Source organism: Brachyhypopomus gauderio, unplaced genomic scaffold, assembly GCF_052324685.1.
Source record: "Brachyhypopomus gauderio isolate BG-103 unplaced genomic scaffold, BGAUD_0.2 sc190, whole genome shotgun sequence".
NCBI classification, from domain to species: Eukaryota; Metazoa; Chordata; class Actinopteri; order Gymnotiformes; family Hypopomidae; genus Brachyhypopomus; species Brachyhypopomus gauderio.
This window is the reverse complement of record NW_027507011.1, coordinates 19,698-91,786: the sequence shown is the minus strand read 5'-3', so window position 1 is coordinate 91,786 and position 72,089 is coordinate 19,698. Positions and strand designations below refer to the sequence as shown.

The 72,089-nt window shown below is 42.2% G+C and overlaps 2 protein-coding genes across 4 annotated transcripts; one reads left to right on the top strand and one right to left on the bottom strand.

Moving 5' to 3' along the window:
- Positions 1-26,519: 26,519 nt before the first annotated feature.
- Positions 26,520-35,593, bottom strand: LOC143502113 (uncharacterized). Of its 3 annotated transcripts, XM_076995293.1 has the most exons (4): positions 33,909-35,593; positions 33,502-33,635; positions 31,943-32,129; positions 26,520-28,555 (listed from the first exon to the last, which is right to left on the bottom strand). In XM_076995293.1, exon 4 carries the CDS (start codon positions 28,552-28,554, stop codon positions 27,457-27,459), a length of 1,098 nt encoding a protein of 365 aa, XP_076851408.1. In that variant the 5' UTR covers position 28,555; positions 31,943-32,129; positions 33,502-33,635; positions 33,909-35,593; the 3' UTR covers positions 26,520-27,456. The 3 variants fall into 3 exon arrangements, with proteins under 3 accessions (XP_076851408.1, XP_076851409.1, XP_076851407.1); XM_076995294.1 differs by lacking the exon at positions 33,909-35,593 and having other exon boundaries at positions 32,056-32,129; positions 33,502-33,856; XM_076995292.1 differs by lacking the exon at positions 33,909-35,593 and having other exon boundaries at positions 33,502-33,855.
- An 11,766-nt stretch (positions 35,594-47,359) lies between these two features.
- LOC143502112 (PAT complex subunit Asterix) lies at positions 47,360-51,173 on the top strand. Its single transcript, XM_076995291.1, has 4 exons — positions 47,360-47,533; positions 47,709-47,814; positions 48,349-48,446; positions 50,719-51,173. Exons 1-4 carry the CDS (start codon positions 47,484-47,486, stop codon positions 50,783-50,785), a joined length of 321 nt encoding a protein of 106 aa, XP_076851406.1. The 5' UTR covers positions 47,360-47,483; the 3' UTR covers positions 50,786-51,173.
- The last annotated feature ends 20,916 nt before the right edge of the window (positions 51,174-72,089 follow it).

Sequence of the window (72,089 nt, the reverse complement as noted above, 5' to 3'; positions counted from 1 at the left end):
ATTTTGACACCAAGATTGTGGTGATCAGATGAAAAACCAGGGACTAGTATAAAAAAGTAGGTTTTGCATATTATGCAAATTAGCAAAAAATCTAAGTAGGCGGAGCTTAATGGTTCTTGAGGCTTTTTTGTTTGTCTGGAGCCAAGGAATGCACCTGAAGTGGAATTTTGTTTCTACGACCTACGGGGTGGGAGATATGGACCAAAACGCAAAATGCTGCGCTATAGCGCCACCATCAGGCCAATGTGGGTCTCTGTACTTTAGCACGGTCCCGCAAACAGACTACACCAGTCTGCCAAGTTTGGTCTCCCTGGGCCTTACGGTTTAGGCTGCAGTATGCGTTTTATGCGGAGAAAAATAATAATAATAAGAAGAAAAAAAAAGAAGAAAAATTCGAGCAATTACAATAGGTTTCCCACACTACGTGTGTGAACCCTAATAAGAAGAAAAAGAAAAATCCGAGCAATTACAATAGGTTTCCCACACTACGTGTGTGAACCCTAATAAGGAGAAAAATCCTAACAATTACAATAGGCCTCCAGCACCTTTGGTGCTCGGAGCCCTAAATATAGCCGCAAGCGGCAATTGGCGGGTTCACACACGAATAGGCCTCTTGGCCTCAATAGGCAGAGGCCCAAAAGGTCCTTTAGACCCTAAATGTGAAAAGAAGCTGTTTGAGTGGAAAAAAATGCACAAATAAATTAATGTGCAAAAAAAGGTTCAATTGGGGCACTAAAGGCCCAAAAGGATCAAAATAATGTGTATTGGGAAATTGAGTCAGATCACAGAACTAAATCACATGCTGAGATCAGCTTTGTGTGTGTTTGTGTGGTATTTCATGTGAGCAATAGTTTTCAGTCAGTTTCGGTGTTTGGCCACTAGATGGAGTACTACCATACTGATATCTCATTAATCTCAGTAATGCAATGACATTTTGGTGAATTAAAAGGTTCATTTCCGGTCAGGCATTGCACTTTTTGTTATAAGATGTAATTGCAATGTTATAGAACTTATTGATCTGGATCATACAAGACCAATTAATTGTCTGTATTCTGCATAACAAGATTGCAGCATGAGTTTTTACGTTTTCTTAGGTTTTTGGGTACTGTAGCGCCCCCGACAGGCCAATTTGAACCAAACTTGGCATACCTCACAAGGACTTCAGGATATAAAAGCCATTCAAATTGGGAGTTGATTGCATACATGGTTTATGAGTTATAGCAATATAGGTCATAAATGGCATGGCCACAATGATATAATGGGTAAATGGACCAATCAGAAAAATAAAAATCCAAAATTCTTTTAATCACTTTTTACCTACAGAGTCTACTGATTATGCTTAAAGCAATTTTTCCATAATTGGATCAAATTCCTATGACTAGTTTGTAAATAGCTATTTTCAAACAATTGATGAATGTGACAAAAGTATGCATTTTTTAATAGGACTTGTAATTGCAAAGTTGTCAGGTCTACTGCAAGGAATAAAAATAAACAAGTTGCATGTTCCTAAGTGAAAATTTGGAGGAGTTATGCATGATTTTCACAAATAGCGCCACCTAGTGGCCAAATGTTTCAAAACTGCACAGCAAGACACATAGTCCTGAGATACGCACACTGGTGAGGTTTCATGTTGTTTGGCCAATGGTAAGTCTGTCAAATGGCCAATTAATTAAAAAAAAAATTATTGGCTCATGGCGGCCATGTTTTTTGAGTGATGATGTCATCATTGTGTGTCTTGATATCACTTGGGCCCCTGATGATGTGACCTCGGAGTCATGTGCCCTAACAACTGTTAAAATTTTATGAAGATCGGTCAAAGCGTTGCTGAGATATGGCTGTTTAAGTAAATTTGGCCACGCCTCGGAGCTATTGATTGACATGTGACAGCCAGACTATATGCAAATCTCAAAATGTTTTTAAGCAACTTTGATAATGAGATTCTCCTGAATATTTTGACACCAAGTTTGTGGTGATCCGATAAAAAACCAGGGACTAGTATAAAAAACTAGGTTTTGCATATTATGCAAATTAGCCAAAAATCTAAGTAGGCGGAGCTTAATGGTTCTTGAGGCTTTTTTGTTTGGCTTGAGCCAAGGAATCTATCAGAAGTGGAATTTTGTTTCTAGGCCCTACGGTTTGGGAGATATGGACCAAAACGCAAAATGGTGCGCTATAGCGCCACCATCAGGCCAATGTGGGTCTCTGTGCTTTAGCACGGTCTCGCAAAGAGACTACACCATCCTGCCAAGTTTGGTCTTCCTGGGCCTTACGGTCTAGGCTGCAGTATGCGTTTTATCAGTAGAAAAATAATAATAAGAAAGAAAGAAAAAACCCGACAATAACAATAGGTTTCCCACACTGTGTGTGTGAACCCTAAAAACTCGAGCAATTACAATAGGGTTCCCACACTATGTGTGTGAACCCTAAATATAGCCGCAAGCGGCAATTGCGGGTTCACACACAAAAAGGCAAAAAAGCCCAAAAAATTGGCAAAATGATTCAGATCAGAAGTAAATCACATGCTGACATAACTGATATAACTGGCATGACTGGAATGACTTCACTGGCATGATGAACAAAATAACATGACTGATATGACTGACAACTGGCATGACTGGAATGAGTGACATGACTAGCATGACTGTAATGACATGACTGATATGAGTGACATGACTGGCATGACATGACTGATATGACTGGCATGACTTATGTCTGACATGACTGGACTGACATGACTGACATCTGCGTATGTCAGAATAGGAGACACAGAAATAGCACATCTGGCTAGGGTTGCATCTATGTGAACAATATAGGAAGGCCTGCCTGTGTCTATACATGATTGGGCCTGTATATTACCAACAGAGAGAGTTTGAGGGAGCCAGAGACTATGCTTTGTTAATTCACTCCTTGCACACCTTGCACGCCTAACATGACTGTCCGTGTATTCAAAGTATGAATGTGGACTGATATGACTGACATAACTGGCATGACTGTAATGATTTGATGATTTGACTGACATGGCTTATATGACTGATATGACTGGACTGAAATGATTGGCATGACACGACTTACATGACTGGCAGAACACGACTGACATGACTGGCATGACTGATATAACTGACATGACTGGACTGACATGACTGGCATGGCATGCCTGATATGACTGATACGACTGACATTGCTGGCATGACTGACATACTATACATATACTATAAATATGCATACAAACTATACATACATTTAGGTAGAAGTGTGTGTGTGTGTGTGTGTGTGTGTGTTTGTGGTAGTGTATGTTCTGACATTAATCAGATTAAGCAAATAAAGTCACCCAATGTCAAATGTCTTGAATCTCAAGAAGATATGCAGGGGCCCATGGGCCATATAGGATATGAGCATTGTTTAGAGTAAATAATTAACCTTGGATTTGAATACATGTAGCATGCTCTGAAGTATCAGTGTCCATTTAACTGGCTTATGAGTCACCAAGGCCCAAAAGGTCACAAAACATTGTAATGGCAAAACAATTCAGATAATAGATCTAAATCACTTGCTGAGATTATCTTAGTGTGTCTTTGGATGGCAAAAATAAGCTAAACATCAGTTAGTTTGTTGGAAATGGCTAGAGAACTGTGTATATGAAGCATAATTGTAGTCCTGTGTGTGAATGTGTATGGAGAAAAATGTTAAATATCTGTGTGTGTGTGTGTGTGTGTGTGTGTGTGTTTTAGTCAAAGAGTAATGGGTATACATGGCTAGGGCAGTGTGTATGTTAAACCTATAAGTAGGTGTGTGTGTGTGTGTGTGTGTGTGTGTGTGTGTGTGTGTGTGTGAGTGAGAGAGAGAGTGTGTTTTCAAAAACAGAAGCTAAACGTCAGTTTGTGTGTTTGTATCTGGGTTACTCATAGAGAAATGGGTAGGTATGGCAAGGGCAGTGTGAAAGCTACAGAGGCCTGTGTTTTTGTAAGTGCATGTGAAAGAGAGGAGGGGGAGGTAGAGCCCATGGGTTGTAAAGTGTTGGAAGCATGGGGGAGTGTGAGGGGAGTGGAGGAGGGGGGGGCAGAGTGTGTGAGAAAGGCACCTGCGTGTGTCTCTAATCCTCCCTCCACTGCTGAGTATGGAAAATGAAAATATTCACTGTAGAGCCGTTTGTGGACGGATTTGGCTCAAAATTGGCACATCGCACCACAATGGTCATGTGAATGTGGATTTCAATTTCCATAACAATCAGACATACTATGGCGTAGTTATTGAACTGGGAATTTGATGTGTTATGATGGTAGCATTGTGATGCATATGAAAAATATTAATTTGTCAAAAACTTAGGATTTTCTCGCTAATCTTAGCATTTCAGCGTCTGCTGAGTATTACAAGGTGTGATTTAAGGTGATGGAGTTAAAATGCTAGGACTAGTATGAAAATGACAAGTTATATATATTTGATAATAGTGAAAAAGTGGTACATTTTTGCAAAGCACATGTAATTACAAAGTTGCTAGGAATTCTGCATACAATCATATGAGTGCAAGCATTTCTTGATAAGTGAAAATATGTAGGAGAAATTCAGGATTTTCTAGTATAGCGCCACCTAGTGGTGCAATTCCCTTCTAATATGAGTATGTCTTAGAGGGTGTGTACATGAACATACCATGTCAGTTTCATGTGTATATACCTATGGTAAGTCTGTCAAATGGCCAATTAATTAAAATTAAAATTAATTGGCTTATGGCGGCCATGTTTTTTGAGTGATGAGGTCATCATTGTGTGTCTTGATACCACTTGACCCCATGATGATGCCTGTAAAGTTTTGGCTTGATGTGACTAATCGTTTCTGAGAAACAGTTTTTCCCATGTTATAGCGCCCCCTATTGGACAATCGTGGCCAGCTTTGACCTGTGACCTCTGTGTCATGTGTCCTAACAACTGATAAATTTTCATGAAGATTGGTCAAAGCATTGTTGAGATATAGCTGCTGAAGTAAATTTGGCCACGCCTCAGAGCTATTGATTGACATGTGACAGCCAGGCTGTATGGCAATGTCACAATGTTGGCGATGGGTTTTGATAATGAGATTCTTCTGAGTAGTTTGGTACCAAGACTGTGGTGATCAGACGAAAAACCAAGGAGTAGTAGGCAAAAGTAGGTTTTGCATATTATGCAAATTAGCAAAAAATCTAAGTAGGCGGAGCTTCATAGTTGTATATGAAATGTCCTATTGAATTGAGCCAAGGAATGCACAGGAAGTGGAATTTTGTTTCTATGACTTATGGTATGGGAGATATGGGCCAAAAAGTCACATAGTGTGCTATAGCGCCACCATCAGGCCGATGTGGGTCCCTATAAGTTTGTGTGGTCCTTTTGACCTAGAGAACAAGTTTGGCAAGTTTGGTGTGTCTAGGCCTTACGGTTTAGGCTGCAGTATCATTTATAGACAGCAAAATGGGAAAAAGAATAATAATAAATATAGCCGCAAGCGGCGATTGGCGGGTTCACACAAAAAAAGGCAAAAAAGCCCAAAGGGTCTATTAGACTAACAAATTGGCCTCTTGGCCTCAATAGGCAAAAAGAAGCCCTATAGGTCCTTTAGACCCAAAAGTGAATAGAAGCTGTTTGAGTGGAAAAAATGCACAAATAAATCAATGTGACAAAACCTTCAAATCAACTGAGGCACTAAAGGCCCAAAAGGATCAAAATAATGTGTACTGGGAAATTGAGTCAGATCAAAAAGCTAAACCACATGTTGAGATCAGCTTTGGGTGTGTTTGTGTGGTATTTCATGTGAGCAATAGTTTTCAGTCAGTTCTGGAATATGGCCACTAGATGGAGGCCAAGTACTACCATACTGATATCTCATTAATCTCAGTAATGAAATAGGACATTTTGGTGAAATAAAAGGTTCATTTCTGGTCAGGCAGTGCATTTTTTGTTATGAGATGTAATTGCAAAGTTATAGACCTCATTGATCTGAATCATACAAGCCCCATTACTTGTCTGTATTCTGCATAACAGCATTGCTGCATGAGTTTTTATGATTTCTTAGGTTTTTGGGTACTGTAGTGCCCCCGACAGGCCAATGTGAACCAAACGTGGCCTACCTCACAAGGACCTCAGTGTATAAAAGCCTTTCAAATTGGGAGTTGATCACTTACATGGTTTATGAGTTATAGCAATAAAGGTCATTTATGGCATGGCCAGAAGGATATAATGGAAAAATTGACCAATCAGAAAAATATAAATGCAACATTTTTTCCATATTTAGTTAACTACAGTGTCTACAGATTATGCCTATGCCATTTTTGCCATCATTGGATCAAATTCCAAGGACTAGTTCTTAAAGAGCTATTTTCAACAACAATTGATGAATGTGACAAAAGTATGCATTTTTTAATAGGACTTGTAATTGCAAAGTTGTCAGGTCTACTGCAAGGTATAAAAAGAAACAAGTTGCATGTTCCTAAGTGAAAATTTGGAGGAGTTATGCATGATTTTCACAAATAGCGCCACCTAGTGGCCAAATGTTTCAACACTGCACAGTATGACACATAGTCCTGGGATATGCACAGTGGTGAGGTTTCATGTTGATTGGCCAATGGTAAGTCTGTCAAATGGCCAATTAATTCAAATAAAAATTAATTGGCTCATGGCGGCCATGTTTTTTGAGTGATGAGGTCATCATTGTGTGCCTTGATACCACTTGGGCCCCTGATGATGCCTGTAAAGTTTGGGCTTGATGTGACTAATGGTTTCTGAGAAACAAATTTCCCCATGTTATAGCGCCCCCTATTGGACAATCGTGGCCAGCTTTGACCTGTGACCTCTGAGTCATGTGCCCTAACAACTGATAAATTTTCATAAAGATAGGTCAAAGCATTGCTGAGATATAGCTGCTGAAGTCAATTTGGCCACGCCTCAGAGCTATTGATTGACATGTGACAACCAGACTGTATACCAATGTCACAGTTTTGTTGATGTTCCTTGATAATGAGATTCTTGTGAATATTTTGACACCAAGATTGTGGTGATCAGATGAAAAACCAGGGACTAGTATAAAAAAGTAGGTTTTGCATATTATGCAAATTAGCAAAAAATCTAAGTAGGCGGAGCTTAATGGTTCTTGAGGCTTTTTTGTTTGTCTGGAGCCAAGGAATGCACCTGAAGTGGAATTTTGTTTCTAGGACCTACGGGGTGGGAGATATGAACCCAAACGCAAAATGCTGCGCTATAGCGCCACCATCAGGCCAATTTGGGTGTCTGTACTTAAGCACGGTCCCGCAAACAGACTACACCAGTCTGCCAAGTTTGGTCTCCCTGGGCCTTACGGTTTAGGCTGCAGTATGCGTTTTATGCGGAGAAAAATAATAATAATAATAAGAAGAAAAAAAAAAAAAAAGAAGAAAAATTCGAGCAATTACAATAGGTTTCCCACACTACGTGTGTGAACCCTAAAAACGCTAACAATTACAATAGGGTTCCCACACTATGTGTGTGAACCCTAATAATAAGAAAAACGCTAACAATTACAATAGGGTTCCCACACTATGTGTGTGAACCCTAAATAGCCGCAAGCGGCAATTGCGGGTTCACACACGAAAAAGGCAAAAAAGCCCAAAAAATTGGCAAAATGATTCAGATCAGAAGTAAATCACATGCTGTGATTAGCTTTGTGTGTATGTGTGTTTTTTGATTTAAGCAGTACATCTTGGCTTGATCCAAGGAATGCAACAGAAGTAGAATTTTGTTTCTAGGCCCTACAGTGTGAAAGATATTGGAAAATAAAAGTGAAAAGAAGCTGTTTGGGTTTGGCCAGTGTGTGCTCTACAGATAGTGTGTGATGACATCTGCGTGTGTCAGAAAGGGAGACACAGAAATAGCACATCTGGCTAGGGCTGCATCTATGTGAACAATATAGGAAGGCCTGCATGTGTCTATACATGATTGGGACTGTATATTACCGACAGAGAGAGATTCAGGGAGCCAGAGACTTTGCTTTGTTAATTCTCTCCTTGCACACCTTGCACGCCTAACATGACTGTCCGTGTATTCAAAGTATGAACGTAGTCTGCAAAGCCTGCCATAACATGACTGACATGACTGACATAACTGATATGACTGGAATGACTTCACTGGCATGACGAACAAAAATAACATGACTGATATGACTGACAACTGGCATGACTGGAATGAGTGACATGACTAGCATGACTGTAATGACATGACTGATATGAGTGACATGACTGGCATGACATGACTGATATGACTGACACGACTTATGTCTGACATGACTGGACTGACATGACTGACATCTGCTTGTGTCAGAAAAGGAGACACAGAAATAGCACATCTGGCTAGGGCTGCATCTATGTGAACAGTATAGGAAGGCCTGCATGTGTCTATACATAATTGGGCCTGTATATTACCGACAGAGAGAGATTGAGGGAGCCAGAGACTATGCTTTGTTAATTCACTCCTTGCACACCTTGCATGCCTAACATGACTGTCCATGTATTCAAAGTATGAATGTGGACTAACATGACTGATATGACTGACATAACTGGCATGACTGTAATGATTTGATTATTTGACTTATATGACTGACATGACTGATATGACTGATATGACTGGACTGAAATGACTGGCATGGCATGCCTGATATGACTGATACGACTGACATTGCTGGCATGACTGACATATACTATACATATATTATAAATATGCATACAAACTATACATACATTTAGGTAGAAGTGTGTGTGTGTGTGTGTGTGTGTGTGTGTGTGTGTGTTTGTGGTAGTGTATATTCTGACATTAATCAGATTAAGCAAACAAAGTTACCCAATGTCAAATGTCTTGAATCTCAAGAAGATATGCAGGGGCCCATGGGCCATATAGGATATGAGCATTGTTTAGAGTAAATAATTAACCTAGGATTTGAATACATGTAGCATGCTCTGAAGTATCAGTGTCCATTTAACTGGCTTATGAGTCACCAAGGCCCAAAAGGTCACAAAACATTGTAATGGCAAAACAATTCAGATAATAGATCTAAATCACTTGCTGAGATTATCTTAGTGTGTCTTTGGATGGCAAAAATAAGCTAAACATCAGTTAGTGTGTTGGAAATGGCTAGAGAACTGTGCATATGAAGCATAATTGTAGTCATGTGTGTGAATGTGTATAGAGAAAAAAGTTAAATATCTGTGTGTGTGTGTGTGTGTGTGTGTGTGTGTGTGTGTGTGTGTGTGTGTGTGTGTGTGTGTGTGTGTGTTTTAGTCAAAGAGTAATGGGTATACATGGCTAGGGCAGTGTGTATGTTAAACCTATAAGTAGGTGTGTGTGTGTGTGTGTGTGTGTGAGAGAGAGAGAGAGTGTGTGTGTTTTCAAAAACAGAAGCTAAACGTCAGTTTGTGTGTTTGTATCTGGGTTACTCATAGAGAAATGGGTAGGTATGGCAAGGGCAGTGTGAAAGCTACAGAGGCCTGTGTTTTTGTAAGTGCATGTGAAAGAGAGGGGGAGGAGGTAGAGCCCATGGGTTGTAAACTGTTGGAAGCCTGGGGGAGTGTGAGGGGAGTGGAGGAGGGGGGGGCAGAGTGTGTGAGAAAGGCACCTGCGTGTGTCTCTAATCCTCCCTCCACTGCTGAGTATGGAAAATGAAAATATTCACTGTAGAGCTGTTTGTGGACGGATTTGGCTCAAAATTGGCACATCGCACCACAATGGTCATGTGAATGTGGATTTCAATTTCCATAACAATCAGACATACTATGGCGTAGTTATTGAACTGGGAATTTGATGTGTTATGATGGTAGCATTGTGATGCATATGAAAAATATTAATTTGTCAAAAACTTAGGATTTTCTTGCTAATCTTAGCATTTCAGAGTCTGCTGAGTATTACAAGGTGTGATTTAAGGTGATGGAGTTAAAATGCTAGGACTAGTATGAAAATGACTAGTTATATATATTAGATAATAGTGAAAAAGTGGTACATTTTTGCAAAGCACATGTAATTACAAAGTTGCTAGGAATTCTGCATACAATCATATGAGTCCAAGCATTTTTTGATAAGTGAAAATATGTAGGAGAAATTCTGGATTTTCTAGTATAGCGCCACCTAGTAGTGCAATTCCCTTCTAACATGAGTATGTCTTAGAGGGTGTGTACATGAACATACCATGTCAGTTTCATGTGTATGTACCTATGGTAAGTCTGTCAAATGGCCAATTAATTCAAATTAAAATTAATTGGCTTATGGCGGCCATGTTTTTTGAGTGATGAGGTCATCATTGTGTGTCTTGATACCACTTGACCCCATGATGATGCCTGTAAAGTTTTGGCTTGATGTGACTAATGGTTTCTGAGAAACAGTTTTTCCCATGTTATAGCGCCCCCTATTGGACAATCGTGGCCAGCTTTGACCTGTGACCTCCGAGTCATGTGCCCTAACAACTGATAAATTTTCATGAAGATTGGTGAAAGCATTGTTGAGATATAGCTGCTGAAGTAAATTTGGCCACACCTCAGAGCTATTGATTGACATGTGACAGCCAGGCTGTATGGAAATGTCACAATGTTGGCGATAAGTTTTGATAATGAGATTCTTCTGAGTAGTTTGATACCAAGATTGTGGTGATCAGATGAAAAACCAAGGAGTAGTAGGCAAAAGTAGGTTTTGCATATTATGCAAATTAGCAAAAAATCTAAGTAGGCGGAGCTTCATAGTTGTATATGAAATGTCCTATTGAATTGAGCCAAGGAATGCATAGGAAGTGGAATTTTGTTTCTATGACTTATGGTATGGGAGATATGGCCCAAAAAGTCACATAGTGTGCTATAGCGCCACCATCAGGCCGATGTGGGTCCCTATAAGTGTGTGTGGTCCTTTTGACCTAGAGAACAAGTTTGGCAAGTTTGGTGTGTCTAGGCCTTACGGTTTAGGCTGCAGTATCATTTATAGACAGCAAAATGGGAAGAAGAATAATAATAAGAAAAACGCTAACAATTACAATAGGGTTCCCACACTATGTGTGTGAACCCTAAAAATAGCCGCAAGCGGCGATTGGCGGGTTCACACAAAAAAAGGCACAAAAGCCAAAAGGTCTTTTAGACCAACAAGTGATATGAAGCTACTTCAGTCCAAAAAATGGACAGATAAAGTAATTTGCAAAAAATTATTCAACTGGGGCAATAAAGGCCTAAAAGATCAAAACAAAATGGCATGGCAAAATGATTCAGATCATAGAAGTTAATCAAATGCTGTGATTAGCTTTGTATGTGTGTGTTTGTGTGTTTTTTCATGTATGCAGTAAGGGCTTCTTGAGGCTTTTTTGATTGGCTTGAGCAAAGGAATACAGCTGAAGTAGAATTTTGTTTCTAGGCCATACAGTGTGGAAGATATTAAACAAAATGATTCAGACCATACAACTAAATCAAATGCTGAGATTAGGTTAAAAGCACTGACACACTGACCCAGGGGCCTAGTCAAATAAATATACCTTTGGCTGAATTTGTCAGAAGTTGTGAACATAGCAGCAGGAGAGCTCTTGTTAATGCCCCACATGTAAACCCCACTCTTTAACCCTTTTCATTTAGCTGACAAAATCTGTCACATGTGAATCTCAAACAAACCAAAGAGTAATGGCTTACTATACAATAAAATAACACAAATATTCTTATCTTTGCCTGTTCATGATGTTCTCATCCCTACTCTGACATGTTCTCACTGTTGTGCCCATAGTAGGGAGGCCACTAGGAATGTGTATCTAACAAGAGTTTGATGATAAGTAAAGCATGCAGTTATTTAGAGGTTGTGTGTGAAATGTGAATTACATGTCTCTGTCCTCTCTTATGTCATTTCAGGATGTATAGAGGGCATGTGTTGAGAGTGTGGATGGAAAAATGAAGCTAAATATCAGTTAGTGTGTTGGAAATGGCTAGAGAAATGTATATATGAAGCATATAGGAAGTCCTATGTGAGGGTGTGTGGAAAAAAGAGGCTAAATATCTGTATATTAGTCACTGGGTAATTGGTAGTAATGGCTAGAATTAGTGTGTATGTGAAACCTATAGGCCAGAGAGGCCTTTGTTTTTGTGAGTGCATGTGAAGGAGAGAGAGGGGGAGGGAGAGCCCAAGGGTTGTAAAGTGTTAGAAGCATGGGGGAGTGGAGGAGGGGGGCAGCGTGTGTGAGAACGTGCGTGTCTTAGCAGCTGTCTATGCCTCCCTGCACTGGTCAGTATGGAAAATGAAAATATTCACTGTAGAGCTGTTTGTGGACGGATTTGGCTCAAACTTGGCACACAGCACCACAATGGTCATGTGAATGTGGATGTCAATTTTCATAACAATCAGACATACTATGGCATAGTTATTGAACTGTGAATTTGATGTGTTACGATGGTAGCATTGTGATGCATATGAAAAATATTAATTTGTGAAAACCTTAGGATTTTCTTGCTAATCTTAGCATTTCAGAGTCTGCTGAGTATTACAAGGTGCGATTTAAATGTAATGGAGTTAAAATGCTAGGACTAGTATGAAAATGACAAGTTATATATATTTGATAATAGTGAAAAAGTGGTACATTTTTGCAAAACACATGTAATTAGAAAGTTGCTAGGAATTCTGCATACAATCATATGAATGCAAGCATTTCTTGATAAGTGAAAATATGTAGGAGAAATTCTGGATTTTCTAGTATAGTGCCACCTAGTGGTGCAATTCCCTTCTAACATGAGTATGTCTTAGAGGGTGTGTACATGAACATACCATGTCAGTTTCATGTGTATGAACCTATGGTAAGTCTATCAAATGGCCAATTAGGTCAAATCAAAATTAATTGGCTCATGGCGGCCATGTTTTTTGAGTGATGATGTCATCATTGTGTGCCTTGATACCAATTAGGCCCCTGATGATGCCTGTAAAGTTTTGGCTTGATGTGACTAATGGTTTCTGAGAAACAGTTTTTCCCATGTTATAGCGCCCCCTATTGGACAATCTGGGCCAGCTTTGACCTGTGACCTCCGAGTCATGTGCCCTAACAACTGATAAATTTTCATGAAGATTGGTCAAAGCGTTGCTGAGATATAGCTGCTGAAGTAAATTTGGCCACGCCTCAGAGCTATTGATTGACATGTCACAACGATACTGTATGCAAATGTAACAATTTTGTTCAAATTTATTGATAATGAGATTCTTCTGAATATTTTGACACCAAGATTGAAGAAATGCGATGAAAAACCAGGGACTAGTATAAAAAAGTAGGTTTTGCATATTATGCAAATTAGCAAAAAATCTAAGTAGGCGGAGCTTAATGGTTCTTGAGGCTTTTTTGTTTGTCTGGAGCCAAGGAATGCACCTGAAGTGGAATTTTGTTTCTAGGACCTACGGGGTGGGAGATATGAACCCAAACGCAAAATGCTGCGCTATAGCGCCACCATCAGGCCAATTTGGGTGTCTGTACTTAAGCACGGTCCCGCAAACAGACTACACCAGTCTGCCAAGTTTGGTCTCCCTGGGCCTTACGGTCTAGGCTGCAGTATGCGTTTTATGCGGAGAAAAATAATAATAATTAGACCAACAAGTGATATGAAGCTACTTCAGTCCAAAAAATGGACAGATAAAGTAATTTGCAAAAAAATATTCAACTGGGGCAATAAAGGCCCAAAAGATCAAAACAAAATGTCATGGCAAAATGATTCAGATCATAGAAGTTAATCAAATGCTGTGATTAGCTTTGTATGTGTGTGTTTGTGTGTTTTTTCATGTATGCAGTAAGGGCTTCTTGATGCTTTTTTGGTTGGCTTGAGCAAAGGAATACAGCTGAAGTAGAATTTTGTTTCTAGGCCATACAGTGTGGAAGATATTAAACAAAATGATTCAGACCATACAACTAAATCAAATGCTGAGATTAGGTTAAAAGCACTGACACACTGACCCAGGGGCCTAGTCAAATAAATATACCTTTGGCTGAATTTGTCAGAAGTTGTGAACATAGCAGCAGGAGAGCTCTTGTTAATGCCCCACATGTAAACCCCACTCTTTAACCCTTTTCATTTAGCTGACAAAATCTGTCACATGTGAATCTCAAACAAACCAAAGAGTAATGGCTTACTATACAATAAAAGAACACAAATATTCTTATCTTTGCCTGTTCATGATGTTCTCATCCCTACTCTGACATGTTCTCACTGTTGTGCCCATAGTAGGGAGGCCACTAGGAATGTGTATCTAACAAGACTTTGATGATAAGTAAAGCATGCAGTTATTTAGAGGTTGTGTGTGAAATGTGAATTACATGTGTCTGTCCTCTCTTATGTCATTTCAGGATGTATAGAGGGCATGTGTTGAGAGTGTGGATGGAAAAATGAAGCTAAATATCAGTTAGTGTGTTGGAAATGGCTAGAGAAATGTATATATGAAGCATATAGGAAGTCCTATGTGAGGGTGTGTGGAAAAAAGAGGCTAAATATCTGTATATTAGTCACTGGGTAATTGGTAGTAATGGCTAGAATTAGTGTGTATGTGAAACCTATAGGCCAGAGAGGCCTTTGTTTTTGTGAGTGCATGTGAAGGAGAGAGAGGGGGAGGGAGAGCCCAAGGGTTGTAAAGTGTTAGAAGCATGGGGGAGTGGAGGAGGGGGGCAGCATGTGTGAGAACGTGCGTGTCTTAGCAGCTGTCTATGCCTCCCTGCACTGGTCAGTATGGAAAATGAAAATATTCACTGTAGAGCTTTTTGTGGACGGATTTAGCTCAAACTTGGCACACAGCACCACAATGGCCTTGTGAATGTGGATGTCAATTTTCATAACAATCAGACATACTATGGCATAGTTATTGAACTGTGAATTTGATGTGTTACGATGGTAACATTGTGATGCATATGAAAAATATTAATTTGTGAAAACCTTAGGATTTTCTTGCTAATCTTAGCATTTCAGAGTCTGCTGAGTATTACAAGGTGTGATTTAAAGGTAATGGAGTTAAAATGCTAGGACTAGTATGAAAATGACAAGTTATATATATTTGATAATAGTGAAAAAGTGGTACATTTTTGCAAAACACATGTAATTAGAAAGTTGCTAGGAATTCTGCATACAATCATATGAGTGCAAGCATTTCTTGATAAGTGAAAATATGTAGGAGAAATTCTGGATTTTCTAGTATAGCGCCACCTAGTGGTGCAATTCCCTTCTAACATGAGTATGTCTTAGAGGGTGTGTACATGAACATACCATGTCAGTTTCATGTGTATGAACCTATGGTAAGTCTGTCAAATGGCCAATTAATTCAAATAAAAATTAATTAGCTCATGGTGGCCATGTTTTTTGAGTGATGATGTCATCCATGTGTGCCTTGATACCACTTGGGCCCCTGATGATGCGAGTAAAGTTTTGGCTTGATGTGACTAATGGTTTCTGAGATACAGTTTTTCCCATGTTATAGCGCCCCCTATTGGACAATCATGGCCAGCTTTGACCTGTGACCTTTGAATCATGTGCTCTAACAACTGATAAATTTCCATGAAGACTGGTCAAAGCATTGCTGAGATATAGCTGCTGAAGTCAATTTGGCCACGCCTCAGAGCTATTGATTGACATGTGACAACCAGACTGTATACCCATGTCACAGTTTTGTTGATATTCCTTGATAATGAGATTCTTGTGAATATTTTGACACCAAGATTGTGGTGATCAGATGAAAAACCAGGGACTAGTATAAAAAAGTAGGTTTTGCATATTATGCAAATTAGCAAAAAATCTAAGTAGGCGGAGCTTAATGGTTCTTGAGGCTTTTTTGTTTGTCTGGAGCCAAGGAATGCACCTGAAGTGGAATTTTGTTTCTAGGACCTTCGGGGTGGGAGATATGAACCCAAACGCAAAATGCTGCGCTATAGCGCCACCATCAGGCCAATTTGGGTGTCTGTACTTTAGCACGGTCCCGCAAACAGACTACACCAGTCTGCCAAGTTTGGTCTCCCTGGGCCTTACGGTCTAGGCTGCAGTATGCGTTTTATCCGGAGAAAAATAATAATAAGAAAAAGAAAAATCCTAACAATTACAATAGGGTTCCCACACTATGTGTGTGAACCCTAAATATAGCCGCAAGCGGCGATTGGCGGGTTCACACAAAAAAAGGCAAAAAAGCCCAAAGGGTCTTTTAGACCAACAAATTGGCCTCTTGGCCTCAATAGGCAAAAAGAAGCCCAATAGGTCCTTTAGACCCAAAAGTGAATAGAAGCTGTTTGAGTGGAAAAAATGCATAAGTAAATCAATGTGACAAAACATTCAATTCAACTGAGGCACTAAAGGCCCAAAAGGATCAAAATAATGTGTATTGGCAAAATGATTCAGATCACAGAACTAAATCACATGCTGAGATCAGCTTTGTGTGTGTTTGTGTGGTGTTTCATGTGAGCAATTGTTTTCAGTCAGTTTCGGTGTTTGGCCACTAGATGGAGCCCAAGTACTATCATACTGATATCTCATTAATTTCAGTAATGCAATGACATTTTGGTGAATTAAAAGGTTCATTTCTGGTCAGGCAGTGCACTTTTTGTTATGAGATGTAATTGCAATGTTATAGACCTCATTGATCTGAATCATACAAGCCCCATTACTTGTCTGTATTCTACATAACAAGATTGCTGCGTGAGTTTTTATGATTTCTCAGGTTTTTGGGTACTGTAGCGCCTCCGACAGGCCAATTTGAACCAAACTTGGCCTACCTCACAAGGACCTCAGTCTATAAAAGCCTTTCAAATTGGGAGTTGATCACTTACATGGTTTATGAGTGATAGCAATAAAGGTCATTTATGGCATGGCCAGAAGGATATAATGGAAAAATTGACCAATCAGACAAATAAAAATGCAACATTTTTTCCTTATTTAGTTAACTACAGTGTCTACAGATTATGCCTATGCCATTTTTGCCATCATTGGATCAAATTCCTAGGACTAGTTCTTAAAGAGCTATTTTCAAACAATTGATGAATGTGACAAAAGTATGCATTTTTTTATAGGACTTGTAATTGCAAAGTTGTCAGGTCTACTGCAAGGTATAAAATGAAACAAGTTGCATGTTCCTAAGTGAAAATTTGGAGGGGTTATGTATGATTTTCACAAATAGCGCCACCTAGTGGCCAAATGTTTCAACACTGCACAGTATGACACATAGTCCTGGGATATGTACAGTGATGAGGTTTCATGTTGATTGGCCAATGGTAAGTCTGTCAAATGGCCAATTAATTCAAATAAAAATGAATTGGCTCATGGCGGCCATGTTTTTTGAGTGATGAGGTCATCATTGTGTGCCTTGATACCACTTGGGCCCCTGATGATGCCTGTAAAGTTTGGGCTTGATGTGACTAATGGTTTCTGAGAAACAAATTTCCCCATGTTATAGCGCCCCCTATTGGACAATCGTGGCCAGCTTTGACCTGTGACCTCTGAGTCATGTGCCCTAACAACTGATAAATTTTCATAAAGATAGGTCAAAGCATTGCTGAGATATAGCTGCTGAAGTCAATTTGGCCACGCCTCAGAGCTATTGATTGACATGTGACAACCAGACTGTATACCAATGTCACAGTTTTGTTGATGTTCCTTGATAATGAGATTCTTGTGAATATTTTGACACCAAGATTGTGGTGATCAGATGAAAAACCAGGGACTAGTATAAAAAAGTAGGTTTTGCATATTATGCAAATTAGCAAAAAATCTAAGTAGGCGGAGCTTAATGGTTCTTGAGGCTTTTTTGTTTGTCTGGAGCCAAGGAATGCACCTGAAGTGGAATTTTGTTTCTAGGACCTACGGGGTGGGAGATATGAACCCAAACGCAAAATGCTGCGCTATAGCGCCACCATCAGGCCAATGTGGGTGTCTGTACTTTAGCACGGTCCCGCAAACAGACTACACCATTCTGCCAAGATTGGTCTTCCTGGGCCTTACGGTCTAGGCTGCAGTATGCGTTTTATGCGGAGAAAAATAATAATAAATATAGCCGCAAGCGGCGATTGGCGGGTTCACACAAAAAAAGGCAAAAAAGCCCAAAGGGTCTTTTAGACCAACAAATTGGCCTCTTGGCCTCAATAGGCAAAAAGAAGCCCAATAGGCCCTTTAGACCCAAAAGTGAATAGAAGCTGTTTGAGTGGAAAAAATGCATAAGTAAATCAATGTGACAAAACATTCAATTCAACTGAGGCACTAAAGGCCCAAAAGGATCAAAATAATGTGTATTGGCAAAATGATTCAGATCACAGAACTAAATCACATGCTGAGATCAGCTTTGTGTGCGTTTGTGTGGTGTTTCATGTGAGCAATTGTTTTCAGTCAGTTTCGGTGTTTGGCCACTAGATGGAGCCCAAGTACTATCATACTGATATCTCATTAATCTCAGTAATGCAATGACATTTTGGTGAATTAAAAGGTTCATTTCTGGTCAGGCAGTGCACTTTTTGTTATGAGATGTAATTGCAATGTTATAGACCTCATTGATCTGAATCATACAAGCCCCATTACTTGTCTGTATTCTGCATAACAAGATTGCTGCGTGAGTTTTTATGATTTCTCAGGTTTTTGGGTACTGTAGCGCCTCCGACAGGCCAATTTGAACCAAACTTGGCCTACCTCACAAGGACCTCAGTCTATAAAAGCCTTTCAAATTGGGAGTTGATCACTTACATGGTTTATGAGTGATAGCAATAAAGGTCATTTATGGCATGGCCAGAAGGATATAATGGAAAAATTGACCAATCAGACAAATAAAAATGCAACATTTTTTCCTTATTTAGTTAACTACAGTGTCTACAGATTATGGCTATGCCATTTTTGCCATCATTGGATCAAATTCCTAGGACTAGTTCTTAAAGAGCTATTTTCAAACAATTGATGAATGTGACAAAAGTATGCATTTTTTAATAGGACTTGTAATTGCAAAGTTGTCAGGTCTACTGCAAGGTATAAAATGAAACAAGTTGCATGTTCCTAAGTGAAAATTTGGAGGAGTTATGTATGATTTTCACAAATAGCGCCACCTAGTGGCCAAATGTTTCAACACTGCACAGTATGACACATAGTCCTGGGATATGTACAGTGATGAGGTTTCATGTTGATTGGCCAATGGTAAGTCTGTCAAATGGCCAATTAATTCAAATAAAAATTAATTGGCTCATGGCGGCCATGTTTTTTGAGTGATGAGGTCATCATTGTGTGCCTTGATACCACTTGGGCCCCTGATGATGCCTGTAAAGTTTGGGCTTGATGTGACTAATGGTTTCTGAGAAACAAATTTCCCCATGTTATAGCGCCCCCTATTGGACAATCGTGGCCAGCTTTGACCTGTGACCTCTGAGTCATGTGCCCTAACAACTGATAAATTTTCATAAAGATAGGTCAAAGCATTGTTGAGATATAGCTGCTGAAGTAAATTTGGCCACGCCTCAGAGCTATTGATTGACATGTCACAACGACAATGTATGCAAATGTAAAAATTTTGTTCAAATTTATTGATAATGAGATTCTTCTGAATATTTTGACACCAAGATTGAAGAAATCCGATGAAAAACCAGGGACTAGTATAAAAAAGTAGGTTTTGCATATTATGCAAATTAGCAAAAAATCTAAGTAGGCGGAGCTTAATGGTTCTTGAGGCTTTTTTGTTTGTCTAGAGCCAAGGAATGCACCTGAAGTGGAATTTTGTTTCTAGGACCTACGGGGTGGGAGATATGGACCAAAACGCAAAATGCTGCGCTATAGCGCCACCATCAGGCCAATGTGGGTCTCTGTACTTTAGCACGGTCCCGCAAACAGACTACACCAGTCTGCCAAGTTTGGTCTCCCTGGGCCTTACGGTTTAGGCTGCAGTATGCGTTTTATGCGGAGAAAAATAATAATAATAATAATAATAATAAGAAAGAAGAAAAAACCTAACAATAACAATAGGTTTCCCACACTACGTGTGTGAACCCTAAATATAGCCGCAAGCGGCGATTGGCGGGTTCACACAAAAAAAGGCAAAAAAGCCCAAAGGGTCTTTTAGACCAACAAATTGGCCTCTTGGCCTCAATAGGCAAAAAGAAGCCCAATAGGTCCTTTAGACCCAAAAGTGAATAGAAGCTGTTTGAGTGGAAAAAATGCATAAGTAAATCAATGTGACAAAACATTCATTTCAACTGAGGCACTAAAGGCCCAAAAGGATCAAAATAATGTGTATTGGCAAAATGATTCAGATCACAGAACTAAATCACATGCTGAGATCAGCTTTGTGTGTTTGTGTGGTGTTTCATGTGAGCAATAGTTTTCAGTCAGTTCTGGTGTTTGGCCACTAGATGGAGCCCAAGTACTATCATACTGATATCTCATTAATCTCAGTAATGCAATGACATTTTGGTGAATTAAAAGGTTCATTTCTGGTCAGGCAGTGCACTTTTTGTTATGAGATGTAATTGCAATCTTATAGATCTCATTGATCTGAATCATACAAGACCAATTACTTGTCTGTATTCTTTATAACAAGATTGCAGCCTGAGTTTTTATGATTTTCTAGGTTTTTGGGTACTGTAGCGCCTCCGACAGGCCAATTTGAAACAAACGTGGCCTACCTCTCAAGGACCTCAGTGTATAAAAGCCTTTCAAATTGGGAGTTGATCACTTACATGGTTTATGAGTTATAGCAATAAAGGTCATTTATGGCATGGCCAGAAGGATATAATGGAAAAATTGACCAATCAGAAAAACAAAAATGCAACATTTTTTCCATATTTAGTTAACTACAGTGTCTACAGATTATGCCTATGCCATTTTTGCCATCATTGGATCAAATTCCTAGGACTAGTTCTTAAAGAGCTATTTTCAAACAATTGATGAATGTGACAAAAGTATGCATTTTTTAATAGGACTTGTAATTGCAAAGTTGTCAGGTCTACTGCAAGGTATAAAAAGAAACAAGTTGCATGTTCCTAAGTGAAAATTTGGAGGAGTTATGCATGATTTTCACAAATAGCGCCACCTAGTGGCCAAATGTTTCAACACTGCACAGTATGACACATAGTCCTGGGATATGCACAGTGATGAGGTTTCATGTTGATTGGCCAATGGTAAGTCTGTCAAATGGCCAATTAATTCAAATAAAAATTAATTGGCTCATGGCGGCCATGTTTTTTGAGTGATGAGGTCATCATTGTGTGCCTTGATACCACTTGGGCCCCTGATGATGCCTGTAAAGTTTGGGCTTGATGTGACTAATGGTTTCTGAGAAACAAATTTCCCCATGTTATAGCGCCCCCTATTGGACAATCGTGGCCAGCTTTGACCTGTGACCTCTGAGTCATGTGCCCTAACAACTGATAAATTTTCATAAAGATAGGTCAAAGCATTGCTGAGATATAGCTGCTGAAGTCAATTTGGCCACGCCTCAGAGCTATTGATTGACATGTGACAACCAGACTGTATACCAATGTCACAGTTTTGTTGATGTTCCTTGATAATGAGATTCTTGTGAATATTTTGACACCAAGATTGTGGTGATCAGATGAAAAACCAGGGACTAGTATAAAAAAGTAGGTTTTGCATATTATGCAAATTAGCGAAAATCTAAGTAGGCGGAGCTTAATGGTTCTTGAGGCTTTTTTGTTTGTCTGGAGCCAAGGAATGCACCTGAAGTGGAATTTTGTTTCTACGACCTACGGGGTGGGAGATATGGACCAAAACGCAAAATGCTGCGCTATAGCGCCACCATCAGGCCAATGTGGGTCTCTGTACTTTAGCACGGTCCCGCAAACAGACTACACCAGTCTGCCAAGTTTGGTCTCCCTGGGCCTTACGGTTTAAGCTGCAGTATGCGTTTTATGCGGAGAAAAATAATAATAATAATAAGAAAGAAAGAAGAAAAAACCTAACAATAACAATAGGTTTCCCACACTACGTGTGTGAACCCTAATAAGAAGAAAAAGAAAAATCCGAGCAATTACAATAGGTTTCCCACACTACGTGTGTGAACCCTAAAAATAGCCGCAAGCGGCGATTGGCGGGTTCACACAAAAAAAGGCACAAAAGCCAAAAGGTCTTTTAGACCAACAAGTGATATGAAGCTACTTCAGTCCAAAAAATGGACAGATAAAGTAATTTGCAAAAAATTATTCAACTGGGGCAATAAAGGCCTAAAAGATCAAAACAAAATGGCATGGCAAAATGATTCAGATCATAGAAGTTAATCAAATGCTGTGATTAGCTTTGTATGTGTGTGTTTGTGTGTTTTTTCATGTATGCAGTAAGGGCTTCTTGAGGGTTTTTGATTGGCTTGAGCAAAGGAATACAGCTGAAGTAGAATTTTGTTTCTAGGCCATACAGTGTGGAAGATATTAAACAAAATGATTCAGACCATACAACTAAATCAAATGCTGAGATTAGGTTAAAAGCACTGACACACTGACCCAGGGGCCTAGTCAAATAAATATACCTTTGGCTGAATTTGTCAGAAGTTGTGAACATAGCAGCAGGAGAGCTCTTGTTAATGCCCCACATGTAAACCCCACTCTTTAACCCTTTTCATTTAGCTGACAAAATCTGTCACATGTGAATCTCAAACAAACCAAAGAGTAATGGCTTACTATACAATAAAATAACACAAATATTCTTATCTTTGCCTGTTCATGATGTTCTCATCCCTACTCTGACATGTTCTCACTGTTGTGCCCATAGTAGGGAGGCCACTAGGAATGTGTATCTAACAAGAGTTTGATGATAAGTAAAGCATGCAGTTATTTAGAGGTTGTGTGTGAAATGTGAATTACATGTCTCTGTCCTCTCTTATGTCATTTCAGGATGTATAGAGGGCATGTGTTGAGAGTGTGGATGGAAAAATGAAGCTAAATATCAGTTAGTGTGTTGGAAATGGCTAGAGAAATGTATATATGAAGCATATAGGAAGTCCTATGTGAGGGTGTGTGGAAAAAAGAGGCTAAATATCTGTATATTAGTCACTGGGTAATTGGTAGTAATGGCTAGAATTAGTGTGTATGTGAAACCTATAGGCCAGAGAGGCCTTTGTTTTTGTGAGTGCATGTGAAGGAGAGAGAGGGGGAGGGAGAGCCCAAGGGTTGTAAAGTGTTAGAAGCATGGGGGAGTGGAGGAGGGGGGCAGCGTGTGTGAGAACGTGCGTGTCTTAGCAGCTGTCTATGCCTCCCTGCACTGGTCAGTATGGAAAATGAAAATATTCACTGTAGAGCTGTTTGTGGACGGATTTGGCTCAAACTTGGCACACAGCACCACAATGGTCATGTGAATGTGGATGTCAATTTTCATAACAATCAGACATACTATGGCATAGTTATTGAACTGTGAATTTGATGTGTTACGATGGTAGCATTGTGATGCATATGAAAAATATTAATTTGTGAAAACCTTAGGATTTTCTTGCTAATCTTAGCATTTCAGAGTCTGCTGAGTATTACAAGGTGCGATTTAAATGTAATGGAGTTAAAATGCTAGGACTAGTATGAAAATGACAAGTTATATATATTTGATAATAGTGAAAAAGTGGTACATTTTTGCAAAACACATGTAATTAGAAAGTTGCTAGGAATTCTGCATACAATCATATGAATGCAAGCATTTCTTGATAAGTGAAAATATGTAGGAGAAATTCTGGATTTTCTAGTATAGTGCCACCTAGTGGTGCAATTCCCTTCTAACATGAGTATGTCTTAGAGGGTGTGTACATGAACATACCATGTCAGTTTCATGTGTATGAACCTATGGTAAGTCTATCAAATGGCCAATTAGGTCAAATCAAAATTAATTGGCTCATGGCGGCCATGTTTTTTGAGTGATGATGTCATCATTGTGTGCCTTGATACCAATTAGGCCCCTGATGATGCCTGTAAAGTTTTGGCTTGATGTGACTAATGGTTTCTGAGAAACAGTTTTTCCCATGTTATAGCGCCCCCTATTGGACAATCTGGGCCAGCTTTGACCTGTGACCTCCGAGTCATGTGCCCTAACAACTGATAAATTTTCATGAAGATTGGTCAAAGCGTTGCTGAGATATAGCTGCTGAAGTAAATTTGGCCACGCCTCAGAGCTATTGATTGACATGTCACAACGATACTGTATGCAAATGTAACAATTTTGTTCAAATTTATTGATAATGAGATTCTTCTGAATATTTTGACACCAAGATTGAAGAAATGCGATGAAAAACCAGGGACTAGTATAAAAAAGTAGGTTTTGCATATTATGCAAATTAGCAAAAAATCTAAGTAGGCGGAGCTTAATGGTTCTTGAGGCTTTTTTGTTTGTCTGGAGCCAAGGAATGCACCTGAAGTGGAATTTTGTTTCTAGGACCTACGGGGTGGGAGATATGAACCCAAACGCAAAATGCTGCGCTATAGCGCCACCATCAGGCCAATTTGGGTGTCTGTACTTAAGCACAGTCCCGCAAACAGACTACACCAGTCTGCCAAGTTTGGTCTCCCTGGGCCTTACGGTCTAGGCTGCAGTATGCGTTTTATGCGGAGAAAAATAATAATAATAATAATAAGAAAGAAAGAAAGAAGAAAAATCCTAACAATTACAATAGGGTTCCCACACTATGTGTGTGAACCCTAATAATAAGAAAAACGCTAACAATTACAATAGGGTTCCCACACTATGTGTGTGAACCCTAAAAAGAAGAAAAATTCGAGCAATTACAATAGGTTTCCCACACTACGTGTGTGAACCCTAATAATAATAAACTAAATCAACCATAAATCCAAAAGTGGCTAGGGTTAGACTACCAAAACCCCTGCAAGGAAAAATGAAAACCATTAAAACCTCATTAAAAAAAAAGTTTTAACAATCCATACCTGCAAGGTTAACAACTCTCAATCACTGCCATCCTATACTCAGACACCCAAAAGAAAATGTTGAGGTCTCTTTAATAACAAAACATTTATCAAAACAAAACAAAAAAAAACTAATAAAAGCTCTCCATCTGATGAACTACACATGCAATACCACTTACATGCTAAACTCAGCCTTGTGTAAAGTTGCATCTGGAACAACCCTTTCTTTCATTAATTAATCCAATCCAATCCAATCTCTCTCTCTCTCTCTCTCTCTCTCTCTCTCTCTCTCTCTCTATCTCTCAGCAAGGAATCCCATTGGTTTGCCAACTAAATAAAAATCTAGTTTTGGCTTTTTTCCCCCAAGGCTCAAACAGCTGCACTATATGTGCACACAACTCCACTGAACTACAGGTGAGCTTAATCACAGAAGCGCAAGGAAAAGTAGCAAGAAGCTACCATGGCTACCAAAACTAAAGCCCCATGGATATCCTATCCACCCCACACTCCTTACTAGGTGCTGCCCATTACATCAGGGGGCACATAATTACCAAATTCTAAACTAAATAATTAAGTTTTCAACCTAGACTTAAAGATTGAGACTGTGTCAGAGTCCCGGACACATTCTGAAAGGTCATTCCAAAGTTGGAGGGCCTTACAAGAAAAGGCTCTTCCCCCTGCTGTTACCTTATTAATTTGTGGAACTAATAAAAGACCAGCACCCTGTGGTCTTAGTGGATGTGGGGGTTCATAGTAGGAAATAAGTTCCTGGAGGTAATCAGGAGCAAGCACGTGCAGTGCTTTATAAATCAGTAGAAGAATTTTAAAATCAATTTCATGCTACACCCAGGCCCAATTTCACTACCAGTTTTAACATGCTCTAACCATTTCCCCTCAGGGAACCTCATAGCACCTTTCCAACTCTCAAGGCCATTCCAATATTATATTAACCGAAGTGTGTTAGATGAGCCCTATGCACCAAATATTCGGCCCTATGCACAATAGTTTGTCCTCCCCTTTGACCCCCCCCAAAATAAACTGAACAAAACAATGTATTTATAATGTCGCATTTCCTTAGGAGGTTAATTAGCATGAATTTAATGATAAAGAAATAAAAAAGGAAGAGATACCTCTGGCACAGTGTGTGATTTACAAGGGACTTATTATTTGTAATGATGTAACATTTTACTTTTGCCCAGTTGGCTAGACGCAATGCAGTGACCATGCTCATCGCATAAAGCTGAAATTTGCTGGACTTTTTCACCTGTGTGGAGAGGCCCATCATGGTTGTGTAAGAGCTCCCCACTGAAATGAACGGGACAGTACGGCAAAGTGGACACATCCCAGCGCCATTTAGCCACACATTTCATTAAAGGAACCATTTTTTCAATGATTCTTTACATTTTGAAACACACATTATACTGACATTTTGTGGCCTGGATACTACGAATTTCTACAAATCCATTTTAAACAAGGCCATATGGGGGCCCTGAGCAGCACTTTTTGGTGTTAAAAATTTATTATTGTTCCTTTGAATATAAGATATAAGTGATGGTGCACGGCATTGCAAAGTTTTGTGTTACTAGGCATTATAAAAACAAAATGATAACATTTACTGAACTAGGTAATTACCTCAGCGTGGCTAACTTGGAGTTGGTTAGCGTATGCCCAGACCTCCCAGTATTGTTACTGCCTCCATTCGATGATGTCACCACCATCTCCACATTTCTAGGATTTCGGTCCGTGGCAAACAAAATGTACAAATCACTCCCTGAAACCAGTTAATTTGGAAAGATGTTCATTGCTACTGGTGAGTGCATTCTATTTGAAGAAACCACTCCTGTCCCCTGAGTCCTTTATATTTATTATGAATGAATGAAGATACACTTATATAGGGCCTTTCTCAGAAGCTAAGGGCACTTTAGAATCAATACTGTACACAGCTTTTACATCCACTCAACACACCAATGAAATGTGGCAGCCAATCAGATGGTGAACTCTAAACCATAAACCACTGGCCCCTGGAGGACACCAGGCACCCAGGACAGAGCGTCATCCATCACTGGGCATGCAGTCCTAAAGACATCTATAAAACGATGTGTAGATACATGACCAACAGACAGAGGAATCCACAGTCAGCCAAGTACCAGTTCTTCATCCATTCATTGGGAGACGTCTGGTGTAATTGTGCAGACATGATTTTACGAAGTTGAAACACAGATGAACAGTAGGATTTACATTGTAAAAACAACTATAGCCATCAAAAGGTTTGCTTTTACAGATTAAATTAGAATACCATTACAGCCATGTTCAGCATGGCAATTTTAAACATGCAAAAGCAATTTAATGAAGCATTCTTGAAATAATAAATTTGCACAGACAACTTGAATTTCTAGCACAGCAGTTGGTAAGGTTATGAAAACATGAAATTTGATGATTTTAAACAGAGTTTGTTAACTTGTACTTTCTTCAACGCTATTTTATATGACATCTGAGGACATTTTTAAATTAGCTAGGTTGTAGAAATAGTTAGGCTCTTACAGATGTAAGATCTCTCAAATGTCAAATACCAGTGTTTCAGAGAGCTGACCAACTGTTTAAAAGTTTGTTTTTTAAAATGTAATAAAAAAAAAAAAACAGTATTCAGTCTTGTGAGTCAAACGACATCTCGCTCACTTCGGTCCAGTGCCTCTCCTTATTCCTTTTCTCCCTGCTCTTCTCTGCCATGACGATGGCTGCCACCACGGTAACAACCACGGTGATGGTGATGATGAGGACGGTGACGGTCTCGGCGAAGCACAGGCCCTGGTCCACCTGGCGGAGGCTGTGACCCTGCAGCTCCTTGGGCTGGCTGCATATCAGGTGGCCGTAGTCGTCCAGCAGCAGCCGGCGCACGCTGTGCAGTTTCCCGAACACCCTCTGGAGGTCGCAGTCGCAGGTCCAGGGGTTGCCGTCCAGCAGCACGTGTGTGCTCTGCGCCTGGATGCTCAGCAGCGCCTTGAAGTCCACCTTCTTCAGCTGGTTGTAGGCCAGGTCCAGCACTACGAGGCTGGTGAGTGGCGCAAACACCGCGGCGTCCAGGTGCGCGATGTTGTTGTCCCGCAGCCCGAGTTGCTCCAGGTTCCTCAGCGTGGAGAAGACGCCGTCGGTGAGGTCGGCGATGTCGTTCCGGTCCAGACGGACGTAGCGCAGCGTGCTCATGCCGCCGAAGGCCCTCGGCGACAGCGAGTGGATGCGGTTGCCGCTCAGGTCCAGCCGCAGCAGAGCATCCAGGTGCTTGAACCAGCTGGCGTTCACGCCGACCAGCTGGTTGTTAGCCAGCGAGAGTTCCCTGAGGGAACCCAGGCCTAGCGAGAAGCCAGTGGCCAGGCTGGAGATATTGTTCTGGCTCACGTCCAGCCTTTGTAACGCCTCGAGCGGGGCGAAGGCGCCGTTGGCCACGCCCCCGATCTGGTTGTTGTTCAGGAGCAGGGTGCGGAGATGGCGGGTCGACCTGAATGCCTGGCGCTGGATGTAGGTCAGATGGTTGAAGGAGAGGTTCAGGTGCTCCGTGTAAGGAGGCAGGGCAGCGGGCAGGTCTGTGAGGTTGGCACTGCCACACGTGACCAAGTGAAGCTCCAGGTGGCAGACACAGAGGGCAGGGCAGGGGGCGGAGCAGGGGGCGGGGCAGGGGACGGCTGGGTTGCAGTGTACGAACCACAAACGCCACATCAGTGACAGCAGCAATGGCACTACACACATCCTACAGGCAGACATGTGATCAAACACACACACACACACACACACACACACACAGTCATTAATTAGGAGTGTTGGTCAAGGCTTCAGGACAACCTGTCTATTTAAACCTTTTGGAATAAATGTAAATGTACATTAAATGTAATATATATAGAACCTAATCTGGCAAAAATACATGCAAATTTATTTTGAATTTCTAAATACACAGATTAAAAGGTCCAAAATATTGTTAACCAAAGTATCCAGTGTAAAAGAAAGGGTTAAGCCTGGTTCAGGTTGTCTGAAGCCATGTTTCCGTTTACACTCAAAACTGTGGCTAAATTTCGTGTAGTTTGCATTTCAAATGGATGCAAGTTGCATCTTCAAGCCGACATATGACATCTCAGCCACTGGATTAGCAACAGAAATTAAACTGTGCCCATACGTGGGTGCCCATGACCTTAGGTCTACAATGTAAATTAAACTGTGCCCATATGTGGGTGCCCATGACCTTAGGTCTACAATGTAAATTAAACTTGGCCCATACGTGGGTGCCCATGACCTTAGGTCTACAATGTAAATTAAACTGTGCCCATACGTGGGTGCCCATGACCTTAGGTCTACAATGTAAATTAAACTGTGCCCATATGTGGGTGCCCATGACATTAGGTCTACAATGTAAATTAAACTGTGCCCATATGTGGGTGCCCATGACCTTAGGTCTACAATGTAAATTAAACTGTGCCCATACGTGGGTGCCCATGACCTTAGGTCTACAATGTAAATTAAACTGTGCCCATATGTGGGTGCCCATGACCTTAGGTCTACAATGTAAATTAAACTGTGCCCATATGTGGGTGCCCATGACCTTAGGTCTACAATGTAAATTAAACTGTGCCCATACGTGGGTGCCCATGACCTTAGGTCTACAATGTAAATTAAACTGTGCCCATATGTGGGTGCCCATGACCTTAGGTCTACAATGTAAATTAAACTTGGCCCATACGTGGGTGCCCATGACCTTAGGTCTACAATGTAAATTAAACTGTGCCCATACGTGGGTGCCCATGACCTTAGGTCTACAATGTAAATTAAACTGTGCCCATACGTGGGTGCCCATGACCTTAGGTCTACAATGTAAATTAAACTGTGCCCATATGTGGGTGCCCATGACCTTAGGTCTACAATATAAATTAAACTGTGCCCATACGTGGGTGCCCATGACCTTAGATCTACAATGTAAATTAAACTGTGCCCATATGTGGGTGCCCATGACCTTAGGTCTACAATGTAAATTAAACTGTGCCCATATGTGGGTGCCCATGACCTTAGGTCTACAATGTAAATTAAACTGTGCCCATACGTGGGTGCCCATGACCTTAGGTCTACAATGTAAATTAAACTGTGCCCATACGTGGGTGCCCATGACCTTAGGTCTACAATGTAAATTAAACTGTGCCTATATGTGGGTGCCCATGACCTTAGGTCTACAATGTAAATTAAACTGTGCCCATATGTGGGTGCTCATGACCTTAGGTCTACAATGTAAATTAAACTGTGCCCATACGTGGGTGCCCATGACCTTAGGTCTACAATGTAAATTAAACTTGGCCCATACGTGGGTGCCCATGACCTTAGGTCTACAATGTAAATTAAACTGTGCCCATACGTGGGTGCCCATGGCCTTAGGTCTACAATGTAAATTAAACTTGGCCCATACGTGGGTGCCCATGACCTTAGGTCTACAATGTAAATTAAACTGTGCCCATATGTGGGTGCCCATGACCTTAGGTCTACAATGTAAATTAAACTTGGCCCATACGTGGGTGCCCATGACCTTAGGTCTACAATGTAAATTAAACTGTGCCCATATGTGGGTGCCCATGACCTTAGGTCTACAATGTAAATTAAACTGTGCCCATATGTGGGTGCCCATGACCTTAGGTCTACAATGTAAATTAAACTGTGCCCATATGTGGGTGCCCATGACCTTAGGTCTACAATGTAAATTAAACTGTGCCCATACGTGGGTGCCCATGACCTTAGATCTACAATGTAAATTAAACTGTGCCCATATGTGGGTGCCCATGACCTTAGGTCTACAATGTAAATTAAACTGTGCCCATATGTGGGTGCCCATGACCTTAGGTCTACAATGTAAATTAAACTGTGCCCATACGTGGGTGCCCATGACCTTAGGTCTACAATGTAAATTAAACTGTGCCCATACGTGGGTGCCCATGACCTTAGGTCTACAATGTAAATTAAACTGTGCCCATATGTGGGTGCCCATGACCTTAGGTCTACAATGTAAATTAAACTGTGCCCATATGTGGGTGCTCATGACCTTAGGTCTACAATGTAAATTAAACTGTGCCCATACGTGGGTGCCCATGACCTTAGGTCTACAATGTAAATTAAACTTGGCCCATACGTGGGTGCCCATGACCTTAGGTCTACAATGTAAATTAAACTGTGCCCATACGTGGGTGCCCATGGCCTTAGGTCTACAATGTAAATTAAACTTGGCCCATACGTGGGTGCCCATGACCTTAGGTCTACAATGTAAATTAAACTGTGCCCATATGTGGGTGCCCATGACCTTAGGTCTACAATGTAAATTAAACTTGGCCCATACGTGGGTGCCCATGACCTTAGGTCTACAATGTAAATTAAACTGTGCCCATATGTGGGTGCCCATGACCTTAGGTCTACAATGTAAATTAAACTGTGCCCATATGTGGGTGCCCATGACCTTAGGTCTACAATGTAAATTAAACTGTGCCCATATGTGGGTGCCCATGACCTTAGGTCTACAATGTAAATTAAACTGTGCCCATATGTGGGTGCCCATGACCTTAGGTCTACAATGTAAATTAAACTGTGCCCATATGTGGGTGCCCATGACCTTAGGTCTACAATGTAAATTAAACTTGGCCCATATGTGGGTGCCCATGGCCTTAGGTCTACAATGTAAATTAAACTGTGCCCATATGTGGGCGCCCATGACCTTAGGTCTACAATGTAAATTAAACTTGGCCCATATGTGGGCGCCCATGACCTTAGGTCTACAATGTAAATTAAACTGTGCCCATATGTGGGTGCCCATGACCTTAGGTCTACAATGTAAATTAAACTTGGCCCATATGTGGGTGCCCATGGCCTTAGGTCTACAATGTAAATTAAACTTGGCCCATACGTGGGTGCCCATGGCCTTAGGTCTACAATGTAAATTAAACTTGGCCCATACGTGGGTGCCCATGGCCTTAGGTCTACAATGTAAATTAAACTTGGCCCATACGTGGGTGCCCATGGCCTTAGGTCTACAATGTAAATTAAACTGTGCCCATATGTGGGTGCCTATGGCCTTAGGTTTACAATGTAAAGATGTGATGATGCGGTGGCTACACACCTCCTGCTGTAGCAGACTGTTGTAGGGAATAATGTGGAGGTTTAACAGTAGAACATGGTGGAGTCAAAGGTGGTGCAGGGGAGCCACATTCCTACTGCAGACAGAACACTTACACTGATCTCAGACCAGTCCACAATCCAGTCTTCAGAAGCCAATATTAGTTATTAGTTATTTTAAATGTAAAGTGCTGGAGAGAAAACAGAATAAAAAAAGAACTTGTAAGTACATTTTGAATGGCTGAGTATTTCTGTTTATATGTACAGTATGTTTCATCTGTATTTCAATAGGCATGTCTGCTAAAGCGTGTGTGTGTGTGTGTGTGTGTGTGTGTGTGTGTGTGTGTGTGTGACGAGGTGAAGAGAGACATTATTGTCTATGGGGCAGCTGTTGTCAATACAGTATAAAACACTCATTAAAATTTGATGAGAGAATGATACAAAAAGAAAAACAAAGGGTGAGTGAGCGAGAGAGAGGAGAGAGAGAGAGAGAGAGAGAGAGAGAGAGAGAGAGAGAGAGAGAGAGAGAGAGAGAGAATGCCCCTGTGGTTCATTGAATTGAGCCTTCTGTGCTTCTGTGGAAAAAGCCAGTAATATGTTTAAAACATAAATGTTATATTAAATCACTAATAATAGGCGACTCATAATAATGTGACCTTATTACACACTGTATACCAAAAATCATATAAACCATTATCTAAATGTGTGTGAATAATACGAACACACTGTCAGCTGTTACCATCAATACCATGTCTCATGGTATTCATGTGTTATCGGGGTTGCTCTTTGCTACTACTGCTGAACCCGTAGAAAAGACTGCAGGTTTGGTCAGGATAAGATAGTAACCTGATGACCTCTGTCTCACAAGAACAAAGAGAGAGAGAGCTACATTATATGTCAGAAAAAACGATTTAAATGTAGTTTGGCAGTAGTGCTTCACCATATTTTGGCACACACGGTGGACTCTGTAAGCCAGTGGTTGCGGTGTTTCGTGATTTAACGTACTTGATTTATCTTTTTTTGATGGGGCTGTGAGAGAGAAGGGAAACCGAGTAAGTCCTGACCAGGTGGGTCTATCCTTTCCGCGTATAGATCCGAACCGCACAGATCAGATGTGCGTAATGAGCGCTCTATACGATGAGTTTCAGGTTACTGCAAAGCAACAACTGGAAATTATCCAAAAAAAAAATGAACCACAAGTTAAACCCGTTCCCGAAAATGTTAATGAGGAAACCAACCACCAAACGCTCCAAAGGTACCAAAGGTGTGTCTGGGGCGTTATAGTTCAATCACACACTGCAAAAATACCGTTTAGAAGAAACACAGAACCTTACAGAAATCCCTTTAGACAAGCACTAAAATATTTTGAATTACACTTATTTGTGTTAATTGTTTTTTTAGTTTTTTGTTTTTGTATTTGATCGCTATGTTTATTATTTCCTGTAGGCTATTTCCAAATAACTCTACTTGAAACTGCTTTAAAATCAGCATATTTCATGAATGTGAAAAGGTAGGCTACATCTTAGAGACTTAACAGATGAAACACAATTTTAAAGCACCTACCTGGACCCGTTTGTCACTGCACGTTGCAGATGCACGACACGGACACCGCGCGTGAGGAGGGATGCGCGCGCTTCTCCCCTCCTGCAGTCTTGAACCGGTCCACGCGATCCGTACTTTCGGTTCTGGAGTGACGACTGTCAAAGACCACGTCGGAATGCAACAGGAACGACAAGTTCAGTTGAGTGAGATAAGACGGATCAGATAATAAACCAACGTGGTGATTACGTTATCGTAATATGTGGAGGCTGCCGAGCGCGAGCGCGAACTTTTAGGATGGTTGTGAGAGTCGTGGAGGCGCGTCAGGTGACAGGTGTGTGAGGTTGCACCTGCGAGTGACTGTTCATTTCTCTGAATCTATGCAGTGTCTTTAGAATAGAGTTCATGTGCTCTGTGAGAATCAATCATACCTGTTAAATGCACTTCAAACAAGGAGCTTAAAACTTTTAAGGCTGGTGTCACAGAGAACGTGTCTGTGGGGAATAAGGGGCCAAAAAAGGTTTAAATGAATACAGTAAAACAGCAACAACTAGATACACTGGTTTGAGTGGTTTGAGGGATTTGGATGAGCTGCTTTTTCAAGGTCAGAAGTGTCCCGCATGAGTCTGGTATGGTTATGCCACCTGAAAACAAAGAAAACTTGTGTGAGTTATGCTATACAAATGGCATTTAGCAGACGCTCTTATCTAGAGCAACTTAAAAAGTGCTTTGCATCTGTTCACAGAATTCAACCTAGATAGTACTGTAGAAAGGTCAGAATTCTAGATACCCGTGAACCAGAATATTACTAAATTACAGGAATCAACGACAATACCTAGTTTTTTTTTTAAAAAAACATAGGCTCAGTCTTAAACAACAGAAATTAAAAACCAATACCTGGAAGTGCAAATAAACAGGTATAGATAAATATACACTCACCATCCACTTTATTAGGTACACCTGCTCACTGACACAAATGTTGAATCAGCCAATCACATGGCAGCAACTCAATGCATTTAGGCATGTAGACATGACCAAGACAATCTGCTGCAGTTCAAACAGAGCATCAGAATGGGGAAGAAAGGTGATTTAAGTGACTTTGAACGTGGTATTGTTGTTAGAGCCAGACGGGCTGGTCTGAGTATTTCAGAAACTGCTGATCTACTGGGATTTTCACGCACAACCGTCTCTAGGGTTTACAGAGAATGGTCCAAAAAAGAGAAAATATCCAGTGAGCAACAGTTCTGTGGGTGCAAATGCCTTGTTGATGCCAGAGGTCAGTGGATAATGGCCAGACTGGTTCGAGCTGATAGAACGGCAACAGTAACTCAAATAACCAGTCGTTACAACCAAGATACGTAGAAGAGCATCTCTGAACACACAACACGTCGAACCTTGAGGTGGATGGGCTACAGCAGCAGAAGACCACACCAGGTGCCACTCCTGTCAGCTAAGAACAGGAAACTGAGGCTACAGTTCACACAGGCTCACCCAAATTGGACAATAGAAGATTGGAAAAACGTTGCCTGCTCTGATGAGTCTCAATTTCTGCTGTGACATTCAGATGGTAGGGTCAGAATTTGGCATCAACAACATGAAAGCATGGGACCCATCCTGCCTTGTATCAGTGGTTCAGGCTGGTGGTAGTGCAATGGTATGGGGGATATTTTCCTGGCACACATTGGGCCTATTAGTACCAACTGAGCATTGTGTCAATGCCACAGCCTCAGACTGGTTTCTTGAACACGACAATGAATTCACTGTACTCGAATGGCCTCCACAGTCACCAGATCTCAATCCAATAGAACAACATTTGGGATGTGGTGGAACGGGAGATTCACATCATGGATGTGCAGCCGACAAATCTGCAGCAACTGTGTGATGCTATCATGTCAATATGGACCAGAATCTCTGAGGAATGTTTCCAGTACCATGTTGAATCTATGCAGTTAAGACAGTTCTGAAGGCAAACGGGGGTCCAACCAGTTACTAATAAGGTGTAGCTACCTAATAAAGTGGCCGGTGAGTGTACAATGTAAAGTACAAGGACAAGAAGTGTTATCTAGTGTTAGTGGTCATTTAAGTACTCAACAACCAAGTGAGTCTTCAGTCCACGTTTGAGGAGTCTTTAGTCCAAACTGCTTGCAGAAGATAATTTCACCATATCGAGCCAGAACAGGAAATATTCTTAAGGTTTGTCTTCTGTGCATATTTTATTATACAATATTATTGTGATGTAATATTTGAGTTAGTTGTGTCTAGATTAAGTCTGTATGTGTATTTATGTAATTATTTATGTAATAAATTTATACCTCTGATCCACATCTATGATTCAATGAGTTACTAGTTCACTCTGGCGCCAACCACCAGCGATCGATACGTTCGCCACACCCCCACCCCCCCCACCCAACAACTTACGTTCGCCACCCCACCCCCCTTTTCCGTGCGCGCTCAACAATTTACACTCGCCACCTCCTCCAGGTTAAAATCTCACTCTAAGCGAACGTCCAAAGTTGGCAACCCTGTAGGAATAATGATGAATTTGGGTATTTAGTGCTTGAGATAGATGAGTAGTGACTTCATTCCAAAACTGGTTAACTGGAGTGCAGTGCCACATAGCATGGATATAATTATCAACAGTGTTCTGATTACAGTGTGTACAGTTTGGTGAGTTTGTGAATCCCATTTTATACATTTTGTATGTGGTATAGTGTACTCGGTGGATAACTTTATACTGGATTAGTTGTAAATTAGTATTTTGTGACACTGCTATATTATTACATATCTGGATTCAGAAGTTAGCATTAAGAGTTATTGATAAATCTTTCTTACTTCATTGCTTGCACGGTAAGCTAATGTTAAGATTTAATTGAGATATAATTTTATATATTTTGGGTAATGTTTTATTTGCTGTAGTAACATAATACAGGAAGATGATAAAATCCTGCACCTAACATCCGGAGTCATGCAACAGGCTTGGCTAGGATGTATTAACCAACCAACGACTATGATCTACTAATACCTACTACTATGCCCATGACCCATCGTCTCAACTACCCAATACTACTAAGAAGACAAGATAGATTCACACACCCTATGCACACACTAGTTGCTTGAACAGAACACAGCAGCAGCTGCAATCTGATACTGGCTTGACAAGGATCCAGAAGCACAGCGCACTATGTTCATGGTCCATTGCCTCAACTGCCAAGTACTCAGACCACCAAACAAACCTGGACTGACCTTCAAAACAAGGTGACATTGACACAATACCTTCACAAAGTGACATTGACACAATAACCATCAGTAAGGCACCTCCCTTCATTGGTGTTTTCGATTAATTTAGCCCCAAACATCTCCAGAAGGCTCATCAGTGGAGTCTGGCGTCCCAGACCCACCCCCCTCCAAGCTCACAATGTAGCCCATCACAAAATTTACCAACAACCCTGCAACCCGACAGCTATCGGAAAAGCCAAGTGACAACCTACCCATATCTCAACATCACACACACCAAACAATTTATCTCTCCAAGTACTATCCTTACCCCACCTAACCTCAGCCCTTCTTAGCCACACCCACTGACTAGATCTCTCAGCTACCGCTGACAACTCCTTTACCACTGCTCTCATCACACAGCCTCTAAATCCAAACTCAGCCAGTAGTCTCGTGGCAGACTTCGCCACGAAACCCCTAGCCCCTACCTCTACAGGTCTAATATATGCTTGCCAGCTCCGCTGTCTTACCTCAGTCACCAAATCTGCATACTTCAACCTTTTCCTTTCATATGCTGCATCAACTTCGTCTTCAAATGTAACAGCTCTATGAAATACACTATCCGCTTACTTTCAGAATACAACACAACATCTGGCCTCAAGTTTGTGACTACAATACACTGTAAACCTGCAATTTACAGCCTACATCAACCAACAGTTTCCAATCTTTTGCATCAGCCCACTTACCAACAACTTTTGAAAACTGTGCTGGCTCCTTGCTATGCTGCCCCTGAGCCCCCTCACACACAAACCTAATTACTCTATTGGAACTAGCAACTGGCATGCCATTAACTTCCAAACGCTTCTTATCAAGTGCACCTCCCAATGATTTAAGTACAGGGCTCTCAAGTCTCACGTATTGAGCGTGTGACACACGCATTTGACCGTCTTCACACGCTCACACGCCACACCTCCGATTTCACACGGCAAGAAAAAAAATCTAGTTTATTTACCTCCGATCCATATCTATGTCGCCCTCCACTGGCGATCGATCGCGATATACAACGTATACAACCCCCCCCCCCCCTCAACAACTGACGTTCGCCACATACCCCCCCCCCACTCAACAATTAACGGTCGCCACCCCCCCCCCCCCCCCGCTCAACAATTAACGTTCGCCACCCCCCCCCCCCCCCGTCAACAACTCTCACTCTGGCATGAATCCAAAACTTGAGAGCCCTGTTTAAGTACCTGATTATGCCTCCATGTATATGTAATGTTAAGAACTTCTGAGATTGGTGTAGGGAGATCTAATGTAGTTGGATTGATTTTTTAACTCATGAGTGGTCTTAACTTAATTTCTGGGTTATTTGTGGTAGTGACATTAATGTGGTATTGTTATACAGATGTTTTAGGTGTGTGATTCCCTTATTAATCCATGATAGATAGTTTAATGTTGTCACGGTCACAGCTCCGGACCCTTCCCTGTGGGCGTGCCACTATGTCGTCTGCGTGTCGTTATGCCCATGTATGTACTTCCGTGGGTGTGGGTTGTTCGTGAGCGTGTTCGTAGTCGCACCTGTGCCTTGTCTCGAGATCACGAGGGTTTGTGTTATTCACCTATTTAATGTGCGTTCGCGCAGTGTCTTGTGCTCGTCTTTGTCTAAAGTTTCGTGCCTGTGTGAGAGGTGTGTTGTCTGTTTGCACTCCGCACGGAGCTTCACGTGTTTGTTTTCATTAAACGTTCAGTGTTGCACAGTTGACGTTTGTCGTGCTTCATATCTCGAGCGTCACAGAAAGACGAGCCTAACTAAAAGAAGTATGCCAGGATACGCCACCCGTGCCCCAAAGGGGAAGAGGAAAAGCCAACGTCACCACGGCTCTTCCCCGGTTCGGCGCCGCGAATCCCCCGTCACCGAACAGACCATGCAGCAGGACCCCCTGTGTGTGTACTTGCTTTGCGCGGCTCGGGAGACGGAAGACAAAGAAATTGCAGAAAGCATCCGCCAATCCGCGGAACGCATATGGAGGGAGAAGCACCCTCTCGCGTCCCTAGGGCGGCCACCCAGGGCGGTAGGCAGCAGCGGATCGGGGGATGGGAGAGCACCACTCCTGGACTTCCCAGAGGAGGAGTCCAGTGAGCCGTTTATGGTAGGGGTAGGCGCCTTTGCCCTCACTCCTCTCGAAGACGAGTTCGGGAGTGAGGACTCCGGAGAGGAGGAGAATGAGGGTGAAGCCAGATACCCTTCCTCCTCGTCGGCGGCTCCCCCGACGTCCAACGAGGAGAGGGGAGACCAGCCCCATGCCATCAGTCTACTCCGCGCCGACTGTGTACTACGGCGAGGAGAGTGAAGACACCAGCCCTCCCCCGTCAGAGTGGTCAGAGACCACCGAGTACCCCGACGAAGAGGAGAAGGGGCTGGTCAGCTCAGCCCCATCGGGAGACGAGGAGCAGGGCGAGGACATCGAGGGGGAGAGCCCTCAGTCCGTGAGCTCGGTCCCGACAGTGTACAAAGGGGGAGGGAGCGGACCGGACGGTTCGTTCGCGTCAGACAGTGGAGACTCCTGCGGTGAGGAGCCCATGGAGCACGCTCGCTGTGAGACCCCCGCACGGTCCATGGACTGGAGCGTGGCCGAGGAGGAGGAGCCGGCGATGGACACCACCCCCGATACCGGAACCAGGGGAGGCTGGCCTGGCAGAGTAAGGGCTTCCTACGGGAGGTTCCCAGAGAGGGTGGAGGAGCGCCAGCAGGCTTATAGGGCGGCAAGCCCCTACGGCACTCCCGGAGGAGGTAGCCGCGGACCAGGGAGGACAGTTGCCGCGAGACACGCTGGTCGCACCGCCTCCAAGCGGGAAACAGGTCGCGCTGCGCCTCGCGCGGCCACCAGTCGCGCTGCGCCTCGCGCGGCCACCAGTCGCGCTGCGCCTCGCGCGGCCACCAGTTGCGCTGCCCCCAAGCGGTCTCCAAGTCGCGCTGCTCCTGGTGCGTCCGCCGGTCGTGCGTCACCTGGCGGTGAGCACGCAGCACAGGCGGGGGGAGACCCGCATTCTGCAGCGCCTCCAGTCCCCGGAGCTTTCTTTCCGCTGCAGGCTTTGCCTAAGGCGGGGAGCTTGGCTCCGATGATGAATGTTTGTGTACCTGTGTTTTTGTCAGTCCCAGTGTTTCTCCCTAATTCACTGTTCCCGTTTGTGCCCTTTGTGTTCAGCATCCCTGTGTGCATGTTTGTGACTGTGCCATTGTTTAATGTATTCTCCCCTGTCTTCCCAGGGAGGGTGTTCTAGAGCTGTTCGCGGCGGTTCCCACCATCGGGGGAGATGGCTCTCGGAGGCTCGTGAACCCGGCGGCTCCGGACCTGCCCGTTGGTATTGGTTCGGGGCTTTTCCAGCTACGCGGGAAGCTCCGGGAGTAGCGAGCCCCTGGTGGAGGGTTCTGTCACGGTCACAGCTCCGGACCCTTCCCTGTGGGCGTGCCACTATGTCGTCTGCGTGTCGTTATGCCCATGTATGTACTTCAGTGGGTGTGGGTTGTTCGTGAGCGTGTTCGTAGTCGCACCTGTGCCTTGTCTCGAGATCACGAGGGTTTGTGTTATTCACCTATTTAATGTGCGTTCGCGCAGTGTCTTGTGCTCGTCTTTGTCTAAAGTTTCGTGCCTGTGTGAGAGGTGTGTTGTCTGTTTGCACTCCGCACGGAGCTTCACGTGTTTGTTTTCATTAAACGTTCAGTGTTGCACAGTTGACGTTCGTCGTGCTTCATATCTCGAGCGTCACAAATGTTTTTTATTAATTGTAAAGTCTGGGTTATTCCAGATGGGTGAATGGATGGTTGGTGTTAGTACTGAGTTTGTTAGTTTGTGAAAATTCCACCAGGCTGTCAGAGTTGTGGCCACAGTTGTATTATAAAAACATGGGTGATGTTTAATTGTTTGGCTGATAAATGGTAAATTGGATATTTGTATATCTTTACATAGTGCTTGTTCTAAATCAGTCCATGATCTATCTGTACTATTAGGTTTTATCCATTTTAATATATATTGTAATTGATTTGCAAGGTAATAATGGTGGAAATTTGGTGCCTCTAGACCGCCGTATGATTTCGAGTTCTGTAACGTTGTGAGTTTGATTCTAGATGGTTTATTTTTCCAATAATAATCAGTTATTGTGGTATTTAAAGTCTGAAACCAAGTGAGTGGGGGCTGAATGGGAATCATTGAAAATAAATAATTGATTTTTGGCAATATTGTCATTTTAATCATAGCAATTCTGCCAGCAAGTGAGAGAGGAAGTGTAGACCAGCAGCGAAGATCATCACTTATTGTTTTAGTTAATGGGTTGTAATTGAGCTTTAACAACTCTGACAGCTAGGGAGATATCTTTAGTTACACCCAGATATGTGACGTAATTAGTACATACTGGGATAGGTATTGTTTGAATTGTTTTTGTTATTGAGATATGTGGTTTTTGTAGAAATAGTAGGATATCATCTGCATATAGATTGATTTTATGTTCCATGTTAGGTGTTTGGATTCCTTTAATGTTTGTGTTTTGTCGTATTGCTGCTGCTAGTGGTTCTATGAAGATAGAGAATAGATAAGGAGAGAGTGAGCATCCTTGTCTGTTCCCCCGGTGTAATGTGAAAGGTTGTGATATTACCCCGTTGTTGTTGACTGTAGCCTTATGTGAGAGGACACTGTTGAGTGCACGCAGGTGTTAGGACGATGTTGAGTGTGAGAGGTGTTGACTGTATCCAGTTAATAAATGATTCTCCAAATCCGAGTTTATACAGTGTGGTAAATAAGAATTTCCAGTTTACTCTGTCAAAGGCTTTTTCTGCATCTAGGGTTACAATTGCTGTTGGTATGTTTTGGTGTGAGGTGTAGTCTATTATGTTCACTAATCTGCGCATATTTGTGGATGAGTGTCGACCTTTGAGAAAACCCATTTGATCAGGATGTATTAAATTATGAATTACTGTTTCTACTCTGTTGGCTAGCGCCTTGCTGGTTATTTTTGTGTCTGTATTCATTAATGATAATGGTCTGTAGCTAGATTATTGGGTAGGGTCTTTGTTTGGTTTAAGGTGAAGGGAGATGATTGCAGTATTCATATTTTTTGGAAGTTTTGCATTTTGTTTGATTTCTGTTATTGTTCTGTAAAACAGTTGTGATAAGGATGGCCAAAAGTGTTTATAAAACTCAGCAGGGAATCCATCAGGTCCTGCGGCTTTACTGTTAGGCATATGTTTTAAAATTTTGTAAAGTTCTTCTAGGGATAATGGTCTTTCAAGTGATTGTTTTTGGTTTTCAGTTAATTTAGGTATAGTTTGATATGGTCCAGGAAGTTATTGATTTAGTCTAAGTTGATTTCATTGTCTGATGAGTATACCTTTTTGAAAAAATCTTTAAAGGTGTTATTTATCTCATCAGGTGTCTGCATGTCTGCTGAGTTTTTTATGGTTGGAATCAGAGCCGGCCCTGACCAATGTGGTGCCCTAGGCGAGATTTTGGTTGGTGCCCCCTGCATCATCAATCATTGTGTTGATTGTGTCACTATTAAAGAAACAAATAAAAACCAAATGACTTAAATATTACCATATAACAACCAATAAATATAAAGGTGTTGCACAAAAATATTTTTAAACTATTTTACATAACGTAGTGCAGAGAACAACTTTTAAATATTAATAATAAATAACTAAATAAAAAACAACAACTACCACCAGCGCAAATCAGGGCAATTTGCCTACTGCAACATTATTATTTCAAAAGTGCATCCGCAATGAACAGAGGAGCATATGTGTGTTTTAATATATATTTATTTTAAAAACTTGCTGAGCTAAGCTAATCATATCACCTACTAGGATTGGGCAGTATGATGACAGTGGCGGTTTTCACTAAGATCATACAGAGGGGAAAAAGCCACAATGACAAATGAGTGTTAGTTGTGAGTCAAGCGAGCTGGTTTCAAAGAAAAACACAACAGCTACAGATTGGCAACATTTTGGATTTGTTTCAAATAAAAATGAGAGACAATTGGAGCACGCCCCCACGATTCTAATTCGATAACATGATTGGTTGATAAAACTGCCAATCTATAATAAAAGCTCTCAATGTAAAAGGGCCTTTCTCTCTTTTACCTAGAAACAACTGTGTGAAATATTCTGATTGGTTGATTTTTTATTTCACCGCTGAGGTTTTTTTTCCAGCACAAGTATGAAAAGTGGATTTGAAAGCGGATTTATAGGAAAAATACAAATTATTGGTGAATCTATTATATTACATATAATAGATAAAGCATCCTTTTTTAAGACGAATTAACCTTCAGAGAAGGCGTTGAAGTCCCTGGCAGTTCGCCAATGTTAATTCACCACATATTACCATTATATTACCTGTTTTTCTGCCACCTTCCTTCCTCCACTTTTCTCCTTTTTCTACCCTGTGCACCAGAGGACTTCTGCCTTTTTGAGGTCTTTACGGGGAGATGTCACTCACTCAGTGGTGTACAGAGAAACAGTAACGAGGTGCGCAGAGCGCGCGGGGGAGGGCGGGTTGGCGCGCGGGTGATAGGTGGTGTGTTGTTATTATAAGAATTATTAATTTGACTAATTTTATTAAACAATGAAATTATGATTGTGTGGACTTTGCTTGTTTTCACATTTCGTTCATTTCACATTACTGTTCATTTGTTTAAAAAAAACGCATGCACGCGAGCGCCCCCCTGGACAGACGGCGCCCCTAGCATTTGCTTATGTCGCCTAATGGAAGGGCCGGTGTTGTGCCGAATTCCGACTCCCCGGCAGAATCCTACCCCCCTCGCGTGCACGCGCATGTAGACGTTTCAGATGATAATCGCGATTTCCGTTGTTTCTATGCACAAATAAGGACTAATTTTTAATGATCTACCACAGGAAACGATGCAGCATTATCTATATCCAAATAAAGACACTGATTCACGGGTGTTAAATGTTTTAAATAAAATGTAATGTACGAGGTTGGTTGTTACCGTAGCACTCAGGAGGAGCGAATGTCTTTCAAACTCAGAATTACGAGAACAGTAACACACTTGATATACCGAAGTTCACCTCCGACTACGTGACCTCGCCGTATGACTTTGTTCAACGTCGTTACTGACAACTGTGCATCTTATATATCTTAATGACAACCTGACTTATTTCATTTTAATAAGATAAAATATAAAAAAGACAAATATTACCTAAGTATATCTTATTATGTAGCTAGGACAAACCTAGAGTGCTAAGTGAACTGAGTTATAATCACATTTCTCGAACCCACCCCGATTAACAGGGGGAGTATAATTTTGGCAATAACAACAGTACACCTGCCGAAATCTTACCCCCCTCATGATCTGAGGTTTGCAGTGTCTGACATGTCTTTTGTTTTGGTGACTTACCTAGATGTGTATGTTATACCATGTAAAGCACATGTCTCTATGTTCATCAGGGGCTGCGTTAGTAAGGGGGGTATAATTTTGGCAGTACTAACACAGCGCCTGCCAAAATAATACCCCCCTCATGATCTGAGGTTTGCAGTGTATGACTGACATGTCTTTTGTTTTGGTGACTTATCTAGATGTGTATGTTATACCATGTAAAGCACATGTCTCTGTGTTCAACAGGGGTCGGATTAGTAAGGGGAGTATAATTTTGGCAATACCAAGAGTACACCTGCCGAAATCATACTCCCCATACTTTTTTCTTGGCACAACTCCACCCACCTCTCCTCCATTTTTGGAGGACAACTTTGTTTTTTGTAAACATCAAATGAAAACAATAATATATAATACAGTACAACTGTATCCACACAGGAGAGGAGAGAAAAGAGGGGGAGAGAAAGTAAAAAGGGAAAAGACAGAAGGGCAGAAAGAACACAGCTCAAATGACCACTGTGATGATTCACCAGCTGCTGCTCCTAAAAGAAGAGCAGAAAGTGTACCTGAGACATACAGCACTTGGAGAAACTACACACATGACTGTGATGTATGTGTATGTGTGTGTGTTTATGTAAGTGTATGTGTGAGTGTATCTGAGACATACAGCACTTGGAGAAACTACACACATGACTGTGATGTGTGTGTATGTGTGTGTGTTTATGTAAGTGTATGTGTGAGTGTATCTGAGACATACAGCACTTGAAGAAACTACACACATGACTGTGATGTGTGTGTATGTGTGTGTGTTTATGTAAGTGTATGTGTGAGTGTATCTGAGACATACAGCACTTGGAGAAACTACACACATGACTGTGATGTGAGTGTGTGTGTTTATGTAAGTGTATGTGTGAGTGTATCTGAGACATACAGCACTTGGAGAAACTACACACATGACTGTGATGTGTGTGTATGTGTGTGTGTTTATGTAAGTGTATGTGTGAGTGTATCTGAGACATACAGCACTTGGAGAAACTACACACATGACTGTGATGTGAGTGTGTGTGTTTATGTAAGTGTATGTGTGAGTGTATCTGAGACATACAGCACTTGGAGAAACTACACACATGACTGTGATGTATGTGTGTATGTGTGTGTTTATGTAAGTGTATGTGTGAGTGTATCTGAGACATACAGCACTTGGAGAAACTACACACATGACTGTGATGTATGTGTGAGTGTGTGTGTTTATGTAAGTGTATGTGTGAGTGTATCTGAGACACACAGCACTTGGAGAAACTACACACATGACTGTGATGTGTGTGTGAGTGTGTGTGTTTATGTAAGTACAACATAGGATAAATGCACAGAATGCATTTAATAGCGAGGGTAGAAAGCTGTGACAACATTCCCCCAGAGGCCAGAGGCAGAGAAAGACCAGAATTTGCACATACTTTTCTTTAAAAAAATTGAATACTCAAATAAATCTGGAAAACATTTAGCAAATCTCATTAGGGATAATAAAGAAAAAACATTTATTCCAACCAGGACACTTCTCTTTTTTGACAAAGACAATCGTTTGACAATGTGTATTATGTCTGTATACATATGTGTATGCACTTCAGTGTCACTGGCTTCATGGATGTAGTTTTGATTTCATAAGTGGGGGGGACACAACCTGGGGTGGCGAACTGTTGAGCGGGGGGGGGGGGGGGGGGGGGGATGCTGCATGATCCTAGTGCTAGATTTGTCGCTATTTGGATATTGGTTTTTTAACCGTTAAAAAGTGGGGGGACATGACTTTGTCACTACTTAAATATTTGGTTTTAACTGTAAAAAGTGGGGGGGACCAAAACCGGCTTTTGAAAAAGTGGGGGGGACATGTCCCCCCCGTCCCCCCCCAAAACTACGTCCGTGACTGGCTTTGATATTCACAGTTGAACATAATTTATTTAGGCTATGTGTTGTAAGCAACCTTTAACTTACTCATGTGTGGTTAATAGACTAAAACAGTATCTTTTGTAAGCAGAGGCGTAGCGCAAAATTCTGGGGCCCCACCGCAAGGAGGCAATGAGGAGGCCCGTGCGTGAGCTAAAATCTAAAGAGCGACCGTAGCGCGCGACCCTGCGCGAGCGGTGTAGGCGTTTATACTTTCGCGAGCGTCGCGAGCGTCACTGCAGTGTAAATATGGCTTTGCAGTGTTGTCCGAAACCATACGTTAACAAATACGAGCCTCTTGTAATTCCAGGACGAAACATGAGAGAATGTGAAGACGTTAAGATTGGGCGTTTTGAAAATAAACAACCATTAAATAATTTGATAAAAAGCGAATAATTTCGAGTATATGTATAAATATTTAACTAAGTTTAACGTGCTGGGAAATATTGAAATGGACCTTAAAAGTGATGTACGCTGTCGCGGCGCGAGGTCGTGCACCTCTCGAATTTTGTAACTTCGCGCGCGCGCCGCGCTTCAGCGCGATCGACAAAGTCATGTTTGCAGGGTTCATACACCTAAACAAGGTGGAATTAAAGCACTTGTACGGCACTTTTAAGGTCCATTTCAATATTTTCCAGCACGATAAACATAATTAAGTTAAATATTAATACATATACTCGAAATAATTCGCCTTTTATCACATTATTTAATGGTTGTTTATTTTCAAAACGCTCAATCTTAACGTCTTCACGTTCTCTCATGTTTCGTCCTGGAATTACAAGAGGCTCGTATTTGTTAACGTAATTTCAACATTTTAATGTACTTTAGCCTAAATTCCAGCACTTTTCAAACCTGAAACACAAAGCAACATCAAAATGCGTCAGGTAAATGTTCATTCCCCTTTTTTTGAGGGGTGTTTCTTTATACTACCACATATCGTTTCGGACAACATTGCAAAGCCATATTTATGTTTGATGCCTGGTGTATATATACGGTCTCTGGTCAGGTAAAAATGTTCTTTCCCCGGTTTTGCAGAGGTTTTTTATTCTCCACTGCCACCTATTGCCACCTATCGTTTCGGAGAACACTGCAGCGACGCTCGCGACGTTCGCGAAAGTATAAACGCCTACACCGCTCGCGCAGGGTCGCGCGCTACGGTCGCTCGCGACAGTATAAACCAGGCTTTGGGCGGGGCCCACCTGTGTTCGGGGCCCCCCCGCAGTGCGTGCCTTGCGTGCCCCTCCCCTACGCCAGTGTTTGTAAGTCGCTCTGGATAAGAGCGTCTGCTAAATGCCATAAATGTAAATGTAAATGTATCTTTGTTCCTCTAGGTGGCAATAATGAGCCCAGGCGGCTTCCTTACGCTTGACTATGAGAGAAGAACGCTTGTTCCTCAGTATCAAGTCATAAGCGCTTCTGAACGTTGAACTAGCTCAGTGAAAACAAGTTCAGCTCGATAATTGTTGGATATCATGAGCTCGAATAGTATGGCGGACCCGCGGAGACAGAACAAGGTTTTTCGGTGAGTAAAATGTGGGTTTTGTTTTTTTTTAGGGTGAAAAACACAGTTAGCTATCCCAACTGTTCATTAACTAGCCAAGCATTGCTAGCTGAGGATTACGGAGTGACGTCACGGAGACGCGTACAGACTCGTTATTAAATCATTGCAGTAATAAAACGGGTCTTTTCTTGTACAGCTACAAGCCTCCAAGCACAGACACCAACCCCACCCTGGAGGACCCCACCCCAGACTACATGAACCTCCTCGGCATGATCTTCAGCATGTGTGGGCTGATGCTCAAGGTGAAGGCACCTCCACCTGAGTCTCCACCGCACCTCACCCTCACCTCCACCTGAGTCTCCACCGCACCTCACCCTCACCTCCACCTGAGTCTCCACCGCACCTGCACCTGAGTCTCACGGGTCTATGTACGATGATAAATATGTACGATGCAGCTCCATCTGGAGTGGAAATAACCATTACACACAAAAGATGTTGTACCCTTTACAAGAGAATAAGCAAATCTTATCTTGGTTATTCTAAGATCGGCAATACTGGACTATACCATCAGATCTCCACAATATAAAAAACATAGGCTATGTGTTGACCTCAAAATACCACCATGCAATATTTATTAATGCCATAATAAAATGACAATATTAACAATAATTAAAGCTAGTTAAGTTTTGATAAAAACCTGTTGTGTGCAGGACTCCTTCAAGTGGTATGCTTGTGCTGAAATGGAATTAATCGCAATTCAGAATCCGTTGCTGACCTTGTGTGTGTGTGTGTGTGTGTGTGTGTGTGTGTGCGCGTGTGTGTGTTGTCGTGTGCAGCTGAAGTGGTGTGCATGGATCGCCGTCTACTGCTCCTTCATCAGTTTTGCGAATTCCAGGAGCTCAGAAGACACCAAGCAGATGATGAGCAGCTTCATGTGAGTTCTCTGTGTGTGAGAGTGTGTGTGTGTGAGTGTGTGTGTGAGAGTGTGTGTGTGAGAGTGTGTGTGTGAGAGTGTGTGTGTGAGAGTGTGTGTGTGAGAGTGTGTGTGTGTGAGTGTGTGTGTGTGAGTGTGTGTGTGTGAGTGTGTGTGTGTGAGTGTGTGTGTGTGAGTGTGTGTGTGTGAGAGTGTGTGTGTGTGAGAGTGTGTGTGTGTGAGAGTGTGTGTGTGTGAGAGTGTGTGTGTGTGAGAGTGTGTGTGTGTGAGAGTGTGTGTGTGTGAGAGTGTGTGTGTGTGAGAGTGTGTGTGTGTGAGAGTGTGTGTGTGTGAGAGTGTGTGTGTGTGTGTGTATGTATATGTGTGTGTGTGTGTGTATGTATATGTGTGTGTGTGTGTGTGTGTGTGTGTGTGTGTGTGTGTGTGTGTGTGTGTGTGTGTGCGTGTGTGTGCGTGCGTGCGAAAGCGCACATGTATTCGTGAAGCAAGAACTGAAAAGTGATAGTGTTGAGTGTAAACATACATGTATTAGTTGTAAACAACATATCCCGCTCAGGGATATTGTTAAAACCACCTGTCTAATATTGTCTTGGTTCCCATTGTGCAATCAAAACAGCTCTGACCAGTGAAGGGGTTCTGTGGTATGTAGCACATTACCTGCAGGTCATTTAAGTCCTGAAAATTGTGAAGTGGGGCCTCCATAGTTTGCGCCTGTTTGTGCAACACAGCGCACGGACACTCGATTGGATCGAGATCAAGGTTATAATCGTTAACGGAAACGAACAAAAAAACGAAAACTGATACACTAAACATTTTCGTAAACTGAAATAAATAAATAAATAACGGTAATTAAAAGAAAAACGATAACTAACTGTAACTATAATTACATGTTTAGAAAACTAACTAAAACGTTCTGAAATTATAGATAGGATACCCTTCGTTTTCATGTTCGTCAGTTTATTTGTAAGTCTTGTGGACGGATATGAAATAGATTTTTTTCACTAGAAGTTTTATATTAGCTGGCAGAAGCGTACGGCACCTCATGGTCTGTCACGTCTCTTGTTTAGAGCTCCTGCTCGCCATGCTGGTCTGCACAATTACGACAACAAAAGTTGGGAGAATACGGCGTGTCCTGTATGGGATTTTTTAAATATGACTACGAGAAAGACTACATGTCTTGTAGTGGAAACGGGTGATAAATATATGAAGTAGTTCTCAAGAGGAAAACACCCACGAATCTCAAAGCTCACACAAGAGGGCTAACTGCCAGTACCTTGACAAGCTAGCCTCCGAGTAGCTCCGCCGAAAGAGAAGCACCATCCCGGCTGGGTAGCATCGGGAAGGAGAACCACAATGGCCCGTTTTCACCAGTGATTAAATAGCTGCTGGTTAGTTAATATGCAGGAAAACCACAAGCGGGAGGATGCACTAGTTAATGTGTTGAGACTGGATGTCACCATGACTGTGTGACTCGATTGCCTTCAAAAAGTCTGGCTTTTCACACAAACCAAAATAGGGTTACGCTCCTATGTTTGTGTCTGTCCTTAGTCTGGCAATTTTCAACAGCAATATTACACATTTTCCACTTAGGGCTTCTATCTTGTAGTCTGTTGGTTGTTCAACAGTAATTGAATGTATTTTTAAAAATGGTATCTTTTGATGAGTTTTTATTACACAATATTTACTTTGAATAAAAAACTAGCAAACATGCTCAAAACTAATTAAAAATAACTGAATTGGGGAAAAAAGTCACAATGAAGTAAAAACTAAACTATAATGAAAAATCCAAAACTATTATAACCTTGATCGAGATCTGTGAAATCTGCACTTTGAGCACTTTGTCATGTTCTTCAAACTGTTCCAGAATGCAAAAAACATGATTGGTCAGACAAGGCCACTTTCTTCTATTGATCCTGGATTGTCTTACCTTGGACCACTTGTAGTTGCTAACGGTTTACGAAGGGTGCGTCTGTGGAATCTGTCGCACCAATCTGCGACAGTCTGGAATCTGGTGAAGTGTTTTTGAACTCTTCAGGGCCTTCTTTGCCAAGTTTGAGTGCAGTGTGGTGTGTTTTAAGTGATGAAACACTAGTCGTTTATATTATAACACAAAACCGGAGTTGGAAACCAGTTCCTTGTCTTCTGAAAAGGAGCTTGCTGTTAGTCTTGGAGAACATGACATTTTCTGTCCTGCTTGACCCGTTGTGATTGTTATGCAGTGTGTTGGTCGTTGTTATGGAGCTGTGGCTGCCTTTGTGTTGTCTTTCACCAGGCTTTCTATATCAGCCGTGGTGATGTCATACCTCCAGAACCCACAGCCCATGTCTCCGCCCTGGTAACCACGGTTCCGAACCCAGGACGAGCCAGAGTGGCAGCAGACGAGACAGGACGAGTTGCAAACACACCCACACACACACATACACGTGGCTGTGTGTACAGTTGGGTCGTGGAGGGGAACATTAATCCTCCCACTGTTCATCTGTTCTGGTGGACACAACTGTGAGCAGCCTGAAGCGATGCACGAGCTCCCCCTCCCATTCTGCCCCGCCTCTTCCCACTCGACTCCGCCCCTCCCCCTGCCCTGCCCCTCCCTCTCCCAGTCTACTTAAGTCCCCTGTCTCTTGTCGGAGTGGACGGGTACTCCGAGTGTTGCTGCATCCAGTCTGTAATCCTGAATTCACTGTAGATTTTAATATAAGAAATAAATGGCTGTTTTTAAAACTTGAACTGAGTAATTGTCCTTGTGAATTGTCCATTATTTAACAAAGGTACAAAAGCTTCGGTTAGGTTCCACTTATCTAACGAAAAAGTTGAAAATGCCTGCAGTTATAGTTTGCATCACGTCCAACCACTGAAATAACCTCAGTAAGATTTATAGAATTAATATTTTTTAGGCCAACCAAAGATATTTAGATATAATTAGCTCACACAAACATTTCCTCCTGGCAGGGTGTGAGTGCTCAGCTGATCTGATCTGGTAGCCACTTTACTGGGCTTCACTTGAGACAACAGCTCTGGCTGCAGCTCAGTGGAGCTTAAGCTCCTTTAGATTCTCCTCTTGACACCCAGGAGATCTGCCCTGATCCCACATGCTTCCTCAAGATCCTCACCCAGCTGCCATACCCCAAGGGGACTTTTCAGGATAGTTTTTTTTATAAACCCTTTTATTTTTCTGTCTATAGATGTGAAGGATGCAGAATCATTTTTGACCAATCTGTTCTACTTGAGTAGTGAATTTCTTAAACATTTGATTCCATCATTTTGCATGCAGGGAGGTTCTATGAACTTGAATTCCATTGGTATTGTTGTGCATTTAAGGCAGATAATCACAAGGTGGCGAACTAGGATAAAAAATAAACATGCAAGCCTTCAAGGGCAAGTGGTGACTGTGATGATGATGATGATGTTGGGATGAAGCCCATCTTGCTCTTGCTCTGCATGGATTATAATCTTGAACATTGAACCTGTCTGTTTTCTTCTGAAATGTTATTCTAGCATTTACCACTGGGTGTACGAGTGTATGACTGGCAATATGAGTAACTTATCCTCTTATTATGTAAAAGCATGCTTACAGTTTGGCTAGTTTGAATTTTAATATATTAAAAGTTCAGCATTCTGCATACAAGGAACTCCAGAGCAATTTAATACTATGGATACTGAAAATTATGATTGGTGCTAATAAAAAAACTTTGAGTTTATGAGCAATAAAATCCCAGGAGTTTAAAAACTGTCCCAATTAATGGAGGTTAGGAATACTACAGCTACAAGACTCAGAGTAACACCAAACTGGATTATTTGCATTATATGAAAGATTGCTGTCTACATCGTTTTCCCTAATGACCGTGTAGGTCATGGTGGATGAACTCTCAGCTTCCAGGGGTTCTTTGCGTTTAGCCTGTATGTGATCATCCTTTGTGTTCTGCAATGCTGCTGTTAGAAAGTTCTGCTAAAGTTCCCTCTGACCATCAATGCTCTGGAAACAAGGTGAACGTTCTACTCAGGCTGAGTGATGGTTTGGTAATTACCTTTTTCTGTTAAGACTGACCTGCCATCTTATGTACTGCTGAACTGATATGGGGAAAAGGGTTCTTTCTGGCCAGTCAAGTAAAACTACTCAATGATACTGATGGATATCAGAAGGAGAACTCGCAACGGGTGCATTTCACAATTTTCTGCTGAGTTGTGAGATTCCATTTATGCGTTTTCTGTGGCAGGGTTACATAGAAGTCAAAGATGGACACATACTAGCACAATAAATGACTGACCACTGGGCCAACGAGCTAGCTCTCAAATTACAGCCAGAATACCAATTTTATTTAATATATAAATCACGGAATTCTGTTGTATGAAACAATTAATTCTGTGCGACCTTCCTGAGTGAGTATAGCCTACCCATCACATCATCATCTCCGGAGGGTGAGGGTCTCATAGGTGACAAACTTCTGACTTATTGAAATATACTTTACAGAGGCGGATCATTCTGGTCTGTGAGAAGAGGCCCAGCTGATTTTCACCTCGAGACCAAAGTCCCAGTGTCCTACAGAGTCAGATTAGACTGTATTGAACACATACCCTAGCTGTACCATGGGGTGCCAGTTTCTGCCCATCTAGACTGGGACGCTTGGTGATTCACTCTCTCAGGCGTGCTGACTCAGGTCGGTACCACCAACCTCTCCACACTTCCTCACACTTCCTCTCACTCCTCACACACTTCACTTCATTCTCGATGGAGTCAACACTCTCACTCAAATCTATATCATTACATTCAATACAGTAATAGGAGAGGGAAGTCAAAATGCTGACATGTCGTTAAGGTGACTTTGCTTACATTTAATTTCTCCAGTTTTCTCGCAAACTCCAGTTCGCCAGCTCGCCCTCAAGAGCTTTTTAGATGTATATATTTTTTTAAACCTGCCTAATCCAAAGAGCTCGTTATTCGGTCCTAGAAGTTGAACAGTTAAACGGGTGGTGCCGGACCCGGTCCACTCAGGCTGCGACCGCTGTAAGTAGAGCTTTGCCTGGAGGGATGGATGGAGACGCAGCCTTGATACTGCGACTGGGGGGTTATTCAGACTATTAAGGAAGATTTTTTAAAATATTGCTGCAATTACGACAGTGCAGAAGCTTACAGAGGACTTCAGCAATATGAATTCGAGGCAGAGTTATCTGGTAACGTAACATAGAGGTGATGTTTGCTGATGTACAGGACGTCCACACCTCAGAGTTGATCATACAGGTGCATCACTGACCAGACACGACAGGTAGGCTCGGTACCTACGGTTCGTTACTCCAGCTAAGGTTCGACTGACAACGTCCAGGTGAGTTCAGAACCGCTGAATTTAAGTCACAATAGTTCAGGATTGTTTAATGCAGGTATCCGCCGGGTTAGGATAGCGGGGCTTAAACCTGTTTCTCAAGATTTATCGTTGAGGCGACTTCAGTTTGTCTGACCCTAATAATCACAGGAACGTCTGACTGAAATAGGGGAAAGTGAATTTGAGAGACTGTCAGAACAAAATGGTTATATTAGCCCACACGAACCACTGATCCATTCCCGTCAGTCAGTTCTTCAGTAAGCCGAGTTCATAAAAAACACACGACAGTGGAACAGAAACTACGTTGACGCTACTGTGAGACCACATTTGGGTAAGAACAGCCTTTTACATTATGTACCTTTAATCAATATGTTGTGAAATTAACTCTTACATAATTAAAATGTAAGCATATATTCTCCCTCGTTTGGACTATCTCCGCGCGCACGCGCACGTGTGTGAGCGCGTGGGTTTGAAACTCAGAAGTTACTTGCAGTTCATTTCGGAATAATCAGCACACACCTTCCGCATGTGAGCATGCCAGCTCACATATTCTATTACAGTTGCTTAAGCAAAACTTTTAAAGCAGTGATAATTTTGTAAAAACTTTACGCACACTTAACACAACAACACACACGTAGCAGAGCCTTTAAGATATTTGGCAAAATGAAACATTGGATTCAGTACTATCATTGGTAAAAGCACAATTTTGTCACCTTATAAATCAATTACAAAGAGATAGCGACTGTTAAAGTGTATGATTAACCAAACACAATAAACAAGTCCAGTAGTGCATAGGCCTACTGATAAAAATGATCATTACTAAACATACTTTCTTGGCCTAGCTGGATCTGGCCATAGCAGTTTGTTTACATCTCAGTCTGTGTCCTCTCTCTTTGTTTACATCACAGTCTGTGTCCTCTCTCTTTGTTTACATCTCAGTCTGTGTCCTCTCTCTCTGTTTACATCACAGTCTGTGTCCTCTCTCTTTGTTTGCATCACAGTCTGTGTCCTCTCTGTTTGCATCACAGTCTGTGTCCTCTCTGTTTGATTGCATCACAGTCTATGCCCTTTTTTCTATGTTTACATTACAATATATGTCATTTTTATCAAAGCAGTAAGGGGAAAATAATATGATACATCCATCCTTGGACAGGCCTTTTAGTCACAGGTGCCTTCCATGGCTTGCATCAGGTGTAACCTGACAGGGCTGGAGATTGTAAACCTTCCCCCACATTCAGTGGGTTTAAGGATGGGGTTTAAGGATGGGGTTTAAAGTGTGGTGTGACCATTGTGGGTATTAAATTAAACCGGGTTTGGACCAGAGCACCTCAGTGGAAATATACATTGTTCCATTTGATACTGTATTTCACCAGCTCTGCATTTATTTGGTCTTCTGCTGTGATGATGGTGTGTAGTCCGTCTACTGCGCGATTGCTGTGCATGCTCCCCCTTTGCCAAGTCACTGCCTACTCGTTATAATTGTACCGCCCTCTATCTGAATATCTCTGCCCACCACTTTACAACGGTGTGCCTTTTGTGTCACGAGTGCTGGACTCACTAGAGTTAAGCCAAGCACAGGGACTGCTCCGATGGTCACTGTACAGACCAACACACAGTGTTACATCGGCCCCCAGCCTCAGAAGAAGAAGAGCTGAGTGGATAGGTTTGGTTTTGATGGCAGTGTCCCAACTACAGTCGGCAAAAACCTGCATATGTGTGCTAAACACTTTACATCTGACTGCTTTTCCTTCGTGGGTCAGTACAACGCAAGGCTGGCAATAAAACTTTTCCTAAAACCGGGATCAATGCCAGCTGTCTGTGGCAAAACTGCAGACGAGGGAAATGTAATTATTAAAAAAATAATGATGTGTTCCTTTGGCCATATCACACTAGCTAATGCTAACGTGAGGTAATGGATGCAGTCCTCAAGAATGTTTGATACAGTATTCCCAAATAATGTTGTTAATTTGTTGGTTAAATATCTGAAAATTAACTTATCAACACATGAATGTGAGAGTAATATGAGAGAATATGAGAGAAGATTTCTCCAGAGTGCTTCTTGCTGTTGATTTCATAGAATTGTTGAATTTTTTCACATTTTATGTGTTTGACAATGTACATTTTCCAGAGGCCATTTCACTCCGCCCCCTGCCCCGCCCCTGAGTAGTGACTCATCATTTAAAGGAACAGGCACTCAAACTGGCTGTTGTGAACAGGGCTGTTTAGACAGGGAGAGAAGGCCCTGTGGTGTTTGATCCCTGTCCCAAAATACACACATTTCATTAAGACCCCAAAAGAAGTGTTAACTCATGTGAAGGGTTTTAATCCAACATCCATGAGGATACTACCCATTCTCGATGGACCTGATGAACCTTTTTAAAAACCTCATGGTCATTGAGGATCTTTGAATTTCTCTGAAGCATGTTCTTTCTATGTAGAGACCAATCAGGATTCATGTACCATACCACAGGAGCGCGTATAAGGCATTGTTTCAAAATTAAGGAATAGGTATTAAAATGTTCTGATTTAGTGCATATTAGGGATGCAAATTATCGATTAATTCATTAATTGTTAGTTGACTGATCTTATCGATCGACTTTCGATTAATCGATAAGCGGCGTTTTTCACCTGAATTTCAGTGTTTCAATAGGGCTTTTAAAAATATCAGCTAAATATACTGCTCAAAAAAATTAAGGGAACACTAAAATAACACATCCTAGATCTCAATTAATAAAAATCTTTGAAATCAGTTGAAAATCTCTCATTTCTACCTGTTGTCTGTTCCATTTGCACAAGAGCAGTTGAAATTGATTCACAATCAGTGTTGCTTCCTATCTGAACACAAAGTGTGGATGACTTGGAGTTACATTGTGTTGTTTAAGTGTTCCCTTTATTTTTTTGAGCAGTGTAGTTAAAACACTTTGTTCAAAAAGTATATATTATATTATGATAATTATATTGTATTATATTATATATTGCTCAAGTAATTATGCATGAGGAAATTATGGTATAACAAAATACATTCTTTCATTTTAAAAAAGGAATAAATTAAGGACTGGCTCAGTTCAATTTGAAACATTAGACATTAAAAAAAAAGTTAAAAAAAAAAAAAGAAATTAAATAGAGAGCCAAACAGAATATTATTGAGCCCATGTTTGGACAATGTTTCTAGCTTTGTAGTGAACACATGCTGTAACGCGACCGGAGAGTGCCCAAGTTTCCACAACATCATTGAGCTTGTCAGTTAAACTGTCAGCGGTGTGTCTATCCGACATGTTCGTCGTAATCAGCACTGCAGATTTTAGCTGCCAGTTCTCGTCATTGTAGTGGCACGTCACAGTAATGTAACTTTCTGTTGTTAGAGCCGTCCAACAATCTGTTGTAAGGGCTACAGTAGTAGCAGTAGATAGCTTTGTTTTTAGCTCACTCGTATTTTTTTGTAGCGAGCTTCGAAAACGCTCGCCTTCCCAGTGTAGCTGTGATTTTAGGTTGACCAGGTGCACTGGTGATATGCAGGACAGCTGCATGCATGGTGTTCAAATGATAATTGAGTGAGCTAGTGGAACTGTTGTACTTCAATACCGCATTACACACAGAACATTTGACTTCTTTGCCTAAATTAACAATGTTGAAATTGTAGCGACTACTACTCCTCGCAGCGAATTCCCTAACAGACAGGCACTTGGCCCTTTAAGTGACACTGGGAGAGCGGCGCCTGCGTGCGCCAGGGGAGGGGAAGAGAACAGTGCTGTTGTTTGAGTTGCGTGGAAAATAAAGTTTCCCTCCTTGGGATTTTCTGGATTACGCAGTTTCTGCCTCGTTTCCCGAACACGCTTCAAAATGGTCCCACACCGTACGTCTTTTCGCCCGCTTCATTTTGTTTTCCACTCTGGTCTTTCGCGACACGTGTTCACCTCTCGTTCTTACGCTCTGTTCAAGTTAATACAGGAGCGCTCTCTAATGATTAATCGTGATTAATACATTTTGATCGAGTAACGTCTTAATCGACAATTAATCGAAAGTCGATTAATCATTTGCATCCCTAGTGCATATAGCTGAATTTTTATATAATGTGTTTACAAATCCCTGATAGTGTCTCCTTACTGTCTGTGTTAAGTAGCTGTGGGCAAATCCTCTGTGTGTGTCTGGTTCTGGTGCCTTACATTGTCTGATTCCACTGCCCGGTCCTGCTGAACCTAGACAATGACAGTTTTGAAGAAGCATGTGTAGTGTTTTGTAGGACTATGTGTGTAGTGTTTTGTAGGACTATGTGTGTAGTGTTTTGCAGGACTATGTGTGTGGTGTTTTGCAGGACTATGTGTGTAGTGTTTTGCAGGACTATGTGTGTGGTGTTTTGCAGGACTATGTGTGTAACGTTTTGCAGGACTATGTGTGTGGTGTTTTGCAGGACTATGTGTGTAACGTTTTGCAGGACTATGTGTGTAACGTTTTGCAGGACTATGTGTGTGGTGTTTTGCAGGACTATGTGTGTAACGTTTTGCAGGACTATGTGTGTAACGTTTTGCAGGACTATGTGTGTAGTGTTTTGCAGGACTATGTGTGTGGTGTTTTGCAGGACTATGTGTGTAGTATTTTGCAGGACTATGTGTGTGGTGTTTTGCAGGACTATGTGTTTAAGTCTAAGTGTGAGCCTAAGAATGTGCAGATCAGGGCTGAGGTTTTGATGATTGAGTGTCAGCTTTCACTTTTTAATTTATTTTTTTCTTGTGTAAGCAATCATAAAACATTAATTGCTTCATTTCATTTTCGCAATTAAGCAACTGCAGTGTTATACCGTCCCCCCCAATTGATCAACAAGTCCAAAAAATTTTAAACAATAAAGCTGATGGAATTTATAAATTGAATAGTTACATCCCCTTATGTCTGTCATATTTTATACTTCTTTCATCTGAAATGATTCAGGAAGAATAGAAACCTGTGTGTGCATGAGTGCGTGTGTGTGTGCATGAGTGCGTGTGTGTGTGTGTGTGTGTGTGTGTGTGTGTGTGTGTGTGTGTGTGTGTGTGTGCATGGGTGTGTGCATGTGTGTGACACTGCTGTTTGGAACAACATTCAACATGTTATAAATTTATGCAAGTCAGAAGATTGAACTAATGGCATGATATTACAGTTTCTTTACGACTGCTAACATGTGTGTACCAATACTTGAGATTCTTTTTCAAAACTCTAAACACATTAACACATTTACCTCATACAAATAGCCTGGATCCATTGCATCCAGGAGGGACATTTGGTCATGGGGCCGATGATCATAAACCTTCCACCTCCAGACTGAAAAAAGTTCCTTAGTGGGGTTGAGGAAAGGTGAGATGGGCGGGAGGGAAAGGGACATCACTCTTGGATGGTCTATAAACCAGTTTGTGATGACATGAGAATGACAGAATGCTACATTGTCCCATCACAAATGTCCTCGTGTTTCCTCTCACCTGTTCCCTTTCTGTTTCTGGAACCAGTTGTTGGTAGAGTTCATTCAAAAACGAAAGGAGGTCACTGTTATAGAGACCAATCTGGCATTTGTGAAGGACCAAACCAGCACTTGAGATTGCAGGACAAATTGTGATATTTGCTCCTCTCTGACCCAGTACAGTACTGCATTTTATTTCAATCTGCATGTGCAAAAAATGTGTATTACAGTAATAGGTTTTTTTTTTTTTTTTTGCAGAGCTTTGCATTTTATACTTTATTTAAGCTTTTGAACCTTAGGTTTACACAGCATTTGTAAATAAGACAAGAATGATCCAGAATTTTGTTATTGAGTGACATTGTGTGTACAGTTGTGATCAAATTTATTCAACCCCCAATGCTGCGAAGGGTTTTATGGAATTCAGTGCACATTTGTAATTGTGTTCATAATGAAATCTTACAAGGACTTGTTAAAGAACTAAATGCAACTAAGATAGCATCAATTTTTTTTGTCATAAAGTATTAAATGGCCTTTTTGTGATTTCTTCATTGACACAATTATTCAACCCCTTTACGACTACCACTCCTAAGAACAGAGGTTCATTCCAGTGTTTTCCATCAGGTATTGAAAACATCTGTGGATGTCAACGAGCAGCAATCAAGCATGATAAGCACCAATTAGGCAGATTTAAAAGAACTGTGATACTCAGCTCCTTCTAGACATCTACTGGTGTGTTTCCAAGCATGGTGAAGGCAAGAGAATGGTCCCAGAAGACAAGAGAAGAGGTTATTGCTCTTCACAAGAATGGCAATGGATATAAAAAGATTGCGAAGTTGTTAAATATTCCAAGAGACACTATCGGAAGTATCATTCGCAAGTTCAAGTTAAAGGGCACAGTGGAAACGTTACCTGGTCGTGGCAGAAAGAAGATCCTGACCGCGACTGCTGTGCGCTACCTGAAGCGTAATGTGGAGAAAAATCCCCGCGTGACAGCTAAGGAACTGAAAAAAGACCTGTCAGATGTGGGCACTGAAGTTTCAGCTCAGACAATAAGGCGCGCACTGCATAACGAAGACCTCCATGCCAGAACGCCCAGACGCACCCCCTTGCTGACTCCAAAGAACAAGAAAAGTCGACTGCAGTATGCCAAAAGTCATGTGGACAAGCCACAAAGGTTTTGGAACAGGTTTTGGAAACTAAATTAGAACTGTTTGGGACAATGGACCAGCGCTATGTTTGGAGAAGGAAGAACCAGGCTTATGAACAAAAGAACACCTTGCCTACTGTGAAGCATGGCGGGGGGTCAATTATGCTTTGGGGCTGTTTTGCTTCTAATGGTACAGGAAAGCTTCAACGTGTGCAGGGTACCATGAATTCCCTTCAGTACCAGGAGATCTTGGAGGAAAATGGGATGGAGTCAGTCACAAACCTGCGGCTTGGGAGACGTTGGACCTTCCAACAGGACAATGATCCGAAGCACACATCCAAGTCCACTAGAGCATGGTTGAACATGAAAGGCTGGAACATTCTAGAGTGGCCATCGCAATCACCAGACTTAAATCCAATTGAGAACCTCTGGTGGGACCTAAAGAAGGCAGTTGCAGTGCGCAAGCCTAAGAATGTGACTGAACTGGAGGCTTTTGCCCATGAAGAATGGCCTAAGATACCCATAGGTCGCTGCAAGACACTTGTGTCAAGCTATGCTTCACGCTTGAAAGCTGTCATAACTGGAAAAGGATGTTGTACTAAGTACTAAAAAATAATGTCACTAGGGGGTTGAATAAAACTGATAATGATGTGAGCACAGTAAAGACATTTGTGGTTATTCCATCATAAATATTATGTTATGTTTGTCTAATTTATAAGTGCCTCTTTGATATAATTGTAAATAAGATGACTGAAATGATCAAAATCAATGTCAAACTGGCCAAAACACTTTATTTCAGTGGGGGTTCAATAAATTTGATCACAACTGTATAGAAAATGTAAGCAAAAACAACATGAATTGTACTAATTGCACAGAATCCTTGCTTCACAAACGTCACGTTTATTAACATATAAATATAGCGCGGATAGCGCACACATAACACACATTCACGTGTGATACTTAGACAAAGACGAGCACGGGACACTGCGCAAACGCACATGAAATAGACAAACCACATAAACCCCGAGTGATCACTAGACGAGCCACAGGTGAGAGCGATGAACACACTCAGACGTAACCGCACCCACGGAGATCCACAGACGCAGACGACTAGACGTAGACAACATAAACACACTCCCAAAGGGGAGGAGTCAGGGGCTGTAACGTGACACCTAGAGAATGATAGTTCTGACTGTGGTAGCTTTCTGGATTCATACATCCTCTGTGTAATGCAGGAGCTGATTATTATAAGACTGTAATTTGCAAGATTTCTGTGTTTAATTTTGAGAAGTGTGTGTAGTGTTTACCATGTCCAGTATAGATAAATGTGTAGTGGTTTCTGTGTCCAGTATAGAGAAGTGTGTGTAGTGGTTTCTGTATCCAGTATAGAGAAGTGTGTGTAGTGGTTTCTGTGTCCAGTATAGAGAAGTGTGTGTGATGGTTTCTGTGTCCAGTATAGAGAAGTGTATGTAGTGGTTTCTGTGTCCAGTATAGAGAAGTGTGTGTAGTGGTTTCTGTGTCCAGTATAGAGAAGTGTATGTAGTGGTTTCTGTGTCCAGTATAGAGAAGTGTGTGTAGTGGTTTCTGTGTCCAGTATAGAGAAGTGTGTGTGCGTTGGAGAAACATGACCTGAACAATATGCTTATAGCTGTGTGGAACTGGGCCAAGGTTTTGTTGCTTGAGTGTCAGTTTTTCACTAATAACACTAACTATGTTATTTATAATTTTAACGTGTAAGCAGTCATAAAAACACTGTCAATTATTTTATTCTGTTTGCAAAAATCAGCACAGGCCATTAAGCAAATGTGACAGTCAAGAGTCCCTGCTGATTGATAAATGGATACAATAAAGTGTAAACAATGAAGCTAGAGGAGTGTCTTCAGGCAAGATGCTTTATGTGTCCGTGAGAGTCCATGTACGCACTGCTGTTTGTGGTCCATTTCTGATGACTTCATAATATTTACATTCTAAACTCCTGCGTCAGTCTCCTACTTTCCTTCAGAGGGTTGCACTAATTACACGACAGTAACGTCAGTTGCTCACAGTTAAGCACATTTTGTGTTTTTGTGTCTCATGAGACATAATTTCTGCTCGTGATTGCTCTTTATTAAGCAACAACAGCACACAACAGAATGAGGCGGACCCAACAGGAGAAATGGTGGGATGCGGGGGGGACCGGGGGCGGAGAAGTGGAGGGGGCGGAGGGGGTGGAGGTGTGGGTAAATGAAAGGAAAGGCACATTTGAAAATGGCATCTCCTGAAATACTAAGATAGTATGAACAGGGAAAGACATGGTAATTAAAACACACCCAAAAGCCAAGTCGATTTAAATAACATTAAAGAATTTAAAATGTGTGTTTAAAGTCTGCAGGGAGGTCCACAATATCACGGGAGTCCTAGCAGAGCGTGTGAAAGACCACACTGTAGTGTAATTAACACACAGGGCACAGTACATGTAATATACAAGGAATATACTAGAAATATACAAGAACTATACAAGATGTCAATACAAGATACAATGTCTGGTGCAATGTGCAAACTACAGTAGACGGTACAGTAGACACTCTAAAAGAGACGTTATACAATATACAGTGAGGGCTGGGTGCTGAAAGAATCTTCATGAAACAATATGTATCACGATGTGGGCATCACAATACAATACAATGCAAGGCCTAATGGTCGTTTAAGCAAACACATTTTATTAAGGTAAATGTTATCAAGAAATGGTAACACTTTACATTAAGTGTTGACTAACTAACGTGAAGTAATGCATTAGTTAACATGAACAACACATGAAGTAACACGAGAACAATAATTAACTAACGTTAAGTGTGTCTGTACTGTTTTTAGCTTTTTTAGTCCCTTTTGTCTCCAAACTAAAACACTAAAACTCTAAAAAGTTTGTTGAGAATGTGATGGCCCACTAAGGCTCACACGTGTAACTGCATATGGGTTGGGTGTGTGGGTTGGTAGTGTTGGGGAGTTTATGGGGTTTTAAATGTTTAAATGTAGCTCAATGAGCTTATAGGTATAAAGACACAACATAGACACCAGTGAAATGAAACCATACACTTGTAACATATAGGTAGCTCTTTTGTAGCTCTCTGTATAATATGTAACACCGTTCATACCTTGTGCCAATGGTTTAGCAATTTTAAAAACATGCACTTTTCTATGCTAGGAGGGCACACCAGCAAGAAGAGTCAGACCATAGGTAGGGGCAGTGGTAGCATTTTATTGAGCTTACCCAGATCTGTTTTCCTGCCTTCTGTGTTTGTTCCCCAGGAGCCATGTCTGCAGCGTGGGTCAGTGGGGGTGTCTAAGAAGGAGTGCGGGTTTACTGAGCATGTCTTATAGACCCGCTTGGAATTCTGGGTAATGTGGGCTAGACTATCTGGAACCTTTCTAGGGGGTAAACCAGATGTATACAGCGAGTTGTGTGAAATATGTGTAACTTTCTTGTCTTTATGCTTAATAGGGAAGTAGTATGTTGGGTGTTTGGAATGGAATGTGAGATCGGAAATGGCTTTATTGAGCTATAAGTGTTGTTAGTCTTTGTTGAGGTGGAATGTATCTGGTGAATTGTATATGGTCTCACCCATGCTGTTAAAAGTGGCCATGTTGCCATGTGTCAGTGGGTCTGTTTGTTTCTTGTCTGGCCAGAATGTATGTGTCTCCGTAAGGAGTAATAAACATTTGAATTGACTCTCCTGCTGTGCTCCTTTGCCTCCGGTCACGCCCTGACAGAGAATTATTAGATTACAAAAGAAAACACATATTATTTATTTTTAAGTTGTCTAAAACTAAGCTAGCGGGATATAAAGAGATTCGCTGGTAAGTTTGTTAGCAGTGGTTTGCCGCCATGTTCAGAAGCTCCGCCTTCAACCTTCCAGCGGTTTGCAGTCTACCGTACTCTGTCATGTAAAAGTAATGTAATGTAATCTACATAGGCAGCACGGGAAAGTGCTTGAGTCGGGCAGTCACAGATGGCACCGTCTTTGAGCCCGCCTGTCTGAGCCTTCATGCCGAGTTTGGGGTTCAGTCTGCGGGGGGAGCAGAGAGATGAAGTAACGGCTCGAGTTTCTGAAGTCTTGGATCACTTTCCACGTGCTCTTCCGCCAGTGCCTCCTTAGAACTTCCTTCATCATTTGAGGAGATATAAGCGTTGACCGGTCTTCCTCACCTCGTCCTCCACTTATCTGAATGCTTTGTCCTCTTGAGGTATACCTTGCTAATCTACCAGGTGATTTTGTTGGTCATGTGACTAAACTATGCTAGTCCCATGACTAATCCCAACATAAATGTTTGAGTTTTTTTGCAAATATCTATGTATATTAGAAAGACTTTTACTTTACAAAACAATAGAAACCTTTGGCCAACAGTGTCCAACTGTACCACTGTGGCCCACTGGTGAGCTGCAACTTCCAGGTTGAAAGCCACTGTGCTAGACAAAAGTCCATAACTTTGGGATTGTTACATTTTAAATTATGTACATTTACGTGTTTATAAAGCCCTGATGGTATGTCCTAACTGTCTGTGTTACGTCGTTGTAGTCAAACCCTGTGTGCGTCTGGTCTAATCCCGTGTAAGTCTGCTGCCCTGCCCCTGGTGAACCTGGAGAGTTTGTTAGCCCTTATATATATATATATATATATATATATATATATATATATATATATATATATATATATATATATATATATATATAATATAGTGCATGAACTGTGTATCACAACCATGTAACACGTTTATCACTTTAGTGCACTTCACTGCAAAAGCCCTAACCATATCGGTGGTAATAATGGTGAACGTGTGGCTATGTTCATGGTGACGAGCCCTCGTAAGTGTTGTGTGGGGAGTCTTGGCACTGATGGCCTGCAGCCGTGTGCACGAGCACGAGAGGGTTCGCCATCGTTCCTTCTCTGAGTGAATGCGCAGTGGGGTGTCTGACGTGGACGTCTCCAGAGTGCTTTTAGCTGCGTTATTGTGACTGCGGTTAAATAAAGGAGGCCAGTGGAACCGGCTAATGAGGTCCTACTGTGTGTGAGCGCCGGAACCCGTTAGCAGATGTCTGTCTCTTCATGTGTGTGTGTGTGTCTCTCTCTCTCTCTCTCTCTCTCTCTCTCTCTCTCTCTCTCTCTCTCTCTCTCTCCTCTCCCTCTCCCTCCCTCCCTCCCTCCAAAAGCACCATGATGTCTTCCATGTATGCCGACGGCACTGTGATCATGAGGAGAGCGCCGCCCCTCTGGCAGGAAGTGAAATTGCAGCCAAAGAAGCTCAGGTCGCACTACCGCCCTCTAAAGAGCGGCAGCATCTCGCCGGCCAGCGCCACCTACTGGCAGACCATGTGCCAGCTGAGCATGGAGACGTTCTGCGCCGACCCGTTCGACCTCGACCCGCAGGACGAGCAGGACGAGCAGGACGACATGCTCTCGCCCTCCGACACCGAACTGCTGCTCATCAGGAGACATGCGAGGGTGCACTACCACGACGTCCTTAAAGCACACCAGCTGTACAAGCTGCGTAACACGCCGAGGGCCAAGCGGAAGGAGTGGGAGTGAGTATAACCGGGCCCTGACACCAGCACGGGCAGTGAGGAGACGCCTCAGGGGGCGGGGTCATTCTACACATACCACACCCAGCTTTGGCACCATTCCAAAAAGCATGTTTCTTAACATTCATTCAAAATAATCCGTGACAAAACAAACCTTGACAAATGATCGTAGAAATGTTTGTTTTCAGTCCTGCGTGTTTGATACTGAAATATACCCTTTGTTCAGTAAGGCTGCTCGTGATCTGGGTGTTGACCGGCGAGTGTTGTGTTGCTGTAGCTGAACTGAACTTAGCAGTCTCTTACGAAGCTGTGCAGGAGAAAGCAAATACCGTATGTGTGTGTGTGTTCAGCGCTCAGACCAACTCAAACAATTTAGACCAACTCAAATATACAAACTTGGCCTCAAAACCCATTTCCTCCTTCAGTATTTAAAATTGGATTAACTTTTCTCACCATGAATCTTTCATAAACTGCCTCAGGCTTTTCTAAGAGTCATTACATATGTTTGGGTCCACTGTGTTTACATAATCGTCTATGGCCCCCATACTCAAATAGCGCGGGCTATCTATTTCTGGCCCGCGAGCTGTTTTGAATAGTGTTTTTTTTTAGGAATCTCTTTTTTTTTCAATCGCGCTATACGCTCTTATTTTGAAATCGCGCACCGCGATCTCAAGACGATGAGTGAGTGAGTGAGTGTGTGTGTGTGTGAGAGAGAGAGAGGGGGTCTGGGTAGTGGTGGGTGTGGTGTGAGGTGTAGTTCTGTTGAGGTGGTGTGTGTGTGTGTGTGTGTGTGTGTGTGTGTGTGTGTGTGTGTGTGTGTGTGTGTGTGTGTGTGAGAGAGAGAGAGAGAGAGAGAGAGAGAGAGAGAGGGGGGGGGGGGTCTGAGTAGTGGTCGGTGTGGTGTGAGGTGTAGTTCTGTTGAGGTGGTGTGAGTGAGTGAGTGAGTGTGTGTGTGTGTGTGTGTGTGTGTGTGTGTGTGTGTGTGTGTGGTGTGTGTGTGAGAGAGGGGGTCTGGGTATTGGTCGGTGTGGTGTGAGGTGTAGTTCTGTTGAGGTGGTGTGAGTGAGTGAGTGTGTGTGTGTGTGTGTGTGTGTGTGTGTGTGTGTGTGTGTGTGTGTGTGTGTGTGTGTGTGTGTGTGTGTGTGTGTGTGTGTGGGTGTGTGTGTGAGAGAGGGGGTCTGGGTAGTGGTCGGTGTGGTGTGAGGTGTAGTTCTGTTGAGGTGGTGTGAGTGAGTGTGTGTGTGTGTGTGTGTGTGGGTGTGTGTGTGAGAGAGGGGGTCTGGGTAGTGGTCGGTGTGGTGTGAGGTGTAGTTCTGTTGAGGTGGTGTGAGTGAGTGAGTGAGTGAGTGTGTGTGTGTGTGTGTGTGTGTGTGTGTGTGTGTGTGTGTGTGTGTGTGTGTGTGTGTGTGTGTGTGTGTGTGTGGTGTGTGTGTGAGAGAGGGGGTCTGGGTAGTGGTGGGTGTGGTGTGAGGTGTAGTTCAGTGCTGCCACCCCCCTGTCCACACCTGCCACTCCTGCTATGGACTGACAGACTGGTAGTCAAAAGAAAGTTCCTCAGGGAGCAACATCATCATGTTCTTCATCACAACTCCCTCTCCCTGATGGCCTCTGCCCCAACAGGAGTGACAAGCTATGACTAAGTGTCTCTGGTAGTCACACAAACACACATGCGCGCACACACGCTCAAGTGTACGCACATACATTCACTATCCTCACAGTTTTACATGAAAGAAGCCAGTGTGTGTCAACAGGTTTAAACTGCATGTGTCTGTTAACCTTTTCTCCTCTAGTCACCTGTTCATACCATCACTAAACACACACAAGATTATGTATGATCCTCCACTCCTCATGTTTAGAATTAGCCCCCAGAAAATACAGGAAAAATAAAGATACATCCCCAAGGAGAAAGCGAGCCAAACAGTCTTAAATACTGTCAAACTAGTCAAACAGTCTTAATCCTCTGAGTTTGACTGACGTGCCGCTGCATTATCAATGTTTCTATTAACATCTCTATATCGTAGCAAAATGGTTCAAAGACTTCCTGAATTTGTAGTCTGCTATAAATGAGCTATTTTCAATTGATATACAGCAGGTAAGATGGTCATCTAAAGATACCCTGTTTAAACTTCTCAAACACTGTTTTACCCTCAAGGAACACACAGGAAGCCAATGGTGTGACATTTCACTGCTTTTTCTGCTAAGCCACAGACAGACATTGCTGGCATGTCAGGGTATATCTATTCTGTGGCCCATCACCTACTAGGTACTCAAGGACCCTGCCCATAGATGCCCTTCCTTGGGGGGGCACGGGTCGGGCCAGGGGCGGCCCGGGAGGGTGCATTCCCATGCCGAGGACCAGGGTGGCTGTGAGGGTGGCAGGCTTCCTAATCAGGTTGTGGTGAGTAGCAGAAGCAGACAGACCAGGGGCCCAGACCAGGCCTGTGGGGCCGAGACCAGGCCGGGGGCCGAGACCATACCTGTGGGGTCGAGACCAGGCCTGTGGGGTCGAGACCAGGCCTGTGGGGTCGAGACCAGGCCTGTGGGGTCGAGACCAGGCCGGGGGCCGAGACCAGGCCTGTGGGGCCGAGACCAGGCCTGTGGGACCGAGACCAGGCCTGTGGGGCCGAGACCAGGTCTGTGGGGCCGAGACCAGGCCTGTGGGGCCGGGACCAGGCCTGTTTTCTCAACAGCACATACTGCAGCGCCATCAGGCACTTAAATAGCCTCCCTACGCTGCACCAACACCTTAAATTAAGCCACTGTGACTGACATATAGTTGTTAATACTTTTATTTGATATTTGCTATATATATTTATTATGTGTAATATGTTATTTATGTCTTTTACTGTGTTTTTATGTTTCTTGTCAATGAGCACACTGAAACAAATCCCTAGCAACTAGCACAAGTTGCATGGCAATAAAGTATTGAATCTTGAATCTTGAATCTTGAATCTTGTGGGGCAAAGACCAGACCTGTGGGGCCGGGACCAGGTCTGTGGTCGAGACCAGGCCTGTGGGGCTGAGACCAGGCCTGGGGTCGAGACCAGGCCTGTGGGGCCGGGACCAGGCCGGGGGCCGAGACCAGCCCGGGGGCCGAGACCAGACCGGGGGCCGAGACCAGACCGGGGGCCGAGACCAGGCCTGTGGGGCCGACCAGGGCCAGGAGGAGGTCATAATGCTGCCGGGTTGGGAGTCATAGCGACAGGAATATGAGGAGTTATGTTTCTGTTTATGTGTGCATGAATGTGTGTGTGCTTGTGTGCCCAGTGGTGGATGGTGCTCTGCCACTAGAGTCTGTCCTCTCTCCCCTTCCTGCACCCCATTCAGTCCCCCAGGGGGCTGTGGATCCCGGTAGAGAGTACGCTGTGTGCAATTGGCTGCCGCTTCTCACCGGTGTGTGATTGGTTGTGTGAGACTTGTACCTGTGTTAAATTGTTAAGTGACCTTGGGTATCTTGAAAGACGCTATATAAATTGAACGTTCCTTCATCATCACCATCATAAGCAGCTGAAAGGAATAACAAGGGGCGTTAACAAAACCTACCACAACGAAACGTCGACTTGACTGACACGGAGGGCGGAGCCAACCGTGACTCCATATATGGTTTCACTTTCTTTGGCATCATTAAACCCTTCAATTGGAGACATGCACCTCCCCCGTGACCCCCGTGACCTCCGTGGCACATCTGGGTGGTCCCACCTATGGTCTGCATCTTTATTATGGTGCACATGTTCTGGTTGTGAGGTACATGAAAGGCCCTGAAAGCTGCTTATATGTCCCATCCAGACCTAAGAATTGTGTGAGTGCCACATCATGACATCATGCCACACCTCCTGCTACACCTCCTGCTACACCTCCTGCTATACTTCATGCTGTATTGCTGTTGGGGTTTGATGCCTTTGGATCGAGGTAGAGGTACAGGTGTAGCACTACAGAGTCTCCACCAGGGGGCGGTGCGGAACTTTCTCCCAACATGGCTTGGAATGTTTCTAATATCATTAAATGTGATCAGCACAAAATAAAGAGTGGATACTGTATGGATTACTCCTTCAGTTAGTGTTGTCATTATCTCGGCACTGTAGTTCCTCTCTTCCATTATTTCATTGTTTTGGTATTTCACTCTCACTTTTGCTTGTTCACTCTTTCTCTTTTGTTGCCTTTACAATCTTTGCTAAACATAACTGCATTGCTGAACTTACATTTACATTTATGGCATTCTTATCCAGAGCGACTTACAACGTGCTTTGCATCTGATCACAGAATTCATCCTTGGTAATAGTACAGATAGGGCAGAATTCAATATACCTAGACAGTAAACTACAGGAGTCAATGTCATTACCTAGTGTTTTGCAAGTTAAACCTTTACCAAGACTTGCTTGTTCTCTCTTTCACTCTCATGTGCTAGTTCACTCTTTCACTCTCACTCTTTTGCTGCCTTTACAATATTTGCTAAACATAATTGCATTGCTGAACTTGTGTGGATTCCATACTTTAATTGACTGGTGTGAGGTTTCCTATGAGAACCAGTTTCTATGATTAATTGCAAACTGCTAATCTCTCTCCTCTCTCTCTCTCTCTCTCTCTCTCTCTATCTATCTATCTATCTGTCATGCTCTATCGATTTGTTTGTTTCTGTCTCATCTGTCTCTTTCTCTCTTTTTGTATATCTGCTACTCCACCAGAGTCTTAGAAGACACAGATGTGTGTGTGTGTGTATGTGTGTGTGTGTGTGTGTGTGTGTGTGTGTATGTGTGTGTATGTGTGTGTGTTGGTGTTGTCTGTATATGTTAGCTAACTTGGCATTTCTTTGCTAATCTGCTAGTGCAGGAACTTCATCCAGCAGAAACTACATATAAAACATTTGTCCTTTCTGGCTAAAGATTTATAGACCTCTTTTAGTAACCTCTTCAAATGGGATTACCCTTAATCCCTTAAAGAGCCTGACTGCATTCATTCGCTCACACGTACACACACACACACACACACACACATAAGTGCACACACATGCACTGGCAGGTAGATAAACCCACTATAGAGGATCTCTCTCTCTTTCTCTTTATCTATCTGTATGTGTGTCTGTCTGTACTATATGTATTTCTCGGAGAGCTAACACAGAGACACACAGGCACACAGAGACAGACAGGCAGATTGCCACAGGAACTAGGAGGAAATGCAGAGTGTGGACTTTAGGCAGCAGGGGGCAGTAATGAGTAATTATTGTGTTCTAGTTTGTGTGGGTATGAGTATGTATGACAGAACGTATCTGTGTTTGTGTATTTGTTTGAGAAAGTGTGTGTATGACAAAATGTATGATTGTGTATAAGAAGGTGTGTGTGTGTGTGTGTGTGTGTGTGTGTGTGTGTGTGTGTGTGTGTGTGTGTGTGTGTGTGTGTGTGTGTGTGTGCGTGTGTGTGTGTGTGTGCGGTGGGAGCAGACAGCAGTTGGCATGGAGAAGCCTACAGTGCCTGCAGGGAATAATGCAGTCTGCTGATTTTAACTGTGTGATGTGTCTAATGAAACATCTCCATTACTGGATATTAGTAACAGTGTGCAGTGCTTTTCTGTCACAGCTGTGCTGGGAGAATTCAGTAGTTTTCAGGAAAAACACGGCTGTTTCTGTATTGCGTGGCTATTTCAGTACGCTGGACTATTTACACAGCTCTATTTCAGTACACAGGGATGTTCCTGTCACAGAATGTCGTCTGTCTGAAGTGATATTCTGCTGTTTATTTCTAGTGTATGTATAGCATAGTATCTGCAGCCCTACAACACAGACGTACTGTAGCACATAGATATTACAGCACAACGTTATTACTGCACAGATGTCACTGCAAAGAGTTACACAGCACAGAGATAATACAGGACACACCTATTACAAGACAGAGCTGTTACAACAAAGGTGTAACAGTCAGTGAAATTTAACAGCACAGAGGTATTTAAAAACAGATATTTTAAAGCACTGATCTTGTTGAGAAGACATGATCAAATACCAACAGTTAGAGAGACTTAATGAGTGACCCTCAACACCCATTCAGTCTGTGTTGTCCTGATCTCCGTCTAATGGGATATTGGACAGTCTCTCAAGACGAAGGAAGAGGGTGGCTGTGTTTAGAGTCTTTTTTCTTCTTCTTGAAACATGGAAATACAGAGACAGTTTCCGTGCCATGACCTGTCCTACAAGACTGAAGATTCGTGTCCCATC

What these genes read in the sequence shown, in the direction of transcription:
- LOC143502112 (XM_076995291.1), top strand. Translation starts at nt 47,484, where the DNA reads ATGAGCTCGAATAGTATGGCGGACCCGCGGAGACAGAACAAGGTTTTT. An exon ending in TGTGTGGGCTGATGCTCAAG is followed by an intron (nt 47,815 to 48,348) that starts GTGAAGGCACCT and finishes TGTCGTGTGCAG; the next exon opens with CTGAAGTGGTGTGCATGGAT. An exon ending in CAGATGATGAGCAGCTTCAT is followed by an intron (nt 48,447 to 50,718) that starts GTGAGTTCTCTG and finishes GTCTTTCACCAG; the next exon opens with GCTTTCTATATCAGCCGTGG.
- LOC143502113 (XM_076995293.1), bottom strand. Translation starts at nt 28,554, where the DNA reads ATGTGTGTAGTGCCATTGCTGCTGTCACTGATGTGGCGTTTGTGGTTC.